Consider the following 72,089-nt stretch of genomic DNA (forward strand, 5'->3'; position numbering starts at 1 on the left):
TATGTCATTTTCAGCTTTCTGCTTACAACTTCGACCTTCTCTCATTTCTTCAAGCCTTTCCGGCACCGATCACATTCCGGTAAGGACTTTAATCCCTCCCTTAGTTAATTTCTTTTGTTTTTGTTTTTGTTTGAAAATGAGCGGCGCCGAAGGTCAAAAAGCGGCGAGCCCCCCTTCTGTCCATGTCTCGTGGTCATCGGATGAAGTTGAAGTGGTCGGACCAGGTGGGCGATTTGAGCCTCCTACGACTTATGCTTTAGTTCGTGGCCGAACAACTCAATCAAGGCAGACCTCTTCCTCGGGTAGAGAGAATCTCCCAGTGGATGAGTTGCCATCGGTCCTCCAGGAATTCGATCTGCAATCCATTAGTCAAGAGTATAACCTTCGAACCGACTCCTTCGAGCTTATCAGATGCCATGGCGATCTTAGAGCCGATCACTTTTTCGAGGAAAATGATGCGATCATGTTGTACGAAGAGCAATTAAAAGTCGAGCTTCGGTTTCCCCTTGATGACTTCTTCAAGGGCGTCTTGAAATTTCACCATGTCTTGGTGACCCAAGTACATCCAAACTCGTGGCGGATCTTGGTGGCCTTCAGGGGCCTCTGCCGAGCTAAGGGTCTCGATCCTACAGTGAAGGTGTTTGCTGAGCTGCATAGGCTTACTCATCGAAAGGATGACGAGTACTGGTTCTTTCAAGCAAAACCGCACTGTGGGCTCTTTACCAATCTACCCTCCTCACTGAAGAATTGGAAAAATCGCTTCTTCATATTGAGGAGCAAGATTTCGAACGATTTCGAAGGTTTCCCCTGAAGCTGGCAATATTTGGTCCCGCCACTTTCGTAGCACGTCGCCCTGAGTAGGGATGAGGGCGCCATGGTAATGGAGCTAAAGGATCAGGCGGCCACTCAGAAGTTTTCCTGCTTAGATGCGGTGATGGCCGAACTGCACCATTGGATGATGCGGCTGGTTACCGGCGAAGAATACGGGCTTCAGCTCTCTGACCTCAGCCCTGGTACTTTCTATATCTCTGATCTCTGGGCCTTAGTGAACTCACTGACTTTTCTTTGTGCAGGTATGGCGGGCAGAGAGGCTTCCAAAGAGAGCCGAAAGTGTAAGAGGGAGGTCTGCACGAAGGTGCGGGAAATGAAGCACGCCGAGGCCTCACAGACGCCAAGGCATGATTCAGGAGAGGTGCCGGGAGGCTCATCCTGACCCTCGGGACAGCCGATCCTCCACCTACTCTTTCGAGTGCGGAAGGTGGTCCTTCCCAACCTACTATGAGGACCCTTTCCCACTGCGCACAGGTCCTCATTCACTCCTTGGAGAAGAATCGATCTGTATGGGAGAATCCGGGCTTGGCCAAAGTTCTGAGCGCTACCATATGGCTTCAGGAGGATCAGAATAGGTTGACCCCGGGTAGCATAGACAATCTCCTGGCCCAGACGATGAGTTTGAGCTTAGAAAGCTTGGTTAACCAACATATAATCAGGGAAAAGGCTCATCATCTGAGGCAGGAGATCCTGAAGGCGGTCCAAGATGCAGCTTCCGCCCGAGCTCAACTTTCATCCGCCCAGGACTATATAGCTGAAATTGAGGGTCAGATGAAATCCTATGAGGATAAATTGGCCGAGTAGGCTCATGAACTCGAAGAAGCTCGGGCGCTCCGAACTGCTGACGTCGCTCGCCTCACTGATGAACTTAGATCGAAAGAAGAAGAGGCAGTGACGAGGGAGGCCGGTGCTTATGTGAACGCCCACGACGACCTTTTGGTCGAGCTCAGAAGGCGTTATCCTAAGGAGGACTTCTCCTGGATGGTGGACCTGGCTCCTCAAGACGAAGAGGAGAGCGAGGAGGAAGCTGAGGGAGATAGAGAGGGTGAGCGAAATGTAGAACAGGCTGGGGGTGATCCTCTAGCCGAATGACTTGTATTTTTTTACTTTGAAATGAAATAAAATTCTCTCTTTTGTTCAATGACTTGATGAGATCGGAAAGTATCTAAGTTGTACAAGTGCCTGATTGTTTGAACATGTTAGAACATCAAACTTGAAAGCGATTATTAATCTATGTATGAGAGGTCGGAAAAACATTGTAAGCATGAGATCGGCCTAAGTCGAGAACAAACAACGGATAGAACTTTAGGTCATTAAAATTGGAAACTTGATTTAAGCACTTAAGATCGGAAACACCATTAAGTCGAACTGCAACCTTAACTTCATTAAACGATTATCCACAATATTTATAAAGGAGAGATCGAAAATAAGACCGGATGACACGGAGACCTGATGCTGGTTTGATTTCCTTTGTTGAGAGATCGGAAATGAGGTTGAATGGCATGGTGGAGCTGATGTTGGTGTGATATCCTTCGTTGAGAGATTGGAAGTGAGATTTGATTAGATGCGGGATTGGTTTATTTCCTAATAAAGTCCTTGAAACCGAAAAAGGTCAGTTGGGGTCGATTTTCAAAGTTCATTGACTTCGAGGATTGGCCAAAATATGGTGTCGACAAGACAAACAGAAAGTTTTAACTTATGCACAGCAACATCACCTTCAGTCCCTTGAACTTCACCCACTGCCTCTTTCGCATCAATTAAGTGCAAGGAAGATAATATCGCATCAATAGAACTAGAAGCCATGGACATGAACAATAGAAATTAGGAAAGCAAAGAGACAGAAGCAAAGTCAAGAAGAAGACGAAAGGACCTTAGTCAACAGAGAAGCCAAACTAAGGAGAAAGGAACCCCAAGAGAGAGAGAACTCCTACTGATGAGGAGAGATTGTCATTACTTATACTTAAATTTAAAAATATAAATATATTATTATATTTCATATAATTAAATAAAATTAAAAATTATAAGTATAATTAACTGAAAATTAAAAATTAAAAATAGGATTTTTATATTTGGCCAAAAGATTAAAAAAAACTTTTGGAAGCTTTTTTTTTAATTTTAATCAAACTTTTAATTTTATCAATTTAATCCTAAATTTTTATATTAATTTTAATAATTAGGGTAATTGTATGGTTCAATTGTAAAAAGTAGTTGAAATATTTTCCAACATTATCAAAATTTGTAAATCCTTTTAATTTTTTATATATTTACTAATTATTCTCAAATTGATTACAAATATTATTTTACTAAGTCAAATAGTTAAAATATTATTTTAATTAATCTATATATACAGTCCTGAAAGTTATAATCAGTTTTCTTCCAATTATAATATTTAGGATAATTTAAAAATTATTGAAAAAAATTTAGTCCTTAACATTTAATTCCGTTAATAGATTTGACCAATCGTTCAAATTAACCATCAACTATATTAACTCCATTAACTTTTTTTTTAATTTGAAATAATTTAATTATTGATATTTTCTTTTGTTAATAAAATAATTTTTATATCTAAATTTTAAATTTAGATAATTATTTTTATATTTAATAATTATATATTTTATAAAATATTAAATTTTTTTAATAATTATAATTGTTTAAATTAAAAAACTAAAAATTAGTTAAAATTAATTTTTAATTGGAAGTAGTTTAAATATGAGCATAGCTTTAATAGACACTCACATTTAGTCCCATAAAATATTTTATTAATTAGAAATATAATTAAAAAATATAAATAATATATTATATTTTTATATAAAAGAAATTAATCACCTATATATATATATAAAGAATTTAGAAGTGGGCTTTGCACTCCACTTTTCTGCGAGCCCTATGAAGCACGGGGCTATGTGAAAATGACTCACAGGTTGACTTAGTGGCCAGTCGTTATTCATTGCCAAATGAGGCATGGCATCAATGAAAAATAAAGATTGGCTCTCTGGATCGGCCGTGGCTACGCTCTCAAAAATTTTTCCATCAACCATTAAAAGCTGCAGAGATCAAAAGAAATCCTAATATGAATTCATTGAACTACTCCATGCATACAACTACTCCTGCAATTATCATTTTACGTCTAACACATATCATATGATATCCAGTCTCATTATGAAATCCTCTCCTGTTAATTTCAGTGATTAAAAGGACCATTAGGAATAAGCTGTTGACAGATTCCAAGATATGTAAGATAAAGAACGCGACCCTTAGCTCCAGTTTCATGAGTGCTGCTGGTGTTTAAAAAAAAAAAAAAATAGTAATCGATCGTATTAGTTGGTAGCTCTAATTGATTTAACAATCGATTTAGTCAGTTATAATAAGTCTAATTATTAATATTAGCAACCGATTTAACAGCTAAAAATCGATTGCAAGTAGCAATCAATAATTAAATCAGTTGCTAAATTAATAAAATTAAAAACAATAAAATTTTTTTGTTAAAAATGTAAATGTTGCTTTCGCTATTATCGGTTGCAAAAAATTTTGTTTCTTTACGTTTGTAATTTTATAATCTTTTTGTAAATTGATGACTATATACAACTGATTTTTCATTGCTAATTTTTAAAAAATTATATAAAAAAAATTCCTAAATAACAAATAAAAATTCTCATAAATAAATTATTCTAAAAATTATTAAAATAATAATTTATTAATAAAAAAATAGTACTAATATTTAATATAAAAATATTATCAAAAAATTATTACTAATAATAATAACAAATTAAATATAAAAATATATTTATAAGACAAATTAGTAAAAAAATTGCCATATACATATTTTATAACAAAAAATTAATAAAAAGTTAATTTTTAATAAAAATTACTACTACAAAAAATTTACTAACAAAAAATATTTATACAAAAAATACATTATAATAAAAAACAAATTAAATAAAAAGATGAGAAAGAAAAACACGAAAAAAGAGGAAAAAAAGATGATAAAAAAAAGATGGAAAAAAGAGATGATAAAGAAGAAAAATGAAAAAGAAAAAAATGATGAATAAAATTTATTAGAATGAGAAATATAATAAAAAAGAAAATAGATTAGAAAGAACAAATGATGAATAAAATATATTACGAATGAAAAGATGAAGAATAAAATATATTACGAATGAAAAGATGAAGAATAAAATAGATAGATGATAAAGAAAATGCAGAGAAAAAAAGAAAGAGAGGAAAAGAAAATGAAAGAGGAGCATGGAATAAAAATGAGGAGTAGAGAAAAAAATAAGTAGTGATTTATATAAAGGAATTAACAATATACTATTTATAATAAGGAAACTATTGTTAATTAGTCAATATTTTTTTAACAATATACTATTTATAATAAAAATATAAAAGAGAAATAAATATACTATCAAAATTTTAAAAAAATATTTTAAAAAATATATTGCTTAATTGACAAATTAAAATGTAAAATTCTATAGTATATTTATATTAGATAGGATCATATTTATATTTATATTAGATGAGATCATGAAAATGTGGTTTTAAATAACACTGATGTTACATTGATAATTATATTATATTTACAAAGTTGGGGAATAATAGTGTTACAAATACTAAAGTTGAAGGATGACAATATTACAAATAGTAAAGTTGGAGAATGGACCTATTACACGTGGCATGAGAGAAAAAAAAAGAGAAACATTGTCTGAGTATCACCATAGATTTATGAATTCTTTTTTTTTTTTTTGTGCAAAATTGGTTAAGGTGACAAAATGGTTTTGTTATTTAAAAATTTTATGATTAAAACATTTAAATCTAATTTTAAATTAATTTTTAAAACTCTTTAATTACCATATTTAAGGATGCATTTTTCTAACTAATAGTTTTAATAACAATATTAAATAAACACTTAGTGTAAAATTGATTTTTTTTCCTAATATATAATACATTAATTTAATTTTAACTTATTTCTTTGTCTTTAATATGGATTGATAGACCAAAATACACCTAGAATAAGATCGAAAATCTGAGTTTGGATGGAAAATTAACTTCTAGCTAGATATAAGATTGGAAAAGGCACAATCCAATTCAAATTTGGAAACTTAGTTCATTTCAAATTCTAGTTAAATTTTGTTGTTTATCCTTATTTTCTTTTGATGTAATTTTTTTTTATTTTATTCACTGTGATTTCAGCCAATATTTAATTTTTAATTAATTTAGTTAATTTTAACTAATTAAATGAAATCAACTAAGCAAAATCCTAGCAAAGCTCAAAAGGCTTTCTTAAGCAATTAATAGAGTAAGATGGACCTATTGATGAATCAAGCTCAATTTAAAGCCCAAAATGAAACTCCAAGCCTTTTGTATGAAGTGAATGGGCCTTAGAGTCTTGCAATGGTTCTAGGATATTTTATGAGTTTGTAATATGACCATTTTAAATTTAATTTAATTTCTCCTCCTTTTTTTAGTTATAGGACTTCAATTACTTTTTATAGACTTTAAATTGCTTTGAAAATATTAAATTGAACTCTTAGTATGTAAATGGATTTAATTAAGATGTATATAAGGCAACATGGAAATAAAAGGCCTAATTATACAATGTAGAAATTATAGCATGCATGAAACATCCTTAGAATGCGCATAGGTCAATTGAAATGCCTCAGTGTTCTCTTATTTGTATTTTGTGTGTTTCATTGTGTTCTACAACATGTAAATTAACTATGTATATAAAGAATTAGATCACATAATAGGGTAAGACGATAAGTATGCCACCCACGTCCCTTTTATTTAACTGGTTTCAATTATTATCGGGTGGTGACTCTTTTCTTCTACTTCAATAGCGTTAATATTTATGTGTCGTAGTAGTATTATGAGAAAGTGATACTTAAATCAAGCTATCATAGTAATCATGTCACTAGTGATCCTCCTATTTGATTACTATATTTTCATTGTCGATTTAACCAGAGCATCGAATGGGTTACAACCATACTTCTCTTTCTTAACATACTTAACATGAGTAGTGTAACACCCCTAATTTTTAGATTTATTATTTTGTGAGTAAATATTAATATTTTATTTTATTTAAATTTTAGGAAATTATTTGAAATTTTTCTGATTTTAGGAATCTGGTTCGATTTTTTGAAAATATAAAACTTTGATGATTTTTAAAAATTAATTTAAAGACCACGTGGTAAAACTAAAAATATATTTGGACTCTACGAATTTTTCTGAGTTTTCTAGAATTTTTTCGAAATTTTTGGGCCTCGTTTTCCGTTCAAGGCAGAGTAAAAATACAAAAATTTTGTATCTTGAATCGGACCGGTTGAATCGAACCGGACTAGATCAGACCGGTCGAGTCGGACCTTCTTTCTTCTCATTTTTCTTCTCCCCTGCGCGTTCCAGTCGCCCTTTCTCTCTCCTCCCTCCTCCCCAGGCCACGCCACCGCCTCCCCACCTTACCGGCGCGTCGCCCCAACCCTTCCCCTGTCGCCGGCCTACACTCCAGGCGGCCAGAAACGGTGCGCGAAGCTCCCTCTGCGCGCGTGGGTAGTTTTGGCTTTCCAGCCAAAATCCGGCCGATCCGACTACCGTTTGGGCCGGATCTTGTGTCTAAACTTATCTACACTTCGAGAACTTTTCATAGACACTAAGAACACAAAAATCTATAGAGTGGTTTGCCCAATTTTTATCCTGGAAGTTTTAGCCCATTTCGACTTTTGGGCTAGATTTCTCGCAAACCGTGAACTCCACGAGAAAACCGAGAGTACCAGAGCACTCCACTCGTCGAGAGCTTGGTGGTAATATAAATTTCAAAATTTTTCGACATAGTTTTTGGGTGGGTCCCACTAAACTTCGTAGTATTTTTTCGAGTATTAAATGAGCTTAGAAAATTCCGTAAAAATTTTGTACTAACCCACGTGTTGTGGGCTTCGTGTAGGTACCTTCAATTATGAAAATTCGACAGTTGCCCCGGTTTATGAATTTCCGGCCAGACAGACAGGCTACCGAAAAAGTCTCGGAATTGAGTCGAGATTTTGGCTACCCCACCATTGTCAGACGTTCCGAACGTGTTCCCGAGATCGGAATCGGCATAGGTAAACTCGAAATTCAAGGATGGAAAATACCAACCGGGACCTCATATTGCAGAAGAATTACTGAAATTTCCTGATACGGACAACTACACGAAGCCCATGTCTTCTCCAAGTTTGATCTTAAGGCTGGTTTTTGGCAATTGGGTATTAACCCCAGTACCAATGGACAGTCCTTCCATTCGGCCTTAAGACGGCCCCATCAGTCTTCCAAAAGGCCATGACAAGGATATTCGAGCCCATACTACATAGTGCTCTTATTTATATAGACGATATCCTTCTTTTCTCCAAAGATGTTGCAGCCCATAGGACACTCCTCTCCACATTTCAACAATTGGTGGATTCCTATGGAATTATGCTATCAGAAAAGAAGAGCTCACTGGCCCAAACTGAATCGATTTCCTTGGAATGAAATTCAAGGATGGAAAATACCAACCAGGACCGGATTAGAAATTCGTAAAATATTCATGGTAGCTCAGAAAATTATGATTCCTTTTGCATTAGCTTAGTAATATTGCTAAAGACCGCGGAGCAAAGTTTTAGAATTTTTAGAGCTCATTTGGGTAGTTTTTGCAAAAGGATCAATTATAAGGACTAAACTGTAATTTTATATATTGTGATTGATGACTATTTAGATGGGCCCAGGAGGGGTTGTGTGATATGATTGAGTTATGGGTGTATGGTTTGTGGATATAGAAGTGCGTTTTAAGCCATTTTGCAGGTTGGGTAGGTCATAGGTATAGGGGAGACTCTGTCGGATTCTCGGCATGACTTAGGATATCTTTGATCTTTTTCTTAGTTTGTATTGAGTCAAATTTATTAAATGATTGTAATAAAATTATCAGGTGAGTCGGGACAGCCTTTCTCCTCCGCCCAGCAGCCACAGTGACTGCTGTTGAGTCTATGAGTAAAATATTAATTTTAATTGTAATTTTGATATTATTATATGTTCAAGCATGCCCATGCATCTTTATAAATATGTATCTATATAGTTAAACTCTAGGCACGTTTTATGTTGCATTCACAACTGTTAAAATGCCATAGATGTTGCTTATGGTAATTTAGAGCAGTGTGTGTGCGTGGCGCGCGTGTGGTATGGTATTGGATATGGACAGGACGAGTAGACACGGCTTGAGTTCTTCACTGGGACCCCGTATTAGTTTATTAAGCGAAAGTCCGGCTTGAGATCTTTGCTGGCAGAGGTTGGATTAAGAGGGCTGTATAGGGGATCAGCTCCCATATATGTATTGTTTGACAGTGTTGGGTGTGTGAGTGCTCCAAATTGCCTTTTTGATGTGATTTGTATGAAAATTTATGACGATGTTGTATTTCACTCTACAGGGTGCATTAGCTTTAGATAGCTATAGAGATTATAGTTAAAATTGATATTTTACTCTCTGAGTCGAACGCTCACTCCTGTTCATTATTTTTCTAGGCTACAGGAGGATTATTGTTGTGGTTAACCTGCTTTTCTTCTTCGCAGGTCGTCTATTCATGTCTGTAATATTTGTATAATTCTGTTAACTCTTATAATTTTCGCATATGTTAGAATATTTATTTGATATGGGTCTGTAATATAATTTGTCATGTTGGACCTGTAAACTTATTATATGCATGTATGTTGTACTGGATGGGGGAGCTGAGCTCCCATTTGACCTTATGTTATTATGAGTATGTGGAGGGTGAGTTGAGCTCTCCAATTGATTATATATTGTGTTTACAGGTCGGGTGAGTCAAAAACTCCCCGTTAAAAGGTCCATTTTATGGCCAGACTCTGTCCGGTTGAATTCTTGAAATTGGGCCCAAATGGGCCTTAGAGTTGGGTTGAGGAATAGTTAGGCTTTAGGCTTTAGGCTGGCCCAGGTCCTAGTGTCGGTCTGGCCCATAGGTTGGGTCGTGACAAATGTGGTATCAGAGCTTAGGCTCCAGATTCATTGGGAAAAATTATCTAAAGTATTGGGAAGAGTCTTATAGGAGTCACATACGGAATATAGGGTCCACATTCGTCTTACATTGTTATCTTTGCTTCTAGTTTCTGCTTTATATAATTGTGTGTAAATATGAGTCTATAGAGCTATGTAATATGCAGTTTTGAATTTTGTGGGCTAATGCTGCTGAATTTTAGGAAAATGCGTAGAAGCAGAAGAGCTACCACTGCACCAGAACCAGATGTGCCTGACGAGGTGTCGGCACAGGATGAGGCGCCTGCCCTAAGGAGGTGGGGTAGGAGGCCTAGAGTTGCTCAAGTAGAAGAGCAACTGCCACCAGTTCAGGATCAGTCTTTTATAGCACAGGGTCCCATGGACCCAATTGCAGCTACTCTAGCTGGTTTACAAAGAACCATCGATATGATGGCACAGTATATGGTCCCCCCTCCCCAACAGCAGTAGTCCACCGCACCAAGAGGGGAACTTTATAAACAAATAATTAATTTTAAGAAGTTGGTGCTTGGTACTTATGATGTGTCAGACGATACTTATCGATTTTTTGATTCTTGCAAATAGGCAGGGATGGAGTTGCAGTTGGCTGATAGGAGGCTCATAGAGTGTGTGCCGCATGTCATGGGGCCTATGCCAATGGATGAATGACTACATATTACCTCAGATGGAAGGTTTGTCATGGACCCAGTTTGTGGAACTGTTTATCAACAGATTTGTACCAGAAAGTTTCAGGGATCAAAAGCAATAGGCCTTTGAGGCCTTAAGGCAGAATGACAGGTCTGCAGATGAATATACTACAGAATTTCTGAAACTGAGCAGGTATGCCCCTACAGCAGTGGCTACAGAAAGTATGAAGGTAAAAAGGTTCCTAAAGGGGCTGGACAGGAGGTATGCAAACTTGGCCATGATGTCAGATCAGCCTTTTGATACGGTGGTTAATCGAGCCCAACAGATTGAGATTAGTTATACAGGAGATGACAGCAGAAAGGCAAAGAAAAATAAAGCAGAGGGTTCTTCAGGTGTTCCCCACATGGGTACTACGGATAGCGGAGGCCAAGGTCATTATAGAGGAAGAAGTAGGAATAAGAAGAATTGTTTTAAATGCAAATCTCGAGGATTCAGACTAGGGTACGGATCTAGCAGTGGTCACAGTTCGAGGTACAGCAGTTCTGGGTCTAGTTCAGGATCTTCCTTTGCACTTTGTGCATAGTGTGGAAGAGGACATTCAGGACCTTGTATGATGGGTTCAGGAGTATACTTCAGGTGTGGCCAACTAGGTCACTTTGCTAGGGAATGCCCCGTGCTCAGCGAGCCACAGATGGGGTCACAGGGTTCTGTTGTTAATGTTCCTCGTCAGTTGTATCCTGGTGCTTCCAGCATTACAGGCAGTCACTTCAGTGGCCAACAGGGCCGAGGACAAGGAGGACGTGGATTTGGAGGTAGATCAGGAGGTAGAAGTTAGTATCAGGGTTCTGCAACTTAGGATAGGAGTCAAGCTCGGGTTTTCACGCTGATCCACCAGGATGCTCAGGCTTCCAATACAGGTGTGGCAGGTATTCTTCTAGTCTGTTCCTATGAGACTCGTGTTTTAATAGATCCGGGTGCTACACACTCATTTGTCTCCCCAGTTTTTGCCATGAGATTAGGTAGGAACCTTACAATATTAGAATACCCTTTGTCTGTAGGCACCTCGCTTAGTGACAATATAGATGTAGATATGGTTTTTCCAGGTAGTCCATTAGTAGTGGATGGAAGAATCCTCCCAGCAGACTTGGTTCCTCTACCAGTAATGGATTTCGATGTAATTTTGGGAATGGATTGGTTGGCAACTCATTATGCCACATTAGACTGCAGGAACAAAAATGTGTATTTCCACATACCTGGTGTGGAAGAGTTTAGCTTTGATGGTGACAGGAGCTTAGCTCCATATAATTTGGTGTCAGTAATTAGTGCTAGAAAAATGTTGGGGCGTGGATGTCAAGGGTATTTGGCATTGGTGAGAGATACATCTGTAGAAGGTATCAACATGGAAAATGTTCCTGTTGTCAGAGAATTCATGGATGTCTTCTCTGAGGAGCTTCCAAGGTTGCTACTAGGAAGAGAAATAGAGTTCTGCATTGATGTTGTTCCGAGTACAAACCCCATATCAATGCCGCCTTACAGGATGGTTAAAGGAGCAACTACAAGCTTTTGGATAAGGGTTTCATACGTCCGAGCACTTCACCTTGGGGTGCTCCTGTTTTATTTGTGAGAAAGAAAGATGGGTCCTTAAGGTTGTGTATTGACTATAGACAGCTGAACAAGGTGACTGTGAAGAAAAAGTATCCACTTCCTCGGATCGATGATCTGTTTGATCAGCTCTAAGGAGCTAGATTCTTTTCCAAGATAGACCTGTAATCAGGCTACCATCAATTGAGAATCAAGAATGAGGATGTGTCCAAAACAGCATTCAAGACAAGATATGGTCATTATGAGTTCTTAGTGATGTCTTTTGAACTCATTAATGCACCAGCAGCCTTCATGGACTTGATGAACAGGGTGTTCAGGCCATTCCTGGACCGTTTTGTCATTGTATTCATAGATGATATTTTGGTACACTCTCGGACCGAGGAAGAACACGTGTGGCATTTGAGGATGGTGTTGCAGACTTTGAGGGAGCACCAGCTATATGCCAAATTTTCAAAATGTGAATTTCGGCTAGAAAGCATCTCATTCTTGGGACACGTGGTTTCTAGTGAAGGCATTCAAGTGGATCCCAAGAAAATTGAGGCTGTAACTGATTAGCTTAGGCCTACAACAGTCACTGAGGTGCGAAGTTTTCTGGGCCTAGCTGGCTACTATAGGAGTTTTGTGCAGGATTTTTCTAGGATAGCAGCTCCCCTAACTAAGTTAACTCGGAAGAATGTTCCATTCATTTGGACAGATGACTGTGAGGAGAGTTTCCAGAAGCTTAAGGAGTGTCTAACCACCACCCCTGTGTTGACACTACCGACGAGTGGTGAAGGATATACCGTGTACTGTGACACCTCCAGAGTTGGCTTAGGGTGTGTTTTGATACAGAATGGAAAAGTAGTGGCTTATGCTTCAAGGCAGCTGAAGAGGCACGAGCAGAACTACCCCACCCATGATTTGGAAATAGCGGCTGTAGTCTTTGCACTAAAGATCTGGAGACAGTACCTGTATGGTGAAGTGTGAGAGATATACACCGACCACAAAAGTTTGAAGTACATCTTCCAACAGAGGGATTTAAACTTGAGGCAGAGGAGATAGATGGAGCTTCTGAAGGACTATGATTGTACCATCCAGTACCACCCTGGGAAGGCCAATGTAGTAGCAGATGCTTTGAGCATAAAATCTTCTAGTAGCTTAGCGCACATATCAGCGGAGAAGAGACCATTGATTCAGAAAGTATATGAGTTGATGGATCAAGGTCTGATCTTAGATATTTCAGATGAGGGGGTATTGTTGGCTTATTTTTTAGTGAGGCCAGACTTGTGAGACAGAGTTAGAGTTTCCCAGCACAGAGACCAACAACTGATGAATATCATAGAAAGAGTACAGCAGGGTGAAGATAGTGACCTTGGATTTGCCAATAATGGTGCCCTTATGCAAGGTTCCAGGATATGTGTGCCTGACGTGGACAATCTTAGAAATAAAATCATGCGAGAGGCACACTATACACTGTACAATGTCTATCCAGGCTCCACCAAAATGTACCATAATGTGAAAGATAGCTACTGGTGGAATGGCATGAAGAGAGACATAGCAGACTTTGTGTCCAAGTGCTTAACTTGTCAGAAGGTGAAGTTTGAACACCAGAGGCCGTCAGGGAAACTGCAAGAGCTCCCTATCCCAGAATGGAAGTGGGAAATGATTATTATGGATTTTGTGACTGGGATGCCTTGTACCACGCGGGGATATGATTCGATATGGGTAATTGTAGACCGCATAACTAAATCAGCTCATTTCTTGCTTGTGAAGAACACATATTTTGTTGCACAGTACACCCGGCTCTACATTCGAGAAATAGTCAGATTGCATGGGGTTTCTGCTTCCATAATATCTGACAGAGGGCCTCAGTTCACTTCTCGATTTTGGAGGAAGTTGCAGAGGAGGCACTTGGCACACAGTTGAAATTTAGTACCGCTTTCCACCCTCAGACGGACGGGCAGTCAGAAAGGACAATCCAAACACTAGAAGACATGCTTCGCATGTGTGTTTTGGATTTTGGAGGTCAATGGGATGATCAGCTACCCTTGGTGAAGTTTGCCTACAACAACAGTTATCATTCCAGCATAGGGATGGCACCCTATGAGGCATTATATGGCAGAAAGTGTAGATCTCCTTTGTGTTGGATGAAAATGGGAGAAGCGAAGGTGCATGACATAGACCTAGTGCAGTACACTTCAGAGATAGTTCCTTTAATCAGGGAACGATTGAAAACAGCTTTCAGTAGTCAAAAGAGTTATGCGGATCCTAAACGGAGGGATGTAGAGTTTGCAGTAGGCGATTACGTATTCTTGAAGATTTCTCCAATGAAAGGAGTCATGAGATTTGGGAAGAAGGGCAAGTTGGCACCTCGGTATACAGGACCTTTTGAGGTTACTGACAGAGTTGGAGCAGTTGCCTACCGGTTGGAGTTACCACCCAACCTTTCTTATGTTCATCCTGTATTTTACATATCCATGCTCATGAAATACATACCGAATCTTTCTCATGTGCTACAACCGGATATAGTAGAGCTGAAGGAAGACTTGACGTTTGAAGAGCAACCTGTAGCCATAGTAGACTACCAAGTGAGGCAGCTAAGATCAAAACAGATCCCTATGGTTAAGGTTTTGTGGAGGAGTCAGTCAGTGGGAGAGTGCACTTGGGAATCAGAGCGGGACATGCATAGCAAGTACCCTTATCTATTCAATGTGTAATTATGTACTTTATTCTGCCTTGTGTAAAATTCGAGAACGAATTTTCTGTAAGAGGGGAAGAATGTAACACCCTTAATTTTTAAAGTTATTATTTTATGAGTAAATATTAATATTTTATTTTATTTAAATTTTAGGAAATTATTTGAAATTTTTCTGATTTTAGAAATCGGGTTCGATTTTCTAAAAATATAAAACTTTGATGATTTTTAAAAATTAATTTAAAAACCACGTGATAAAACTAAAAATATATTTGGATTCTACGAATTTTTCTAAGTTTTCTAGAATTTTTTCGAAATTTTTGGGCCTCGTTTTCGGACATAAAGCATAGTAAAAATACAAAATTTTGTATCTTGAATCGGACCTGCCGAATCGAACCGGACCGGATCAGACCGGTCGAATCGGACCTTCCTTCTTCTCCTTTTTCTTCTCCCCATTGCATTCCCGTCGCCCTTTCTCTCTCTCCCGTTTTCTCTTTCCTCCCTCCTCCCCAGGCAGCACCGTCGCCTCTTCAGCCTCCCCACCTCGCCGGCACATCGCCCCAGCCCTTCTCCGCCGCCGGTCGACACTCCAGGCGGTCAAAAACGACGCGCGAAGCTCCCCCTGCGTGCTCGCGCCATTTTGGCTTCCCAGCCAAAATTCGGCCACCGTTTGGGCCGGGTCTTGTGTCTAAACTCATATACACCTCGAAAGTTTTCCATAGACACTAAGAACACCAAAATCCATCGAGCGGTTTGCCCAATTTTTGTCCGGGAAGTTTTAGCCCATTTCGACTTTTGGACTAAATTTCTCACAAACCGTGAACCCCACGAGAAAACCGAGAGTACTAGAGCGCTCCACTCGTTGAGAGCTTCGCGGCAATATAAATTTGAAAATTTTCTGACATCGTTTTTCGGTGGGTCCCATGAAACTTCGTAGTATTTTTCCGAGCACTAAATAAATTTAGAAAATTTCGTAAAAATTTTGTACTAACCCCCGTTTTGTGGGCTTTGTGTAGGTACCTTCAATTTGCAGAAATTCGACAGTTGCCCCGGTCTGTGAATTTCCAGCTAGACAGACAGCCTACTGAAAAAGTCTTGGAATTAGGTCGAGATTTTGGCTACCCCACCGTTGTCAAAAGTTCCAAACGCATTCTCGAGATCGGAATCGGCATAGGTAAACTCGAACCTTACATTCTTGAGATCGGAATCGGCATAGGTAAACCCGAACCTTACTTTTTCTTAATTATTTATTGCTTGAATTGGATTAGAAATCCGTAAAATATTCATGGTAGCTCAGAAAATTATGATTCCTTTTGCATTAGCTTAGTAATATTGCTAAGGACCGCAGGGCAAAGTTTTAGCATTTTTAGAGCTCATTTGGGTAGTTTTTGCAAAAGGGTCAATATAAGGACTAAACTATAATTTTACATATAGTGATTGATGACTGTTTGGATGGGCCCAGGAGGAGCTGTGTGATATGATTGAATTGTGGGTGTATGGTTTGTGGATATAGAAGTGCGTTTTAAGCCATTTTGCAGGTTGGGTAGGTCCTAGGTATAAGGGAAACTCTGCCGAATTCTTGGCACGACTTAGGACATCTTTGATTTTTTCTTAGTTTGTATTGAGTCAAATTTATTAAATGATTGTAATAAAATTGTCAAGTGAGCCGGGATAGCCTTTCTCCTCCGCCCAGCAGCCACAGTGATTGCGGTTGAGTCTGTGAGTAAAATATGAATTTTAATTGTAATTTCAATATTATTATATGTTCAAGCATGCCCATGCATCACTTATAAATATGTATCTATGTAGTTAAACTCTAGGCACGTTTTTTGTTGCATTCACAACTGTTAAAGTGCCATGGATGTTACTTGTGGAAATTTGGAGCAGTGTGTGTGCGTGGTGTGCGTGTAGTATGGTATTGGATATGGACAGAACGGGTAAACACGGCTTGAGTTCTTCGCTGGGACCCGGTCCCTCGGGTTAGACACGGCTTGAGTTCTTCACTAGGACATCGTATTGGTTTTTTAAGCGAAAGTCTGGCTTGAGATCTTCGCTGACAGATGTTGGATTAAGAGGGCTGTATAGGGGATCAGCTCCCATATATGTATTGTTTGACAGTGTTGGGTGTGTGAGTGCTCCAAATTGTCTTTTTTATGTGATTTGTATGAAAATTTATGACGATGTTGCATTTCACTCTACAGGGTGTATTAGCTTTAGATAGATATAGAGATTATGGTTAAAATTGATATTTTACTCTCTGAGTCGAACGCTCACTCATATTCATTATTTTTCCAGGCTACAGGAGGATTATTATTGTGGTTAACCTGCTTTTCTTCTTCGCAGGTCGTCTATTAATGTCTGTAATATTTGTATAATTCTGTTAACTCCTATAATTTCCTCATGTGTTAGAAATATTTATTTGATATGGGTCTGTAATATAATTTGCCATGTTGGACCTGTAAACTTATTATATGCATGTATGTTGGACTGGATGAGGGAGCTGAGCTCCCATTTGACCTTATGTTATTATGAGTATGTGGAGGGTGAGCTGAGCTCCTCAATTGATTATATATTGTGTTTATAGGTCGGGTGAGTAAAAAGCTTCCCGTTAAAAGATCCATTTTATGGCCGGACTTTGTCCGGTTGAATTCTTGAAATTGGGCCCAAATGGGCCTTAGAGTTGGGTTGAGGAATAGTTAGGCTTACTACGGGCCTCGAGGGTTTTAGGCTGGCCCAAGTTCTAGTGTTGGTCCGCCCCATAGGTTGGGTCGTGACAAGTAGATACTAGAAACATCAAATTGTTTTACTTGGACATTACATTAGACACTTTGCAAGAGCACCAAATAGACTATAACTGGCCATATCATATCATATCATAAGAGAATTAGTGGGTTATCCATGAACTACCACATAAACACAATGCAATTCCTAATGCAATATATGAATGCAATTGAAACGTACTAATATATATTTATAATGCAACAATATAATTAAAAGTAAACTTTCATGATGCATGAGTATGAATGCAAAAAAATTAGTTTTAATTAAAAATAGTTTTAGATGTAGTTTCTACTCACAAACTAATTGACTCATTATTGCTATAGCTTGATTGGAATTGCTAATATGCTGGTTCAACCGACTTATACAGATACATTGACTTATTAGACACCAAATGTAATTATAGAATTAACTTAATTATCCTATGATAGATTATTCGCTATATCTCAACCTATCCCCTTTAAAGCAAACTCAATAACATAGCCTCAGGCTTCAACAATATCACATGTATGAAACTTAAAATACATTAATAATTATCGTATAATTATTTATAGGAAAAGGCGATCAAAAGGGCTCGAATCAGATATTGATGTAGGTTGTTCAATGATCACCTTTTTTTCAAATGGTCTTCAATAAGAATGGTTGGTTCCATTTCAAAGGGTCTCGATGAGTAGAGTTCATTGGTAGTCTTTGACCATTCGATCAACAGTAAAATTGGCCAAAAAGCTTCGAAAATGCCCATTTTCTCTCTTTTCATTTATCTCTTCCCGATTATGGTTTGGAGCGAGGTTAGTTGCATTTGGAAGCTTAGAGGGAGGGAAGTTGAACGTCGATGAGTGTAGGTTGAACAACCACTGAAATCTACCAAAACCGGCGAGAGAAGCTTTAGCCTTCTCCTCTCTCTCTCTCTCTCTCTCTCTCTCTCTCTCTCTCTCTCTCTCTCTCTCTCTTTCTTTTCTATTTCTCACCTCCCAATCACCATGGACAACCAGCATTCACACTCTAGAGATCGCTGATTGTGCTAGAGACATTAGTGGTCTCACCAGCGTGGTCCCTTGGTTGATCGTTGGAGCAAGAAAGGATGATGGAGCTAGGGAGCGAGAGATGAGAGGAGGGTGGTGGCTAGGGGTGAGCATTCGGTTCAAATTAAACCGAACCAAATTAAATTACCAAAATTGAATTACTATATTTTAAAATCGAATCGAACCGAAATAAATGAAAAATTAAATCGAACCGAACTACTCTATTTCGGTTCAGTTTAGTTCAAATCGATTGGTTCCGAATGTTGCTTGATTTTTTAATTTAGACTTGATTTTCAAGTTATTTGATTTGATTTTAACCTAAAAATCATTAATCAATGAAATTAAGCAATTTATATATATATATATATATATATATATATATATATAATTACATATAATTCATAAATTCTCCATAAAAATAAATTAATTCAAAAATAAAAAATATTATTTAGTTCGGTTCGGTTCAAACCGATTTTTTCTCTAAAATTGAACCGAACCGAAATAATCGAAATTTTAAAAATACAAAACTGAATCGAACCAAATTACATAAAAAACAGAACCAAATTACAGAATTGAGACAATTCAGTTCAATTTTTCGATTTAAACCGAATAATGCTCACCCCTAACAGTGGCTTGTTTATATTTTTCAATTTTTGATGGCTGGTTCATGTTTTTCAACTTTTGATTTTATATTATTTTTATTTTTTTTAAATGTAATCTGTACACAATATATATTTAATAATTTTTTTCTTTAAATATTAATATGATAATATTATAACAAGAAAATATAATAATTAAGTAATAAAATTATACCTTATCCTTACAGAGAAATAAATTATTAAAACAGTAGCAGTTACAGATCCACTTTATTAAATAAGGAATTAATTGATCTTTCTTTTTATTATAATTTTTCATATAAAAATATGTATGCTTTTAAATTAATTTTTTTTATAAACATTAAAATAAATAACTTATAATTATATAACTTGCTTGAGTATGATAAATATTTCTTCTTTTTTTTTCATATAAAAATATTAGTTAGATTGATTAGATTTTATCTTATTAAATTTATAAATGTCGAATTTTTAATATTTAAAAATTAATTTAAAATTTTTATTTTTAATATGTATATTTCTTTTAATATATAGACATCAGAATTTTTTTTTTAAGATGCGCCATTGAATAGCATTAAAGTTTAATAAATTAATATTTTAAAAATATGGGATATTACACAATTTTTTAGAAAAAATAATTGTCCAACATAAATCTTTGAGAAAATAAACTTATAGTGCTTTTATCATCTTTTTCATTATAATGATTTTAGCTTAAAAAGAAAATTTTCACAACAAAGTTGATTATGAAACTTTTTACAATAAAAAGAGCAACGCTTATTAATTAAATTCGCTAACTCTTTTCACTATACCAAACAATTAAACTATGAAAATGTTTTTTTAATTGAAAAATATTTTATTGTTTTTAATAAATGAACATATTTTTCTAAATTTTTGTGAAAATTGAAAATTTTCAATGAAGGCAACAAAAATAAAATATTCTCACCTACTCTTTTTATTATAAAAAAAATTAAAATATAAAAATGTATTTTGATTTTTAAAACCATTTTTTTCTCACAAATGAACACTTTTTTCAAACTTTTCAAATGGTAAATACCTCTATTTTTCTTTTAAATATAACTAATATATTTATTATTTAGAAAAATTTATTTTAATAAAATTAACTACTTGATTGTCATATTTTGAAAAATGTATTATCTAGTCTCTGTATATTTTTTTTGTTAAATTATTTAATCTCTCGGTCAAATTTTCTGTTATTTATACTATTCAAATTATTATTTAATCCCATTATTTTAAGAAAATTAATTAGTTGATATTTGTATTTTAAAAAGATACTACTATTTAATTTCTATATTTTAGTTAAATTAATTAGTTGATCCTTATATTTTGAAAATTATAGTATTTTGAAAAATATATTATTAGATAAAAATATAAATTTTTATATGTGGAGACTAAATCTAAATTTACATTTTTTTTAATGGGATATCATTTTTGTGTTTTCTTTATTGATAAATAATTTTCCTTGATTACTTATAAATATAAGGAAATTTGTTAACTTTTTTGTGTAGACAGCTCGTACCATTTTTATAACAAATGAAAACAAAGAGAAAATTAAGGGGAAAAAATTATGGATATAAAGGAGAATAAATATGGGGAGAGAGAAATAATTAAGGATAAGAGAGAAATAAGAGAAGGGGATTAGAGTAGCTTGGGTATAAAAAATAATTTTAAGACTAAATAGTTAACAGAGTTAAATTACGAGAACTGACTAATGTGTTTTTTTAAAATATATGGACTAAATAATTAGTTTCATTAAAATAGAAACACTAAATAGTAGTATAATTATTAATGGATAGACTAAACAGTTTAATAAAAGTAAAATATAAAAATTAAATAATATATTTTTCAAAATATAAAGATTAAGTAGTTAATTTTTTAAAAAATATATAAATTAAATAATAATTTATTCTTATTATTTTAACTTCATAACACACCCATTTTAGAAACAATTCCAGTACTACCAAATTAAAGGTCATTGATAAATAACATTTTTTTAAAAAGATCATATTTATAGTTTTTAATCCTTTCAAATGTAATTTCAACAAGAATCTCATTTAATTAAGAATAGCACTAAAGTAGAAATCTAAACAATATAAAAAATAATTCTTTATTTAATTAAATAATATTTCTCACTCAAGTTAAAAAAATATTATTCACTAAATTTCATTAAGTTTTTAGTCATAACCTATTGATAAAATTAAATAAAAATAAGTTGCTAATATTAAAAAAAAAAATAATTCTCCAAGATAAATTTTTGAGAAAATATACTTATAGTGCTTTTATTTTATCTTTTACTTTATAATGATTTTAACTTAAAGAATTTTCACAACAAAGAACATTTTAGAACTTCCTACAAGAAAAATTAAGAGCATCACTTATTACATAAACTCACTAACTCTTTTCACTATAAAAAACAATTAAAATATGAAAATGTTTTTTATTTTTTAAAAATGAAAAAATATATTTTTTTTTTATAAATAAATGAACATATTTTTCAAAATTTTTATGAAAATTTAAAAATAATGAAATCGTATTTTCAATAATTAATAGTTATATTGTTTTATTTTCTTATTTTAATTTATAACGATTTTAACTTAAAGAAAAATAAATTTTTAAAACAAAGTTGATTATACAATTTTCTATAATAAGAAACGTTGATAAACTCACCAACTCTTTTTGCTGTATAAAGCAATTAAAATGTGAAAATGTTTTTTAATTCTTAAAATTGGAAAATATTTTTTTCATGAATGAACTCATTTTACATGCAATGTTGAGCTCTGTTTTGGTGTAATTAAAATTCAATCGAATCATAATTGAAAAAGAATCGATAATATAAAAATCAAAATAAAATAAATTTATGAGAATTTAATTGTAATTAAATTCAAACTTAAAAAAAAAAGTTAAAATCAAATTTATACATATATTCTTTAACTATAAACTAATAAAAGTAAATAATTAATTAAATAATGAATTAAATTAAATATTATGAATTAATTAATTTAATTTTTAAATATCACACCAAATAATTATCCATGATAATATATGTATATAAAAATCGTTATATAAGAGAAAAATTTGGTACACTCATTATATATATAATAAACTTGATTATTAATTTTAATATTTTAATTTGTATTAAAAAAATAAAATTTATATTAAATTATCTAAATTCGTTTAATTTTAAATATTTTAATAATAATTTATATATATTATATTTATTATTAATAATTTTATAAAATACTTAAATTTTATTTATTTAAAATATAATACATATAAATTTATAAATATTATTGTAAAAATATATATTTTATTTTTAATTAATTATTTATATAAATAAATTTAAATAATAAATATTAAAAAATCATTGTATGAACAAGAATTATTAAAAATTATTATTACATTTTAAATAAAAAATTAATTTTTCTTTCATTTTAAGAAAATAAAACCGTTATGTTCAGAGAGAGAGTGCAACATATTTTCATATTTTTTAATTTGGTGGCGTATTAAAATACATGATGTATTGTCATCTGCGCATTACGATTTAGAAATGAGAAATTATATAATTAATTTTTTTTATTAAAATAAATTTTATTTTAAAAACAATAATTATTAAATAAATTAATAATAATTTATTTAATAATAAAAAAATAAAATAACTAAAGTGAAGTAGCCTATAAAAAAACACAGCGAACAAACATAAGAGCAGGTTGTTTTTCTTAAAGGCCACACGGAAGACGCCCTGCCCCTTTCACTGAAAGGAAGAACAGCCAAACCACCAGGTAAAGAGAAAAAATCACCAAACTTTTTCACTATCTTGAATCCTCCTCTCCCCTTTCTTTTGTTGGGCCTTTTTTCGTTTGCTTTCTTTTTTCTGGGTGTCGTTGCATCTTCGATGCTCATCACAAAAACGCCCGCTTTTCGTGAATAATTCTTTTATTTTTGGGAATAATTCTTTGTACTTAGACAATTTCTTTGGCCAACATGGTTAAGCTAACCTTAGTTGTTTTCATTTTATGTATATAGGAATAGGTGTTTGTGCATATTTGTTACTTGTTGAATGGCTTAAGTTGATGGGTCTCTGGTTTTGTGATTTATGCTTTGGTAGAGTAATGGATTTGAAACCTGGAGCTGGAGGGCAGAGAGTTAATCGTTTTGTGGATCCGGTAAGTGCATGGGATATTTTATTAATTCGAATTGTTTTGCCTCATTAATTTAATCATATGTTTTTGGAAAAATATGTTTTGCTTTTGTGTAATTGCTTGAGTAGATACTACAATCCTAATAAAAGGATGTATCATTGATTTGTGGTAAAAACAATGGAGGAGTAATAAAAGGATATACAGTTGCTTAAGATTGGAGTAATGATTTCTTTCATTCTCTCATATGAGATGAGAAATTATGACACATTGGAGTAAAGGCTGCTGAGGTTGTCGTTTGAGAAGTAAGAGTTACATTGCTAGATCGCATTTATGAAATATCAAGTAACTAGTACCTGATTTGATGGGGCAACAAGCAGGCTGTTCGAAAAATTGGTTTTGTGTTGTGTTGAATGTCTGATATGCCATTCTGGGGCACTGAACTCGCCTTCCCTTCCTTCTCTGTTGTTGTTGTTGTTGTCGTCGTTGTTGTTATTTTAAAAATTTATCATGCAATTGATTATGTTTTATGCTTTTATTGAGCTAAATTGGATGTATTAATTTTCATTTTTAAAGTTTGCGCAGATTAGTTATCATTTTCTTCAATTTCTGTGGCGTACTCTACATCTTCTTGTCAGCTTATGGTACCTTCAAGTTAGTATGGTCCAAATGATCGAAGGCTTTCTAATCTCTAGTGGACTTGTGAAACGCTATGGAGCCCTCGATATTGACAAGGTCCGGTACCTTGCCATTGTGGTAGATAGTGAAGAAGCTTACCAAATTTCTAAAGTTATTCAGCTTTTGAAATGGGTGGAAGATATGGGTGTGAAACATTTATGCCTCTATGATTCAAAAGGTAAGTATGAGGGTACTCAGTGCAACTGAGCAGTTGAGGACATTCTTTCACTATTTATTGATTTTACCGTTGCTCGTAAACATATGGAGATTACATTAAACTCTTTCAATTTAAAATAGTGTGTTTTTGAACTTCTTTTTTCTTATAGGAGTTCTCAAGACAAACAAGAAAACCATCATGGAGAGTTTGAACAATGCTATGCCATTTGAGGTATTATTTTCTATTTATATGATATTTTTTCTTTTATTTATCAGTTTCCTGACATTCATGGATAGAATTTATGTTTACGTGGTGAGGCTGCTTGGCTCACATGTGATTTTGATTAGGCTGCCCTTTTATGAACTTTGCGTAACTGCTCTTACCATCTGGTTTTATAGGAAGCAGTTGAAAAAGATGTTTTACTGGACCAGAAACAGATGACTGTGGAATTTGCTTCCAGCTCCGATGGAAAGGAAGCAATAACCAGGGCAGCTAACGTACTCTTTATGAAGTATTTGAAGTATGCTAAAACTGGTGTAGGAAAGGAAGAACCATGCTTTACAGAAGATCAAATGGATGAGGCACTAAAAGCTATAGGTTTGTCTTACTTCTTGGATATATGCTGAATGGTTTAGGAGATTGATCTCTTTTCAAATTTTGATTTTATACTTAATTGGGAATTGATGTTCTTATGCAATCATCAGGTTACAAAGGGCCGGAACCTGACTTGCTATTAATTTATGGACCTGTTAGATGCCATCTAGGTTTCTCACCGTGGAGACTTCGATATACTGAGATGGTGTAAGTGTTCTGATTCAATAGGTTGATCAAGTTAGTGGCATTAATTTTGTCAGTTATTCCATTTGGCTGTTAAAGCTGGGGTATCATAGCTATTTCAAATTATACTGCCAGTTCAAGGTGAAGGAAATGTTTCCACATGAAGCCAAATACTTCATGGTTCATACTTCATACTTCTTTGGTGGATGGTACATCTGACATTGCAGTTGCACCCATCAATCATTCTTGTTCTCCTTCTCTTCAACAGTCTACAGCATTCAACTTAATTGATAGTATGAAGTCTTAATTTATAATATGAAATCAGCTATTAATTTTAGATTTTATTTTGTTTCTCTTTTTGATAGGAGAACTCAACAATGATTAAAATGTTAATATCTGCCATTTTTCTGTTTGTGGTTGTTGTAAGTTGGAGGGGCATGTAAAAATATTAACTAAGTTCTGAATGATGTTCTTTGGAAAGTTTAATGTGTTATTAACATATCATCAACCGATTGTTGATTAGTTGTGAAATTGACAGGGTTTGAAACTCGACAATTTGTTGTTCTTGTTATTTAATTGTATTCAAATTTGAAAATTGATTTTATAATCATTTTTCATGTTTTGGCTCTTTTACTTTGGGTGTGCATGTGTGTGTCGATTGGTTTGGGGAGGGAGAGAGAGAGAGAGAGAGAGAATATGGAGTGTGAACAGCAAAGATTTAGATAGCTTATTTTTTTGCAAGATTAAGTTTTTTTTTTTTTTTTACTGCATTCAATTTCCTGCTTTTAGATATTGATTTCGGAATAAACTTTTTAATTGAACGTCTTCATTCTCAATATTTTAGCATTATGGGATCTTCCTCATCTACCTTGCTTGGATGTTCTGCAACTTCACTATTATGTCATTTCAAAGCTTTGCATTTTTTGGTCTAAATTGTGTTCTATTTTGTGTTACAGGCATATGGGACCCTTGAGGTACATGAACCTCGGTTCACTAAAAAAGGCCATTCACAGGTTCACAACAGTGCAGCAAAATTATGGTTAGTTTTTCTTTTGATTTTGGTAGCTTTTTATTTTGAAAATTTTGTAAGCAAACTTGTGATTCATCTCGATGGAAAAATAAATAAATTAATGATCTAGCAAAGTATAGAAGTTGAATTTGTATTCTAACAAAATTTATTCTTATATCAAAATGTATTGCTAATATTGCAGCAAATGTGAACTTATATTACCTTTCTAATCAGTGAGCCCCCTTTTTTTTTTCTTTTGAAGTGTTGCTCTTTATGGCTGTCTAATTTAGTCCTTTTACAGGTACATGAGCTGCCTACCATCAGAGATTGTTGGATTGGATAACTGGCCCAGAGGGGTAGGTCTTGGGTTTGGGTAGATTTCTGCCTCTGCAAATTTTCATTATACTCTTTCATATGTAAGCTTGCTTATTCAACTGATAATCATTTAAGTTAAGCAGATAATTTATGCTGTAATATTCGGCTAAATTATGTAAAATAAAGCTGTTTTGACATCATCTCTCTCTCTCTTGTCGTTTTGTTCTCTTAATTTATTTGTTGCCCCATCTAAATCTTTACATACAGAGAAAACTGAAATCAGTTGAAATGTTGGTGAGACTACTTCTGTGTGTTTCACATATAGCTGGTTAGTTGCTAATATTACTACCATGAGATGAACAAATGGGTGAATCCTTGCCCTTTAACTGAGTAGGGTGGAGGAAGAGATTTGCTATCACTGTTCACCTTTAGAGTCAAACTAGTTGTAGGATCGAGCACTTGCTACCATATCAAAAGTTTAAGCTGTTAGCAGATATCAACTCTAACTTCTTATAGCGTAGCAGTCCAAGAGCAATGGACCGAAAGGATCTGAGTAGGATGCTGGCTCACTGAGCAAACCCCACTTAGTACCAACAATCTCTCTCTCCCCCGCTCACTTGCTAGGGATTCAAATCTATGACCTTGACTCTGATATTAATTGTTGTCTCTTAAGCAATCCAATAAAGAGGACAAATTAGGTTCTTATAAAAAAATTTTTGGGCTAGAAAAAAAATTTGAACAATTTAAGGCACAAAGAAAGAAAAAATGATGAACACAGGAATTTGATTTTATAGAAGTTTGGCTATTTCAAGTCTACATCCTCTCATCAAGGAGTCGACTCTACTATCTTCTTTGAGTGAAAATCAAACTCTTACAATTCTTAAAAGCAATCTCTAGCTCTCTTAAAGTCATTTTTCACGCAATGTAGTTTAACACTCTACAACAACTCAAGCTCGTCCTCAATAATGAGATGCACAATAAATCACTCAACAACCTCACTTTCAATATCAAAACAAAATAATTACAACTTAACATAAGCTCTCAAATAATTAATTGTAATGGCTCAAGTTCTAGAGAAAGAAATAAACGAAATAGATTTGAACTCAATAAAAACTTAATCAGATGGTAGTTGTAATTTTTTCTCAGTTATAAATATTTTCTATTTATTATTTTACTAAGACAATGACCATTGGGGTTCATTTAATGCAAAAATAGCACTTTAACAACTTAAAAACTTGTTATTTTAACTTTGAGAAGTTTAGATTTGGCTGTCGAAATTCATTTTGTTTAAATATCACTTTGAAAAGTTGACTTTGACTGTCGAAGTCCCTTTTGTCCTATTTTTCTAAAGGCTTAAAAAAAACATACATAGAAATTAGATTTTCGATCCGTTTAAAGCGTTGAAAAGCTTATTCAATGTAATTTTCATTTAAAGCATTTCCCAAAAATAATTTTGCATCATTAAAAAATAAAAATTTAATTTAACTCTCTCTTGTCAAGAATTAGGTAAAAAGTTAAATCAAACAAGAATTTCTATGTAGCACTTAGACTTAAGCTAACACAAATAATCTTTAGAGATTCACAAGGTATAAAAGTAAATAAAAGTTACATTGTGTAATCCCATAAAGCTTTGCTTCCTTTTTTTGCTTTCATCCAACCTTGATTTGAAGTAATTTCACTCAAATTTGGGATCTACAAATTTAAAATAAACACTTTCAATATAATTAGTAGCACATTAATTAATTATTATTATTAATATATGAATTAAGACTCTAGATCCAATAATCTCCCTTTTTTAATGATGATAAATAATTAGTGGATGAAAAAAATTAAGTGAAGTGCATGAGTTAAGAAAAATTCTCCTCCTAGTATACTTCCCCTTTCGAAATCAATTAATGCTACAATCTAAAAAACTAAAAGCAGTACATGAAGGAAGGTTTTGACTCAATGAATGTAATGACATGATGTCATGAGTTCTAAATGAGTGATGGTGCAAGAACCAATATCAAACCAAAGAATAACTCAACCATCAATATTATGAAAATGTCCATAGACTATGATATAATCCAAAAGACCAAAAGGTCATCACTATACCCATAAAATAATTCAAAATATGATATCAACATTCACTAGCTATCTGTATCCCTTTTTGGCATCATTAAAAATATAAAAATTAAAAAAGAAGATAACATAGTATCATAATCATATAGACAAAATGATAGGTATATAAACAAAAAGTATAGAAAGATGTCATGGATTGGAAGGTGGTAGAGCAGATGAAGGAAACATAGTAGATATATGGAGGGAATCTGGCCCTGATACCAATTATAAAATAGAGCGCTTACCACTGTGTCAAAAGTTTAAGCTGTTAGTAGAAATACAATTCCAACTCCTTATAGGGTAGCAGTCCATGCGCCATACGTTAAAGGGATTTAGGTAGGACATTGACCCACTGAGTTATCTCACTCAACGCCAACACTAGTCATTCTTTGCACACTATGAAATGAATATTATGCAAACCGCATCAGTTAGTTAAATTTGTTGATTTTTTTTTAAATAAAAAACACAAAATATTTAGCCAAAAGCTGCCAGCATTCTTGAGTTGTGGTTTCAATTTTGCTGAGTGATATTCATAAGGGTAGATCCAGTCATGGTCTGGGCTAAAACGTTAAAACAAGTTTGAATTAGATAGCTAAAACCATGTTTTTTTTTAAAAAAAAAAAAATTCAACTGCTGGATTTAATTAAAATCAAATCGAACTGGAACTAAATTGAAATCAATAGAATCCTGCAATCCAATCTTGATTTCTCTAAACCTTGAATCGAAATTATAGATCTCGGCCTAAAATTGATCCATTGGTCAGGTCTACTTAAGGAAAGAGTAACGTTGTTTTTATACTGATAACTTTACTACTAATAAGAACGAGTAATGTTGTTTTTATGCTGATAACTTTACTATTGATAAGAATTTTCAGGTTTAATGATTTGACAAGGCATTGCTGGTAGGGGCTGATCACAAACTTTGAAGGGATTAATCTTTTTATTTAATTATAAAATAAATATTAAAAAATATTCTAATAAATAAAAAAAATAAAAATCTTTGAATGAAGAGAAGCAGATGAGGTTATATAGGCCTTGTATAAAATAGGCGGTTAGACTTTTTAAAATTTTTTCTCAAAATTAAGCTGAACTAAATAGATTGATTTTTATAAAAATAAAATTGAATCAAATTAAATTTTAGAAAAATGAATTAAATTTTTATTTTGATTCAATTTGATCATTCATATTAAGTTAAATTATGCTTATTCCTAGTCTAAATATAGAAAAAAGATTCACCATTGAATTAAATCTTTCCTGAATATTAATGTCACGACCCAACCTATGGGCCGGACCGGCACTAGGACCTGGGCCAGCCTAAAGCCCCCAAGGCCCGTAGTAAGCCTAACTGTTCATTAACCCAACTCTAAGCCCATTTGGGCCCAAATTCAAGAAAACAAACGGACAGAGTCCGGCCATAAAATGGACTTCCCAACGGGGAGTTTTCGACTCACCCGACCTGTAAACATAATAAATACTCAATTGGGGAGCTCAGCTCACCCTCCACATACTCATATCCTCATAAAAATAAATGGGAGCTCAGCTCCCTCATCCAATCCATCAAACATGCATATCATTATACGTTTACAGGTCCAAAATAATAATTTAGGTTACAGACCCAAATCAAATAAACATTTCTAACACATGCGGAAATTCTAAGATTTAACCAGTTTATACAAACATTAGTAATCGACCTGCGAGGGAGAAAGCAGGTTAACCTCAAAAAAATATCCTCCTGTGGCCTGTAAAAATTTTTGAACAGGAGTGAGCGTTCGACTCAGAGAGTAAAATATCAATTTTAACCATAATCTCTATAACTATCTAAAACTAATGCAACCTGTGGAATGAAGTGCAACATCAACAATAAATTCACATCATAGCATCAAAAAGGTAATTTGGAGCACTCACACACCCTGTAGTATCAATCATAACATATGGGAGCTGATCCCCTATACAGCTCTCTTAAATCCAACCTGGTGCCAGCGAATTACTCAAGCTCGGACTTCCACTTAATAACCAAATCGAGGGTCCCAGCGAATTACTCAAGCCGTGACTACCCCTCGAAGGATCGGGTCCCAGCGAATTACTCAAGCCGTGACTACCCCGTCCTATCCATAGTCCACACCACATCACACGCACGCCAACGCACGCACACTGCTTCAAATTACCACAACAACATCCATGGCACATCAACAGTTATGAATGCAACATAAATCGTGCCTAGAGTTTAACTACATAAATATATGCATATAAGTGATGCATGGGCATGCTTGAACATATAATAATATCGAAATTACAATTAAAATTAATATTCTACTCACAGACTTGATGACAATCACTGTGGCGGCTAGGCGGAGGAAGAAGGCTGTCCCGGCTCACCTGACAATTTTATTACAATCATTTAATAAATTTGACTCAATACAAACAAAGAAAAAGACCAATACGTCCTAAGTCGTGCCGAAAATCCGGCAGAATCTCCCCTATACCTAGGACCTACCCAACCTGCAAAAGGGCTCAAAACACACTTCTATATCCACAATTCATATATCCACAACTCAATCACATCACACAGCCCCTTCTGGGCCCATCAAATCAATCATTCATCACAATATGTAAAATTTTAATTTAGTCCTTATAATTGATCATTTTTGCAAAAACTGCTCAAATAAGCTCTAAAAATTATAAAACTACTTGCCATGGTCCTTAGAAATATTACTAAGCTATTGCAAAAAGAATCGTAATTTTCTAAGCTACCACGAATATTTTATGGATTTTTTTTAATCCTATTTAAGCACTAGAAAATTACGAAAAAGCAAGGTTCGGGTTTACCTTTGCCGAATCCGACTATGGGAATGCGCTCGGGATGCCTGACAATGGTGGGGTAGCAAAAACCTCGATCCAATTCGGAGACTTTTCCGGTAGCTGGTCTGTCTGGCCGGAAATTCACAGATCCGGACAACTGTCGAATTTCCGCGAATTGAGGATACCTACACGAAGCCCAATAATAATATATAAAAAATCAGGGGTGTTACATTCTTCCCCCCTTACAAAAAATTCGTCCTCGAATTTTACACAAGGCAGAATAAAGTACATGATTACACATTGAACAGATAAGGGTACTTGCTACGCATGTCCCATTCTGACTCCCAGGTGCACTCTTCCACTGACTGGCTCCTCCATAAAACCTTAACCATAGGGATCTGTTTTGATCTTAGCTGTCTCACTTGGTAGTCCACTATGGCTATAGGTTGCTCCTCAAATGTCAAGTTCTCCTTTAGTTCTATTACATCCGACTGTAGTACATGAGAAGGATCGGGAATATATTTCCTGAGCATAGAGATGTTAAACACGGGATGAACGTGAGAAAGGTTGGGTGGTAGCTCCAACCGGTAGGCAACTGCTCCAACTCTATCAGTAACCTCAAAAGGTCCAATATAGCGAGGTGCCAACTTGCCCTTCTTTCCAAATCTCATGACTCCCTTCATTGGAGAAACCTTCAGAAATACATAGTCGCCCACTGCAAACTCCACATCCCTCCGTCTGGGGTCTGCATAACTCTTCTGCCTCCTGAAAGCTGTTTTCAGTCGTTCCCTGATTAAAGGAACTACCTCTGAAGTGTACTGCACTAGGTCTACATCATGCACCTTCGCTTCCCCCATTTCCGTCCAACACAGAGGAGACCTACACTTCCTTCCATATAGTGCCTCATAGGGTGCCATCCCTATGCTGGAATGGTAACTGTTGTTGTAGGCAAACTCCACCAAAGCTAGCTGCTCATCCCATTGACCTCCAAAATCCAAAACACTCATGCGAAGCATGTCTTCCAGTGTTTGGATTGTCCTTTCAATTTGTCAAATGCATGCGAGGGTGGAAAGCCGTACTGAAGTTCAACTGTGTGCCAAGTGCCTCCTGCAACTTTCTCCAAAACCGAGAAGTGAACTGGGGCCCTCTGTCAGATATTATGGAAGCCGGAACTCCATGCAATCTGACTATTTCTCGAATGTAGAGCCGGGCGTACTGTGCCACAAAATATGTAGTCTTCACAGGCAAGAAATGAGCTGATTTGGTTAGGCGGTCTATAATTACCCATATCGAATCATATCCTCGCGTGGTACGAGGCAACCCAGTCACAAAATCCATAGAAATCATTTCCCACTTCCATTCTGGGATAGGGAGCTCTTGCAACTTCCCTGACGGTCTCTGGTGTTCAAACTTCACCTTCTGACAAGTCAAGCACTTGGACACAAGGTCTGCTATGCCTCTCTTCATGCCATTCCACCAATAGCTATCTCTCACATCATGGTACATCTTGGTGGAACCTGTGTGGACACTGTACAGTGTATAGTGTGCCTCTCGCATGATTTCATTCCTGAGATTGTCCACATTGGGCACACATATCCTAGAACCTTGCACTAGGGCGCCATTATTGGCAAATCCAAACTCACCACCTTCACCCTGCTGTACTCTTTCTATGATCTTCATTAATTGTTGGTCTCTGTGTTGGGAAACTCTAACTCCATCTCGCAAGTCTGGCCTCACTGAAAAATGAGCCAACAAGACCCCCTCATCTGAAAGATCTAGGATTAAACCTTGATCCATCAACTCATGTACTTTCTTAATCAACGGTCTCTTCTCTGCTAAAATGTGCGCCAAATTGCCAGAAGATTTTCTGCTTAAAGCATCTGCTACTACATTGGCCATCCCAGGGTGGTACTGGATGGTGCAATCATAGTCTTCCAGAAGCTCCATCCATCTCCTCTGTCTCAAGTTTAAATCCCTCTGTTGGAAGATGTACTTCAAACTCTTATAGTCGGTGTATATCTCGCACACTTCACCATACAGGTAGTGTCTCCAGATTTTTAGTGCAAAGACTACAGCCGCCATTTCCAAATCATGGGTGGGATAGTTCTGCTCATGCCTCTTCAGCTGCCTTGAAGCATAAGCCACTACTTTTCCATTCCACATCAAAACACACCCTAGGCCAACTCTGAAGGCGTCACAGTACACGGTGTATCCTTCACCGCTCATAGGTAGTGTTAACACAGGGGCAGTGGTTAGACACTCCTTATCCTCATCATTATAACTGACTCTATCGAGCTCTCTTCCTGTCCTTTGGATCTTATCCACTTCCCTTTTCCTATTTTTGGTATTGTTGGTATCTTTTCAACCTGCTGTACTTATTCCTTAATTTTAGTCCTATCTCATCCTTACACCTTTTCCTTCAAAGATGTCTATCCCATCATCAACTTTAACTTTCTTTTTATTTCTTAGTCTTATCTTGATTACTAGTTTCATTACTTCGAGAATTCTAACCCTATGATTTACTCCTACCAGCACATTCTTCACCTTATGTAACACTTATAATTACCCATAGAGAATTTTTTTTTGTACCCCCTTTTTTCCAACTTAACTATCAGAACATTATCATTCCCTACCAGCCTTAGTAGGAAATTGCTTATCCTGGATGAATATGAGCCCCATAAACTATAAGTTCCATCTGAACTAACACGGCTGTAGGAAATATGTGTCATGCCTTAATTCCAAACAAGATACTTCACGTGTTCATTCTCCTTAATATAATCATATATACTGCCATAGCTTTCTAAACTTTAACCTCAAATTACCCATCAAGAACAATTTCATCTATTGAAACTCATCCATAAATAGTACTTCATCTAGCTCATAGTTTAAAACAGTCGCAAGCCTTAGTAGCTAACTCAATTTAACTCATGTCATTACTCTGATCGTCCTTTCATACTTAACACTAGGTATGCACTTACTGTCATTCTCATATCAGGAAATTGTATATGAATTGGTGCCAATCAAACTCTCAAATAACAAGGACACCTTGCCTCGCCTACTGCTCCTTATATATAACGCCTGAATCAAAAACACGAGCTAAACTTGAAAAGAAAGAAAAATATCCTCTATATTCAACTACGCCCGATTGTCCATATAATAATGTTTAACCTATGTTTCTTAGTTTTTCTCTTCAAATTTCATCATCTCCTAGCACAATTGTGCTCTACCTATAAGGTATCATCTGCATGAACCCTTTACTATACCATCGTCCTTCCTGACATAATATTTTATAATTTATTAACTTTACTTATACTCGACCTATGATTCATATCTATCATCGTTTATATTGTGCCCTTAACCCTTGTTGAATCCTGAAAGATTTCTCTCGCTAATAGATTCTTTAAACACTAATTCCACCCTTATCTATGGTAATTAATTTGATCCTTAAACTTTCTAGTGATTTATTACCATCCATACTTGTCACTTTTTATTCTACCCCTACTGTTGCTCTGTCGTTATTGCGTCACTGCAAAGTGATTCTGTTGATCACACTAAAAATGTTTGCCTGACATTCATAACGAACCTCTAACTACCTTCTCACTATCTCAAAAGTCTAACCTAAAACCTATGTGTCATTATCTATCATTCTTTTCCTCTCATCATACCTATTTGATCCCTTTGACTGACTTTTATTCAACTTACTGCTTACTAACTTCTCTTTCTCTACCTATTTAGGTAGTCCGCAATACCATCGCACACCTTCTAACATTTACTCATTATTATTGTATTCCATACCTCCATCACTTTTCTCACTAATGTGGTCCCATTTTGGGTTTTCCATCCTTGTCATTCTCCTTGCCAAGAATAACACTTAGCCTATCCTATATCTTAACTTTGTTCCTTTTATTATGCGCTCTTTAGGTTGTCCTTTCATTTATTTCCTTTGTCTTACCCAAAATAGAACTTGACTATTCTATCCCTGGTTCCATTCTTTTTCCTAACATAATAGCTGTACTTGCTAACTATATCTTTCAGAGTCTCTATCGCGTTATCATATGTCTGTGCTACTCAGATTTGGTCCTTTGACCACTCTAGCTAGTACTTCCACTAGCATTTAGATTATATTGCATCTGCAATCAATTGTCCAAACTTTCATTCTGCACTTTCTTTATCCATTGGTCCTCTGTGATTTATCTTCGCTAATTTATTACTCTTAACACTATTATAATTAGATTATACTATTGTTTGAACAATATGAAGTCAGAAAGGAACTCAGGAAATTGCAGTCATACCTTTATCGTATGATTTCTATTCTTATCCTTTAGCTTACATAATACCCTTACTACCTCGAGAACTAATTTTGCAGTAATTTTATTATTATTATTATTATTTTCCATGTTTACTCAACTAGCCAAAACTTAAGATTCCGGGCACCCAAACCTGTCATCCAATTCAAAGGATTTACATCCATCATGATCTGATTATATATGATTCCTATAATGGAACTTGTATCCTCTCCAGGATACTCGAGCCAACTACTCTCTACCACACTCTACAGTCCCATCTGGGACACTATTTGGTTGGTCATCATCATTAGTAATAACTTTCGATCCCTTTTGAAAAGATAAGACTACACCCTAACTTGCTGCAACAAAGGTACTACATTTACCACCTTGCCCAAACCATGTCAAATTAATGACTCTCCTATCATATCATATCTCTGTGAATCATCAATTCATAGTTTTGACCGTCCCTAGGTAGTAGGGTTGCACTTTACACCTTGCTAATACACACAAGGTATCCTATTCTCACTAAGTTCTAAGCAAAACGTCTGTCATTCTGCAAAAATCATCCAAAATTCCATACCGAAGACTAGATGGTCTCACTCTATAGGTGTCACTTTTACTTTGCAACTAGTCCGAAACCTCTGGTCTGATGGCAACTCTTAATGCAACTCTAGCTCATGCTAGGGTAACCGAGTCATTGACTCTAGTTACCACCTAACTGTAACCTTTCGATATTCTAGCTCTAGACTCTTAACCAGGAGTTCCCAACTCCTCTGCAGATATAGAACTCTGTTCTGGTATTGCTGTACCAAAACAGACGCCATCAGTAAACACCCTCATTATGGAGCACCACGGGGATGCACGCAGCTCTACACAATAATCTCATGTGCATCAGTAATGCGACTACAGAGCAGACATCGAGAACATTGTATAGTTACTACGATACGTCCGGACCTACTAGGCCTCCTAATTTCTTATCTCTCTCGAATCTTCTATTATCATAACTCATTCTGACTGGGTCATCCACTGATGACTGCTAGCAGTGGTATCCTCATCCTTATCTAGGGCAACTGTACTTTCAAGACTCACCTTTATGTACTCGTGCCTTGCACGAAATGGGCACACCATTTAAACCCATACAGAGCAGACATAGCATTTCTTGGAGTACGTATCCTCATGATGGACCTCACATGTCTACTAACTCTATTTCACATTTCTATGTACTCCACGAAAATCAAGACACTAATTGAGAAACTTTTATATTTCCCGAGGTATAATGCAGAATCTAGAAACAAAAATTACGTAAAAGACAAATGTAATCCTATACTCCGCATGTAACATCCTAACAAGACTCCTTTTACACTCCCAAGTATATTCTTTCCCATGAATCTAGAGCCTAAGCTCTGATACCACATTTGTCACGACCCAACCTATGGGCCGGACCGGCACTAGGACCTGGGCCAGCCTAAAGCCCCCAAGGCCCGTAGTAAGCCTAACTGTTCATTAACCCAACTCTAAGCCCATTTGGGCCCAAATTCAAGAAAACAAGCGGACAGAGTCCGGCCATAAAATGGACTTCCCAACGGGGAGTTTTCGACTCACCCGACCTGTAAACATAATAAATACTCAATTGGGGAGCTCAGCTCACCCTCCACATACTCATATCCTCATAAAAATAAATGGGAGCTCAGCTCCCTCATCCAATCCATCAAACATGCATATCATTATATGTTTACAGGTCCAAAATAATAATTTAGGTTACAGACCCAAATCAAATAAACATTTCTAACACATGCGGAAATTCTAAGATTTAACCAGTTTATACAAACATTAGTAATCGACCTGCGAGGGAGAAAGCAGGTTAACCTCAAAAAATATCCTCCTGTGGCCTGTAAAAATTTTTGAACAGGAGTGAGCGTTCGACTCAGAGAGTAAAATATCAATTTTAACCATAATCTCTATAACTATCTAAAACTAATGCAACCTGTGGAATGAAGTGCAACATCAGCAATAAATTCACATCATAGCATCAAAAAGGTAATTTGGAGCACTCACACACCCTGTAGTATCAATCATAACATATGGGAGCTGATCCCCTATACAGCTCTCTTAAATCCAACCTGGTGCCAGCGAATTACTCAAGCTCGGACTTCCACTTAATAACCAAATCGAGGGTCCCAGCGAATTACTCAAGCCGTGACTACCCCTCGAAGGATCGGGTCCCAGCGAATTACTCAAGCCGTGACTACCCCGTCCTATCCATAGTCCACACCACATCACACGCACGCCAACGCACGCACACTGCTCCAAATTACCACAACAACATCCATGGCACATCAACAGTTATGAATGCAACATAAATCGTGCCTAGAGTTTAACTACATAAATATATGCATATAAGTGATGCATGGCATGCTTGAACATATAATAATATCGAAATTACAATTAAAATTAATATTCTACTCACAGACTTGACGACAATCACTGTGGCGGCTAGGCGGAGGAAGAAGGCTGTCCCGGCTCACCTGACAATTTTATTACAATCATTTAATAAATTTGACTCAATACAAACAAAGAAAAAGACCAATACGTCCTAAGTCGTGCCGAAAATCCGGCAGAATCTCCCCTATACCTAGGACCTACCCAACCTGCAAAAGGGCTCAAAACACACTTCTATATCCACAATTCATATATCCACAACTCAATCACATCACACAGCCCCTTCTGGGCCCATCAAATCAATCATTCATCACAATATGTAAAATTTCAATTTAGTCCTTATAATTGATCATTTTTGTAAAAACTGCTCAAATAAGCTCTAAAAATTATAAAACTCTGCCCCGCGGTCCTTAGAAATATTACTAAGCTATTGCAAAAAGAATCGTAATTTTCTAAGCTACCACGAATATTTTATGGATTTTTTTTAATCCTATTTAAGCACTAGAAAATTACGAAAAAGCAAGGTTCGGGTTTACCTTTGCCGAATCCGACTTCGGGAACGCGCTCGGGATGCCTGACAATGGTGGGGTAGCAAAAACCTCGATCCAATTCGGAGACTTTTCCGGTAGCTGGTCTGTCTGGCCGGAAATTCACAGATCCGGACAACTGTCGAATTTCCGCGAATTGAGGATACCTACACGAAGCCCAATAATAATATATAAAAAATCAGGGGTGTTACATATATTCAATGCATAAAATTGATAGTAATTCTAGTAATATTAGTCTAAGATGTTAAAAAAAAAAGGGTTTTGGTTCATATTGGTTTCATTCGAAATGGGTTTTGGTTCAATATGAGTTTCGATCCAGTTTCAATTTAGCTCGGGTATTATCAAATTATTATAAAATTTTTCATATTGTTTATCCAGTTTCTATAATTTTCTACTATAAAATAATTAAAGGGATCCAAGTATAAATTTAATATAATTTTAAAAAGAAAATAAAAGATTTTTTTGAATCAAACCTGCTCTGATTTGAAATTGTCGGTTCGAATCAACAGTTCAGACCAATTTTGGTTTAAATTATAGGAAAGGAGGCTAGTTACCCTAATTTTGAGTTAAGTTCATGAATCGAAACTGTTAACCAAACTTATCCCAATCTGATCCATGGTTTGAGGACAATTCTTTCCAACCCACCCGACCTCAACCTTGATGTAGAGCAAGATGGCCCAAGTCCCCAAGACTTGCCCTGCAATAATATATTATTATTATTTTTATTAAAAATTAATTTATTTTTAAATATTTAAATATTATAATTTTAATAAACAATATACATACGTTATTGATGTTATGTTTCAAACTTTTATTTCTAAATTAAAATCTATTTTTTATGTATTTAAGTACATAAGTAATATAATTTTGATAAAAAAATATAAATTTATTATCAAGATCATATTTCAAATTTATATTTATATTTTATAATTTATTTTTAAATAAATAAATTTATTATATAATAATAAATTAAAATAAGAAAATAAAAAGAAAAAAAATGTCCATAAGGAAGTTCTTGCATTTTTTGTTGCATTTCTTACATTATACTGATTTTTTTTCTTACATCATACTAATTTTTTTATGTTTATTTTTTGAATTTTATTTGAAAAATGGTATAATTTTTTTTGATTTTATTTTTTTAATTTAATTTTTTCTTAATTTTACATGAAAAATCATATTTATTAAAAAATAAATATAATTAATTTTAATATTCAAATATATCTCTACAAAATAAAGATATTTTTATAATTTTATATTTTATTTTACTTTTTTATATCTTCCTTTTGAATAATATTAAATTATTATTTACTGCAACTTCCTTGCAGAAAAAATAAAGTTAAAAAATTTTTTCTTTATTTTACCTTATTATATCTTCTTTTCCTTAAAAAAAAAAAATCTTATTCTACCGATTACACTTGTCCCAGAGAAAATGTAATGGGTGAGCGTCAATGCCGGAAGCCCAGAAGTCATCCAAGGCCTAAACAAGAGACCAACTTCAACTTGCCAGGAAAGATGATTGGTCCACTTGTCGTATTTAGCCCAAAACGACAATGCTTTTGCTTTGGATGATTGGTCCATTCGTCGCATTTATCATGAAACTCCTACTCACCATTCTGAATAAGAGAAGGCTCTTGTTTTGGATGATAATTAATCCACTCGAATTTATAATAAGTTATATTTAGATAATTTTTTTCAATCAAATTGCTAGAAAAAGAAAGGAATTAATTAAAATTATTGTCTTACACAATGTTTGAGAAATTTTTTAGGAAAAAAAAATGAAAAATAAAAAAATATTTTAAATTTATTATTTTTCTTCTTTCTTGTTTGGATGGAAGCAAAATTAGAGAGGAAAAAATCAAAATAATTTATTAATTTCTCTTTGTTTGAAAAGGATAGAAAATAAAAAGAGCAGAAAAAATTATGAAATTTTATCATTTAATTTTAAAAGGAATTTAAATGAAAAGAACAACTTGTAATTTGCTTATGAAAAAGTAGTTTTTCCCCATTAATTTTCTTATTTTCTACTTAATTTGAATAGAAAATAATAAAAAAATAATCATTGTTTCCATCCTCTCATTATTTTCTATTTTCTTTTTAAATAAGAAAAAATAATAAATTTTTTTTTTATTTTTCTTTAATTATTTTCTCTCTCTTTATTTTCCACACATCCAAAATCCAAATAAATAGACATGTATGTGAAGTAGCAAGAAGCATGGTTCTCAAGTTCCTAGAAGTTGGGATATGCACATAATGCCATGATTAATTATCTCTAGCTATCTTATAATTTTCACACATCCCGTTTGGTATAAAGTAAATGGGTTAATAAATTCCCATTCCACTAAGTGGTATTTGAATTTGAAGTCTCTTAATAGAAATTTTATATTTTTTATTCATTTTAATTTTGATTTTAAATTTAGAGACTACTCGAATATTATTGAGTTTTTATTTATTTTATGAAAAATATTTTTCATATTTTTTAGTGTTTGAGACACTAAAAAAAATAGGTGAACAAAAAATATTTTACTAGTTAAAAAAACTAAATTAATTTCATGAAAAATGACTTGCTATTTTTAAGAGATGAAACTATTTTTTTATTTTATAGACTAATAATTTTATTAAAATATGAAAATACTTATACACATATGATATAAATATATATATATATTAGTTCAACATTGTAACCAAATGAAAAAATATTTTCATTGAAATTATTTTTTAAGAAAACATTTTATGTGAAAAATATTTTTCATATATAAGTTATTTTCTATGAAATATTACTAAATATTCTAATCACTAGAATGTCTCCTTAATCCCTTGTTTCGATCACAGTTTGCCGTGGTTTCCAAATGTATGGTATGGTTTATCTCCTTGTTCAGAAGATTGTTATTGAAAAATAGTGATTTTAGATTGTAAAATGATGATTTTCCATAGCTTTTTTGAAGACATTTAAATTATTTCATTTTTAACTTTTTAGCACAGCTGGAAATGGTGCCAAGAATTTGTTAATTTGTTATGCTTAGCTATCATTCTAGAATGTTGTTAGGAGAATACAATGTAGTTGGTAGTGTAAATGCGTGCTCTAAGTGTGCTCTAGAATACTCTTCACTTTGCATATATAGACCTCATTGGTTAGTTGTAAAATTCAATAATAAATACATTCCTCTCTATTCATCTTTACTCTGTTTGTCTCTATTTTCCTTCATGGTATCAGAGCCACGATCAAAGTAGCCTGAAATTTGAGAAGTTGCAAGATAAAAGGTTCGATTGAGAAATTATGGAAAAAGAGACTCTATCTAGTATTCATGTTGATGAAATTACTATCGGAGAGTCTTACAATCTCTAGAATTCTGATCATGTAGGTTTACTTTTGGTAAGCGCTCCTCTAATTGGTTTGAATTACTTATCATGGAATGTAACACATACCATTTCCCGACGTCTGAATTTCTGTAGCAGATGGAATATTCTGGCAAATTCAAAGATTTCGCGAATGAAGGGAAGGGTGGTAGGAGGTGTACAAGTTTATGTATATGTGTGTTTGAGTCGTTTAAAGTGTATTTGAAAATGAAAATGTTTTAAAGGTTTTCTTTCCTAAAAGTTTTTAAGAATGTGTATTTTGGGCAGAAGTAACTTTGGCAACCGGAGGATGGACTTTCGACAGTCGAAGTCCCTTTTCTTATTTAAATATTCTTTTTTGGGCAGAGTGGACTCTGGCAGCTGAAATCCAATAGCCAAAAGCTAGACTTTTAGCAGCCAAAAGCTAGACTTTTAGCGGCCAAAAGCTCCTCGACAGCGAGGGTATAAAAAGGATTACAGTTCGTGTTTCTGCCAAAACACTTGGATTTTTCTCTTCTTCTCTCTCTCTCAACTGTCGGAGCATGCAAGGAGGGTTTTGAGGAGATTTATTTGACTTTTTCAAAGTTTGAAGGTGGATTCTTCCATTTATAAGTTTGTCAGAGTAGATTTAAACTTTAGATCTTTGTTTCTCTCACCTTCAAGCTCCAAGAAAAGAGGTAACATTTTTTTTTTTTTTTATCTAATAGATAAATCTAAGTAGGTTATTGAGGAATTAGGTTTCTATAACTTCAATTTTATGTAAAGTTATTTTTAAGATGAGATTTGGGAAGTTTATTGATGTTAGGGTTAGGGTTTTATGATTTATATTGAACTGGCATGTTTTTAGTATTAGTTTAGTCATGTTTAAGTGTTATGGGCCTTAAATGATAGGTTCCCCTTGATGATTTAAGGGAGTCCTTGTATTGTTATGTTGGGTTTGGAGAAAACTTAGGATTTGAGTTTTTAGTTAATATATGTGGGAATTAAGCATGATTTCAAGTTGTTTTAGGCTCTAGAGATATGTTTATATGTTTGAGTTTGTGTTTTAGAAATTTGGAATGAGTTTTGAGGTTTTTGGAAGAAGTATTTTGCAGGTTTTTAATTTGGGAATTTTGGAAATTCTTAGGTTCGGTTACCTAAAGCCATAGTTTCGACAGTCGAAACATGTAATTTCTTAGAAAATTTAGAAAATTTTTAGGTTTGATAGCTGAAGTCCAAGACTTCAACAGCCGCAGTTAGCACTAGACTAAAAGGCTATCAGAAGCCTGAGACTTCTGCAGCCAAAGTAGGTTCTGTCCGACTTTTTTTTTCTTCTTTTCTAAGGTTCTAAAATATGGTTTCATGGTTTCTAAGGGCCTAGAATAAGATGTTTAACATGTGTATAGAGTTTTAGAATCTTGTATAAATTTTTAGGGTTTGATTTTATAGGATTGGGCTTGAGGGACTCGAAAGGTTAAGGATCCTAGGATAGCTACCGTTTGAGATAGGAGGTTGATAGGTTACAAGAGGTGAGTGACTCTAATCTTAATAAAATGAAAACTATTTAAATTTAATTTATAATCATCCTTTTGCATCATATCATATTTATTTAGAATGTATGCATCTAAAGCACATATATGTTGCATAATTGCATAATTATTGTTGGTGCATTTGATGGATGATGGATGGCCCACTGACTCCCCTCACATTGTGACTACGTTATGTTAGATATGTTATGGATCCATAAAATCCAAGGGGAGATCTTTATGATGCCCCTGATGCATGACACAGGTCATGTTTTAAGCAGAGTCCTGAAGAGCCTCTGTATAAGCTGAGCACATTAGATATATATGTTAAGCGAAAGTCTTAAGGAGCCTCTGTACGAGCTGGGCACATTGGATTTGGGGAGTCACTGGTGACAAGTCTATCCTAGTAAAATGTTTATGATATGAAAATTCATTTGGATGATGCAGGACATATGAATGAAATGAATGATATAATTAATATTGGTTAGTTTACTCACTGAGCTTGTGTAAGCTTACCCTTTTCCCCTAACCCTCAAGTGCAGGTCTGCAAGATTAAAATAGTTCTTTGGAGAGAGAGTAACAGGGGTAGCTTTAGTGCTCTTCTTTATGTATGATGTATGGGTAGATGGACATGTAAAATATGAATGAATAGTACTATATTGGCAATTATAGGAAATTGGAGTTATGTAACATTTTAAGTATGAATGATGATGTTTATGATTATGTTAACCTCTTTTGGGAGTATATCTGTAGAACCATTACGCTTTAGAGCTTATCTATGTTAAGGTTCAAATTCTAAACCACTTTTGGGTTAAAGATGTTTATTTATGAATGAAAAGACTAAGGTGTAATGGTTTGTTATATGTTTAAGTGTTAATAAAACATATATTAAATATATGTTTACAGTTTTTAGACTAGCTACGGGTTTCGACAGTTTTAAACTGACCCGATCCCTAGCGCTAGTAACAGCCCTGGCTTGAATCGTTACAAAGTCGATCAATTAAGATTACTCTTAAGGCTAAGGATAAACTTGGTTTCATAGATGGGAAATGTGTTATGCCTGATGTTGATCTTCAAATTATGAAAAATGGCAATGCACTAACAATATGGTGTTGTCTTGGATTTTAAATTCTATCTCTAAAGACTTTGTGGAGGCCTTTCTATATGTAACATCTGCATCTGAGTTATGGAGTGAGCTTGAGCAACAATTTGGTCAAAGCAACAGCCTGTTGCTTTACCAGATCCAACAGGAGATTAGTACATATTCTCAAGGAAATACATTAGTTATGCTGTATTTTATGAAATTGAAAATGCGGTGGAACGAGTTATCTTGCCTAAGAAATTTTCTTACATGTAGCCATGGAGCAGCTATGATTGTGGCCAATATTGAAAATGAGGATCGATTGATCTAGTTTCTCATGGGATTGAACAAAAGTTATGACCATGTACAGAATGAGATCTTATTACATGAATCTCTACCTAACGTGAGCAAGGCATCCTCCCTGATTCTTTAGGTTGAGAAATAGTGAGAGATAATATCTATTTCTGATACAATGGATCAAGCTAGAGCAATGATGGTCAAGGACATGAATTATAAAATGGAAGGGCGCAAAGGAATTTTTGGTAACAAAAGGTGAGAATCAGAGAAGAAGGAGGATCATTTTTTCAATTATTGCAAATATTAAGGGCGCACATGTGACTCATGCTTTAAGCTCCATGGTTATTCATATTGGTACAAAGAATTAAAATAGAAACATGTTTTTTAATAGAACCAAGCTCATTCAGCTCAAATCACAAAGACTCCACTGGATGAAGAAATACCTGATTCCTCATTCTTACCAAATGATAGAAGCATCAATTTATCAACTGTTATTCAACAGGAATTTGCTAAATATATGAAAGTAAAGATGATAATGGAACCAAATTCTACTAATTACTTGAACTTCATAGGTAATGAACTTCATTTGTGTCTTCTTCGCAAAAATGATAAGACTATTTGCCCTTAGATAATTGATACGGGAGCCACTTGCCATATTTGTTTAGATATCACATTATTTTCCCAAACACAACCACCACACAATTACTCACCTATATATTTACCTAATTGAACAACAAAATTAGTTACATCCATAGGTTCTATTTCCTTGCATCCAAAAATAGTGCTTAATAATGTTCTATATGTTCTTTCTTTCAAATACAATCTTCTTTCAATAAGTAAACTCTTATATAATACTAACATCATGATTTCTTTTTCTCCTTCACACTGTACCCTGTAGGACCATTGGATTAAGGAGATAATTGCTATTGGGAATGAAGTAGCTGGTTTATATAAGTTAGATTTTTCATCCTTTAGGATCCATATCATGTTCATACATTTTTAGGAGCAAGATACATTCTCACAATTGTAGATGACTTTAGCAAAACCACATGGGCATATCTAATGAGAGATAAAACCTAAATACTTCTCATTTAACCATGTTTTTGAATTTAATGGAAACACAATTCTAGAAATGTGTTCAAACCATTTGCATAAACAATGGAATTAAATTCACCAACTCATCTTGCCAATCCTTGTTTCATAGCCGTGGTATTCAACACCAAAGGTCCTGCCTTTATACACCCCAACAAAATGGGGTGGTCGAGTGAAAACACAAACACATGTTACAGATAGCTCGAGCCTTTCTTTTTAAATCTCATTTACCCAAACAATTTTGGGGTGAAGCCATCCTAATTGTTGTATATCTTACAAATAGGTTACCTTCTTATGTTTTAAAGTGGAAAACACATTTTGAAGTTTTACATAACAAATTGCCCACTTATGATCATCTTAAGATTTTTAGTTGCTTATGTTTTGCCACTAATAACAAACCACACAAGATCAAACTTGAACCAAGAGCTATTAAATGTCTATTCCTTGGATATGCAACTGGGCACAAGGCATACAAAGTCTATGATATCAATTCTCACACAATGTTTGCTTCTAGAGATGTGATTTTCTATGAGTCAATCTTCCCACATAAACCCTCGATTACAATAATTAATCCAGTTATCTCATCAAATACACCAATTCCTATGGTTCCTATTACTACTCCAATAGAACTTCCATATTCTATTGTTACTACTCCAACAAAAAGTACTATTCCTTCGTCACATTCACCCTGTCAAGAGTCACCACAGTCATCGTTTTCTACATTACATGTGTCAAATCCCACACTATTTGTTGTCCCATTATGGCGTAGTACTCCTAATACATCAAAACCATCTTGGTTACAATATTTTGTTGTTACTATTACTACATCTACTTCTTTACTAACAACATTATCTTCTCATCATGATGGTTCTGCATGTATGGTCTTCCCTTATGATCATTTTATTTTAGCTCCTAAACTTCATTCTTTTTATCTTGCTTTTATGACTAACGTATCAACTGTTAAAGAGCCTTATTCTTATCATTAAGCTAAGAATGATATTAGATGGATTCAAGCCATGGAGCAAGAGTTGGTAGCACTTGAGAGCAATAATACTTCGCAGCTAGTTGATCTTCCTACTGGTAAGAAATCCATCACTTCTAAATGGGTTTATCGAGTCAAATATAAGCAAGATGGTGTAGTGGATAGGTTTAAAGCACGGCTAGTGGCAAAAGGCTTCAATCAGGTGGAAGGAAATTATTATGTGGATATTTTCTCACTAATTGCTAAAATAGTTATAGTGCAAGTTTTCTTAGCCATTGCCTCAGCTAAGAATTGGCCCTTTCACCAAGTTGATGTAAATAATGCCCATCTCCACGGTTTCATTAATGAAGATCTCTATATGCTTCCTCTAAAGGCCTATAAAAAGGCAAAAACAAGGTAGGTGTGCAAGCTAATCAAGTCACTTTGTGGCTTGAAACAAGCGGGCCATCAATGGAATAAACAATTCACCATAAAACTCAAAGAGTTTGCTTTTCAACAATCTTCGACTGATCATTGGTTATTTACAAAGTCTTCAAGGGGTGAATTTCAAGCTCTCTTGGTATATGTGACGTTCTTCTCACTGGCACAAATGAAGATTCCATTATCTCCATAAAACAGTTTCTTGATGAAGTTTTTACCATCAAAGACCTAGGATCTGTAAAATATTTCCTAGGTATTGAACTTGCACGTTCTCCTAAAAGGTTGTTTATCAGTCAAAGAAAGTATATAATGGACGTGTTAACTGATGTTGGCCTCTTGAATGCTAAACCTACTCCTTTTCCCATGGCAAAGGCACTTCGTCTTATGCCTGATATGGGGATCCTATGCCAGATCCTAAGGAGTATCAGCGGATTGTAAGGGAATTATTATCCCTAAGTTTAACTCTACTTGATATCTCCTTTCCTGTTTAGCAGCTTAGTTAGTATCTTCAGACGCCAAGACTCCCTCATTGGCATGTTGTTATTAAGGTCTTGAAATACTTACGAGGTTGTCCTTCCAAAGGTGTATTTTTCCCATCTCAATCTTCATTTAAGCTCACTACCTATTGTAACACTGACTAGGGTACTTGCCCAACCAGTCGCAAATCCATCACTGGCTTTTACATATTTCTCGAGTCATCCCTCATCTTGTGGAAATCAAAGAAGCAGACAACGGTCAGTCAGTCATTAGCCGAGGCTGAATATCGCAGCATGGCTAGTATTGCCTAGAGTTAAAATGGATTTCTTTTCTCCTCTAAGATTTCCATATTTCTCTTCAAACTCCAATACTATTGCCTTGCGATAATCAAGCAACCATCCATATCAGCAACAACCCAACCTTCCATGAGAAAACTAAGAACTTCATTACTCTCCCGCTTAAGAGAGAGAGAGAGAGAGAGAGAAGGGCGGGGGGGGGGGGAGGAGAGGAGACAGGAGGAGAAGGAGATTAAGACATTTAAATTATTTCATTTTTAGCTTTTTAGCTCAGTTAGAAATGGCACCAAGAATTTGTTAGTTTGTTACGCCCAACTATCATTCTAGAATGTTGTTATGAGAATATAGTGTAGTTGGCAATGCAAATGCGTGTTCTAGGTGTGCTCTAGAATACTCTTCGCTTTGTGCATAGAGACCTCATTGGTTGGTTGTAAAATTCAATAAGAAATACATTGCTCTCCACTCATCTTTACTCTGTTTGTCTATGTTTTTCTTCATTTTCAAACCACCAATTTGATGGGTTGGGATGATTTAAAATTTTGTATTCTTACTTTTTCTTTACACAATTCATAAAATTCTAATTATATAGTATTTTTTTATTTTCAGAAATCCTTCCTTATATCTTCATCATCAATAAAGGTATTTTAATAATCTTTATATTTATTTTAACATATCATACATCTAACAAAAAAAAAAGTTGTTAAATCATTCTATACCATACCATCTTTTCAAACATGTTAATAATAAAAACGATATCTTAGAATATAATACATTAATAAATCATGCTATACGCAATCCAAACAAGGTGAAAAGGTTTTTTCAGACCGTAAGATGAAGTTATCATTTTTTCCTTCTTAATCTAAATTTAAATTAGGATATTAATGTGGATTTAGTGTCTAACAGAATTGAATAGTAAAAAATTTCTACATAACCGATACCAATTAGTTTGGAATTAAAGTTTAATTATCGTTGTAATCTAAGTCCAAATTAATTAAAAATTCTGTTTATTTATAATTACAGATCAACCATCACAAATTACAGATTCATAGAAAAATATATAGAGTACATAGACCCTTCAGCCAAGTTCAGAAGGAGATGCTCCCTAAACGGAGCTTGCAGGGCAATAATGACAAGCACACTAGTATTTTACATACGATATTAAGCAGGACAAAAACACTACATTAACACTTTAAAAAATGTACAATTACATCCTAAATTTTAGTTAAGCGGACAAAGGCACCCAAAGTATGTTGTTTGCTGGGAAGAAATGGCAAACTGGCGAAGTTCCAGGTTCCATTTTCAGCAGACGAAACGATACATGGTCCCTGTCCCATTGAGATGTGTCCGTATGGCAAATTCCTGGAGCTTGCACTCTTTCTCCATCCTCACCACCCAGTAACATCTCAAACAGCCTGTCCCCACCTTCTGCTTTATGGCAATAGTAGACCACGTAAGGGTAAGGCATTACATGACATCCTACAATTTTTTCTGCAAGAATCTCTTTTGGGTCTTCCAAAACAGTGTAATTTTGTAATTGTGTAACTGGGTATGTGAGATAATTAGTAGTTAAAACTTTGAATTGGGTATCCAATCCAAAGGTGGCACGTACAAAATCAAGCATTGATTCTAAAGAAGTAGCACATATCTTGGTCTCTTCTTCTGTGGGTTCAACATCACATTGCCTTAGAGTATATTCCATGGCTTTGGCTTGAGGAGAGTCTTTGGAGAGAGAGAAAAGTTCAAGAAGGTAAGGGAGTTGTGATAAAGAGAAAGGTATGGAATTGGTTTCTTCTCTAGATAACAAATGGGGAGAATCAGAAGGGTCTTTGTTAGGGAAGTAGATTGGAATCTTTTTTCCAGCTTTTAGATCATCTAAGGTGAAGAAAACATGGACTGAAGGGTCCATGTGATGCATTTGATGATCAACAAGGCCATTCTTGATGAGTAGTTGGCTATCATCACCAGCAGAGTCTTTCAATTGTGAGTCACTTATCATCCTGGAACTACTGCTTCTGACAAACTGTAGAATAGAACATTGGAAAAATTAATTGCACAAAGAAATTGATACAAGAAAAACAGCAGAAAGAAGCATATATACATATGCGAAGCAGGATAATTTTCCTTCCTGGAAAATTAAATAATTAATCTAAGGCAAGCACTGAACTCATTTTTTCATGGAGAAGAGACAGAAATTAATTACCAATAAAACAAGTAGAACAGAAAGGATAATTCTCCAGGAAGGAAAATGAATACCCATCTCTGCTTGGGACTTTCTTTGCTTTTTTCCTGTACTTCTGAAAATAGGAACAATCAATTAACTATAAAATGAACTAATTAACAAGTTCTTTTTGTTTTTGTTTTATTTTATAGAATTAAATGTGTAAATATAGCTAGCTGAGCTGAGATATATATCATCAAACTGAATAGTGGTCAACTTGTCTGGCTGGAATACTTCAAATGCACTACTATGTATATATCTTTCATGACAAGGCATCATTTGGCCTTGTTTGGTTTTAGCCATGTAAATTGTGCCTAGAAAATCCTAAGCAATAAATTATATTAATTAAGATAATGGTAAGTCAAAACTTATATTAAGTATTTTTCAGAACTTATTTCTGGTCTGTGATTAACTTAAGTCAAGTTGCATTCTTGGCCACATGGGCATATACAAGTACATGATTAATGTCTAGATTGGCTCTTGATTAATTAATTTTCTATTGTTTAAATCACAAGAGTCACATGTGATGAGTGAACATATAATTTTTTTTTTAATATGCATAATATATATGTATGAAGGTGAGTTTAGATATAATGGTATAATCTTGAAATTATGGATTCAAGCCACAAAATTAACCTTTCTATAAGGTAAGGATAAAATTGGGAGCAAATAAGTTAAAGAATTTTAAATTTTCAAGAAGTGTAAAAATTAACTTGTTTAATTAAGAGTAAGTGTTCACTTTTTATAAAGTAAAAAAAACATTTTTTTTTCACTTTCTAGAAAATAAAGTATTTACCATAAGCTAGGTAATATACTTCACGGGAAGTAAAATTCCTAGAAAATGGTTCATTTGAACCAAACAAGGCATTAATATGACATGCAAAAATTAGTGTATAATACTTCAATTCACAATTAAACAAAATATAACTTATGCGTGTATTTTATTTATTTATTTATTTATTGTTTATGATAATGGTGCACAACACTATCGCACAATGTGGTGGTGGTGCATGTTTTTTTTGACTTCCTTATAGAAATGATTACAGCAACTCTAAAAAGCTGTTGCCGGTTGGACTGGAGTCTTTGCTAAACATTAGTGGCACAGATCAACTTTAGGTTCAATAGCGAGCCATGAACTACCCAACCATAGTAGGCTTGTACTAGTCCTTCCACTACAACATATATAATGCTAGATTTGCTGACTTTGACGGCAAGTGCTTGCTTTCCGCAAAGTATTGTGCTTGTACTTTTTCCTTCATCACTTCTTTTTCCTTCCACTTGTTGCTGGAAAAATTAGACTTCGACTATTGCCTTGCTTATTTTCTTATATAAAATTATCTCCATGCAACCTAACAGGGAATCCACAAGCAGAAGCAGTGATGTGGGTCTCGCAATTTTCATTTCTATAATGTTTTATTTTATGAATCCAACAACAATAAAATTAAATTTTAATTCCCTTATGTTCTTTAAAAAAAAAGGTTTATGTTTAGTAGAGTATGATATAGTATATTCTAAAATACTTGAATGATCGGTTCAATTCAATTAATTTAGTGTAAGAATGATTAAGATTTGAACCATCTTATAGTTCGGATATACGAATGATTTGGACATCGTGATGCCTGCTTGATCGAATAAGAGTTTTGGTCCAACACTATATCAACTAAGGATAAGCATTCTATTTTATTCAAAATTCTGAATCCCACTTAGATTTTCTCTAAAATACAAATCTTTAATAATCATACCCCTTGTAGTAATATGAGTCTATTTGATATCTATATAGAGCTATTCTGTCGAATCAATTTTATACTTTGCTTCTAAGTGAACTTACTAACTTAAGCATCAAAGTGGTTAATTAAAGAATAAATTATAATTACTATTTGCAAATAAATAGAAAATAAGCAATAAGATTGAACCTCAATCACACATAACAACCCAAATGCAATTCTCATCTCCACATTAGAACGTGTCAATCACATTCATCATCATAACGTGGACTGACCTTTATTTATTTATTTACGTGAGTTTTTTTTTTTCTTATTTTTCGGCCCTGTTTTTGGTTGACAAATTGAACGGATCTTGTTATTTTCTTGCTTAGGATTCTAACAAACTTATCACCTTACACCATGGCCACGCCATTGACACAACTTTCAAGGGACCCAAATGAATTGATGGATCGACCATACCAACCCATTCATCTTTTAACTTCTTCCCAAATCTGAAAGATTTGGAGATGTTTCAATACAATGCTTCCTTTTGTTAATTATATACTTACTTTTTTGTCGTCTTGAAAGAAAAATTTTACATATTATAAAAATAAAGATGTTTAAGTAGGAAATCAAAACTTTAAAATTTTATTATTTGGAAAAAAATTAAAAATTAAAAAAAATGGAAATTAAGAAAGAATGATTTCAAAGAGCTCGAACTCATTAACTATTAAATTAAATGTTTATATTAGAGTTACAGTTTAAGAATCTGAGTGATTGTAATTTATTTTTTTTCATTATAGTAAAATTTTTTCTCTTATTTTATTTGTGAATATAAAACTTTAAGTTGAATCACATAAATTATATGTTATTCTTTTTTTAATTTTTACTTTTTATATTATGTAAATTATATGATTATGTGTGTTTTAAATTTACGTGTCTATTATAACATATATAAATTTATTTACTTTATATAAATATTTTAATTAATTTTATAAATATTTCGTATAAATATTTAATTTAATTATTATTAAATTCATTTTTATATAAATTCGAGTTTACATTAAAAGCACTCCATTCAAGAAAGATGACAATCTAATTTGTCTCTTCATTAATTCTTTAAAATAATATGGGGAAAAGTTGGATTTAAATTGGCATGCGTAATCCTTAATTAAGATAATAATTAATATTAATGAAACGACTAAAATAATAACATCAAAACTTAATTTGTTCTTGTTCTTGTTCTTGTCTCAACAACCCAAAAAGAAAAAATAAATAATTACTATTTAGTTTAACAAGAGAACGCAGAAATGCATGGTATTGGTAGCTTCTCTTAAAAATAATAATAATAAAGTGCTAATTTGTAATAAATTAGCACATATTTTATTGGTAAAATTTTTATTTTTTTAATAATATATTTTTTTTGTAAAGAGACGAGGGAACGAGATCTTAGAATTAACACATTTATCAGATAAGTAATATGATTTTAGATAGTAAACAAAGTTAAGTTAGCTTAGACTAATACTAAATTTTTAATTTGGATATAAATAATTTATTTTTAATAATACTTAGAAAATATATTACGTAAAAATTGTCTCATAATACTATTTTTCTAATGAAAACGAAGTGATGAACAAATGAAAGTTGACTTTGGTAGACAAAGCCAACTCCAATACACTTGAAAAAGGAAAGGTTTTAGGCTTTTAGTCATAAAAATCTTGAAAAAGAAAGATACCATGCATGAACCAAATGGAAACTACAAAAACAACAACTAGACAATTTCTTTTGTTAAGCACTATTAAACCCCTTATCTAGTGATGCACATTTCATGTTGACTTTAGTATAGAAAGCGCCAACTTAGCCAGCTATGGAGCTTTCTCTGCTTTTGGGTTTCCAGCATCTAATCCAACCTCTCCAATTGTCAATATGCATTTTTTTCCCCTCAAAGTCAATCCCCAATCCCACTATCCTTTTTACTATTCTTTAGTGATTTCTCATGTCACTCACCTGACAATACACCTTAGATCTTGCATGGCTAAGTAACTAATTATATATACAGTAGACCCGTCTTCGAAAACTAATAATATTTAATTATCAACCCATTGATTAGCTTTGAATTTGAAAATTATTCATATTTTATCTCCATGACATATAATTACAATCATTTAATGTTAGAGGTACTTGTGAGATTTAAAATGTCTGCAAGAACATTGACTCATACCATCCTTCTCATCAAGATTTGATATTAATTTGATTGAAGGGTCTGATCTGTATTTTAATTTAAGGGTCAACTCCTCACTTGAAACAATACAAGAAAACTGAAGAACTCTGCATTTTATTAGTTCTAATTACAATAATGATCAAAACGATTACATATTTTGACAATCTAATTCAAAATTTTAAATTTTGATATAATATATAAGTCAAATTTTCAAAATTTATGAAAAATTTATCCAATTTTTAATTCAATTTAAGAAAATATTTCTAATCTGATGTAATAAATCAAGTGATATATTATATTATAAAATGTTAGACTGCACATGTCTTGTCATTTAATTTAATAAAAAATAACCATAATTTGTAATTTTACCCATGAGTAACAAAGGATAAAAGTGTATTACACTCCTTCCCTCTCTCTATCCCCTCGCTCCTGCAATCCTCTGCCATCTACAAGCTTTGGTAGTCTCATTATAACTCAGGCATCAACCTCCAAAAACTCCATAAACATACCACCCAAACTCTTCCTCGGCAAGAGGATGTTGCCACAGATTGAAGTCGATACACTGCCAATAACGTAACGGGCATAAACATCACCCATCTCACCCCAATAACTGAAGGAGCGGAAGCATAAAAAACATAAGTTTAGATCATTAAATTCTAAATTTTTTATCTAGGGTTACATGCATCATGCAAGATTCATTTTTATTTATTTAATTTCAATGATAAACAGCATATTAAAACTCTTTTAATATATTTTTGGATCTACATTTGTCATTTAAGATTTTAGAATTAATTAAATTAATTCATAAGAACCCTAGATTAGATCAAGAACAAGTGCACTAACTTTTTTGATGCACTACAATGTGTTTGGCACCTTTGGGATGCACTCAGGACACCTTGTCCCTTTAGCTTGTCCACACCAAAATCACCAATGGCAGCCCCTTGAACAGCTTCTAAAAATTTTTCCAATCAATTAGAAAATTAAGTTTTGCCTTTTGAGAGATTACAGATGTAAACATGACACTATAAACGATTTCTAGTATTTTAATTCAAGAAATTATTGTCTAATCTTTTTGAATTAATGAGAGATGAAGAAGAAGAGAATGAGAGGCAGCTAAGGGTGGCGGCACCAAAGAGAGAACAACAGCTTATTATTTTTTCTTTTCATAACAACACATTATATTGCTAGGTCACCACTTAAAACTCTTGCCATATGTCACCTTTTGATTAGCTCTAGGTTTAATTGACCCAATCAAATTGTGCCAAGTGTCAAACCTATATTTAATCTTGACTTTGTTCATCTTACATGATTAAAAGATATATGGCAAGTTTATGTGTAGTGCCATATGTCACCATCTCATGTGTCACATGTCACCCAGTGAAATGACCAAAATACCCCTGTGTCTTAATTTTGAGTTCTCAACCCAAAATAATTATTTCTCTTTTTCTAATCAATTTATATCAAATATAAATTAATTAATTAATCTTTATTAATTAATCTCTCATTAATTAAATTCATATTTAAACATTTTAAATATAAATTTAACTTATACTATACATCCAATAACCTAGATTTGGTTTCAAGTCATGCTAGTGACTTTGCAATCTAATTGCAAACCAAATCTATTTAATTAATCAATTAAACTCTTTAATTAATTAATTAAATTATATTTAATTTGGTGATTACTTGTGTATGTGTGTGACTTACTAGGCTCATCACTAATTGGCAATGAGATATAATATCAACTCTTAATATCATCAGAATTCTTTCTCACCATAAATGATTTCTCTAAATCATTTTATGCACCTCATAGACCATGGTAAACACCTAGCATAGCATGCAATGGCCACCCAATTTGTAATAAGGTTTACCTTAAATGAACCTATAATCATATGTTACCATGCATTAGAATCTCTCTGTTACAAAATCCCAATTCGAGCTGGAGTCATGGTTTATGTCAAACCCCATTTGTTATGAATATTATGTTCTCTTTTAATTTCAGTTCTTGATTAAAAATATTTTCTCATTAGAAATTCTTTTCTGATTAAATCTATCTGTCCTGGCCAAGAACTTGAAATATCAAGAACAATTAAATGAACATAGAATTTTATCCTTATTTGCTTAGAGGAACAGATTCCTTCTTGATCAACACCTACCTCCATATATAATTAGTAGGAGCCAACACATGCCCATATACCCATACACAGTACAAGTATGAAAGCAGTATCAAACTCAAAGTACTATCTCAGGTCTAAAGATTATATGCACTGATATGATTTATGATAATACATTGACAAGAGTAAACTCCATATGCTTGTCATAAATATCACTGGTTCGACCTACTTATCATGTATAAGTGCCTATCATATTTGTTATATGGCATGAGACTCACTATTTCATCTTATTTACATCTCATATAAATAACTTGGTAACAAACATGATTACAATCTTTCTGGATAAGCCATGTCCTTATTGTGAAGTATCCTTGATTGTGAACCTATTTATGATACTTTGTGCTAGAAATACTGTCACTCATATTCTTAACAACTTAAGAATAGAATTTCTAACAAAATATCAATGGACCTTTTCTATTATACATAAATATATTATGTAAACGAAAAAGTGAAAATGTCTTTTATTAATAAAATATGTACAAGATACATATTAAATGATATACTCTAGGGCATACTACTAACAATCTCCCACTAACACTAGAGCCATTCATTACAATACCTTAGACCCATCTTCTCAATATGTCGGTCTAACTGTGCTTGTGACAAACGCTTAATGAATGGATCAGTTGGATTTTCAGCTGATGCTATTTTCTACATGGCTACATGGCCTTGCCCAACTATCTTTCTGATAATGTGGTAGAACCTTTCTATGTGTTTGGATTTTTGGTGAGACCGGAGTTCCTTATATCCAAACAGCCTCTTTTTGCAGCATCTGATGCAGCAATATACTCAGCCTCTGTAGTGGAATCAACAGTCGTACTCTGTTTGGAACTCTTCCAACTGTCACTTCCATTACAAATGAACACATATCCAGAGGTAGACTTTTTATCATCGATATCTGATTGGAAATAAGAATCAATATAACCATCCAATTGCAAGTCACCATTTCCATATATCAAGAATAAATCCTTAATTCTTCTCAAGTACTTAAGGATATTCTTGATAGTTATCCAGTGTTCCAAGCCTGGATTGGATTGATACCTGCTAGTCAAACTAACAGCATATGTGATATTTGGCCTAGTACACAACATTGCATACATCAAACTTCCAATAGTCGAAGCCTATGGAATCCTGGCTATTTTATCTCTTTCTTTAGATGTTTTTGGAGACATCTCTTTAGAAAGGTGGATACTATGTCTCACTGGTAACAATCCTCTCTTGGAATCAAGCATGTTAAACCTCTTTAACACCTTTTTTAAGTATAGACTTTGGGATAAACCAATTATTCTTTTCGCTCTATCTCTAGAGATGAAAATCCCAAGAATATAGGTTGCCTCCTCTAAGTCTTTCATAGAGAATGTATTTGACAACCATACCTTTATAGTTGTCAACATATCTGTGTCATTACCTATCAATAGAATATTATCCACATATAAGACAAGAAAAGTGATAGCACTATCACTAACCTTCTTATACACACATGGCTCATCCTCATTTTTGACAAAACCAAATGACTTAATGGCTTTATTAAAACGGATATTCCAACTCCTCGAAGCTTGTTTTAACCCATAAATAGATCGCTTTAGCTTACGCACTTTGGAACCATATTAGAATTCAAAACCCCTAGGTTGTTCCATGAAAATGTTTTCTTCAATATATCTATTGAGAAAAGCTATTTTGATATCCATCTGCTAAATCTCATAATCATAGAATGCAGCTATTGCTAATAGAATCCTAATTGATTTAAGCATGGCAACAAGCGAGAAAGTCTCCTCATAGTCAATTCCTTGCCTTTGGCGAAACTCTTTCGCTACTAGCCTTGCTTTATAGGTCTCTACCTTTCCATCAGAATCAATTTTCTTCTTAAAAACCCATTTGTTCCCTATAGGTACAATACCTTCAGGTGGGTCAACAAGATCCCAAACTTGATTCTTATACATGGAATTAATCTTGGATTTCATAGCATCAATCTATTTTAAAGAGTCTATATCTGATATAGTTTCTTCATAAGTAAGTGAATCATCTCCAATATCAACTTCTTCATGAGTAGACAACTCCTGTTCTTCTTCATGAAGAAAACCACATCTCACTGGTGGGTGAGATACCCTGGTTGTTCTACGAGGAACAATTGTAGATGTTTCATTAATAGGTGTAGGTTGACTAGATGGATTTATATCCATCTGATCTGTTGGTTGGTCAGAATTCTCCAATTCTAACTCTATTTGCCTTCCTTTGCCTCCTTCTTGAACAAACTATTGTTCAAGAAATGTGGCATCTCTACTTACCACAACCTTTTGTGATGTAGGCAAATAAAAATAATATCCAAAACTATCTTTTGGATATCCAACAAATCGACCATTTTCTAATTTGGTTTCCAATTTATCAGTGTTTAGTTTTTTTATATAAGCTGAACAACCCCAAATCTTAACATGCTTAAGACTTGATTTTCTTCCATGCCATATCTCATAAGGTGTGGAAGATACTGATTTTGATGAAATCCTATTCAGAATATGCAAAGCTGATTCTAATGTAAATCCCCAAAAAGATATTGGCATATTAGTATAGCTCATCATACTACATACCATATCCAATAGGGTACGATTTCTCCTTTCAGATACACCATTCAGCTGTGGTGTTCCTGGAGGAGCCAGCTGGGAATCAATGCCATGCTCTCTCAAGCATTCATCAAATTCAGTACTCAAGTATTCACCTCCACGATCTGATCGAAGAGTTTTAATACCTTTTCCTATTTGATTTTCTGCTTCAAATTTAAATTCTTTGAACTTTTCAAAGGATTCATGTTTGTATTTCATCAAATACAAATACCCAAACCTTGATTTATCATCAGTAAATGTAAGAAAATAATAAAAACCGCCTCTAGTCATTTCTTTATATGGACCACATACATTACTATGTATTAGCTCCAAAATATTTTCAGCTTTTAGCCCTTGTCCAATAAAGGGTGATATAGTCATTTTACCTTGAAGGCAAGATTCATAAGTTGGAGTAGGCTCAGAGCCCAATGAAGATAAATTCCCTATTTTCTCCAGTTTTGTAATCCTATCTTCTGCAACATGACCTAACCTTAAGTGCTAAATATATTTTGAACTAGAGTTGATTTTCACCATGGCATTGCATTCTTTTAGATTGCAATACTCTGGGCAGTTCCCTTTCTAGTGCCCATCCTGTTGGCAGTGGAAACACTTTCCTTTGCCTTCATCAGCTTTAGTCTTCTCTTTCTATTTAGCTATTTTCTTAGAAGGACTAGGAATCTGAGGTTTCTTTTTCTTATTGCCCTTCTTCTTGTTGGACTTTCCAGCAGAAGAAGATGCAATCAAAGCTACCTCTTTTCCTTTATTGCCCGGTATATTCTTTTGGGCAATAACCAACATGTTGAGTAAATTAGCTAAGGTGCATTCCTGTTTAGTCATATGGAAATTTATCACAAAATTCTCAAATGACTCAGGAAGGGACTGAAGGATCAAATCCGTCTACAGTTGGAAATCCATGTTAAAGTCAAGATGTTCCAGCTGCTCAATCAACCGAATCATTTTGTGGATATGATCCCCAACATTCTGTCCCTCAGACATCCTCATGCGGAATAGCTGTCTAGATATCTCATACCTAGCATTCCTGTTGTGCTCACCATATAACTCTTGTAGATGAAGGAGGATCTCACTCGCACTCTGCATGTTCTCATGCTGCTTTTGTAACTCATTACTCATAGAAGCAAGCATGTAACACTTAGCTCTCATATCATGATCCTTCCACTTGTCAAAAGTTTTATGTTCCTCTTGAGTGGTTTCTAGAGGTAAGGGACCAAGAACATTTGAGTCTAGAACATATCCTATATGTTCAAGGTTCAGGACAAGTTTCAAATTTCTTAGCCAATCAGATAGATTAGGTCCTGTCAACCTATTGCGATTAAGTATGCTTATAAGGATATTGGATGATGGTGGTTGTGGTGTGCTCATTATTATCAAAAAATTAATTATAAAAAATAACCAGATTAATTAGTAAATGTATTATGCATTTAATCAAAATGATTATGGTCTTTTAATTAAATTGGTCCTCCCGCTAACTTAGCGAATTCTACACTTCCAAAGTAGAAAATGAAAATCCTAGTTGGATGAATTTCTAGTGAGTGATTAAATTCTTATAATTTTATTGATCATCCTCAAGTACATCCATTATTGGAATTACAATAAACTATAAGTGAGTAACTCCTTGCTCATCACATCTCATGTGAGATTCAATCCTTTACCTAGCCCCTAATGCTCAAAATCTCAGGTACATTCATTATTGACTTATCTTGCATTAGTTAAGTTGATCCCATTGAGCCAGTAATCATGCAAATAATTTTAATGTCCTCGGGTACATCCAATATTGGCCACCAAACCATTTACATATTTACAACATCACATGCTTAACAATTATTCTTAAGAAAATCTCTTAAATTAATTGCATCTTATGCAAGTATTTAAAATTTTTTAAAATAATTGCCTCAATAGAGGGCCCATGTTATAATTACTTTAATTATACCATTTTCAACTTAATCATTTGTTTGGAAGATTTTGTGTTCGTCCTAATTACTATTAAGATCTCACTTTGCACATTATCCAATTAGCATGCATATATCATATACTTGCATACATTCCCATACATCTCATGCATTCATGGATAATAATAAATATGGTATGATCATGGACTTTCTAAGGGATTCAATTCTGAGCCCCCAAGAATTGAATCAGGGCATTCCTAGGTGCATTTCATTCATTCATATTACAAGAGTTGCTAAAGGAGAACATAATCAACACTTGATCTTGAATTCCTCCCACTGGTCCCACCAATGCTCTTGACCTCCTTGATCTTCTTGCAATCCAATTACATAGTAATCCTTGGCATACCAAGGTGAATTTACAAGAACTAAATAAATGAAATTACAACCCAAAAATATTACAACCTTTATAATATATGCCCAAAATAAATTAATTAATTTACAACCCAAAGAAATATAAAAGAAATAAATCCAATCACATTGGTCTTTTATTGTCCATGATCATCCATCATGCATATCACTATTTAACAATTAAATAAAATATACATGCTTAAATTAAATTGAATATCTCATATTCAACTTAAAAATCTAGATTTGAATATGATTCAAACAAATTTAAAAATTCATATTTGAATCACATTCAAACAAATTTAAAAATTCAAATTTGAATCACATTCAAACAAATTTAAAACTTAAATTAAATTGAATATCTCATATTCAACTTAAAAATTCAAATTTGAATATGATTCAAACAAATTTAAAAATTCAAATTTGAATCACATTCAAACAAATTTAAAAATTCAAATTTGAATCAAAATTTAATTGTGTAATTAAAACTCCTAATTAAACACTTTAATTAATCATGGGCCTCATTATAGGCCTTGGAACCAAGCCCACAAACAAACCTAAATAGCCATGCGCATGGTTGAATGAATCAAACCATGCACACCATGGTGTTATTCATTAAGCCGCCACCTTTGTTGGTCCAACCAGCAATGAAACAATCATCTCATGATCAAATCACACAATTAAATCATATAATCAATAATTTAAATGGCAAATATAGTGGCTCTGATACCAATTGAATGAGCGGAAGCATGAAAAACACAAGTTTGGATCATTGAATTCAAAAATTTTCATCTAGAGTCACATGCATCATGCAAGATTTATTTTTATCTATTTGATTTCAATAATAAACAACATATTAAAACTCTTTTAATATATTTTTGGATCTACATGTGCTATTTAAGATTTTAGAATTAATCAAATTAATTCATAAGAACTCTAGATTAGATAAAAAATAAGTGCACTAACCTTTTTGATGCACTGCAGTGTGTTTGGCACCTTTGGGATGTGCCTAGGACACCAGATGTTGTCCCTTTAGCTTGTCCACACCAAGATCACCAATGGCAGCCCCTTGAATAGCTTCTAAAGCTTTTCCAATCAATTAAAAAATCAAGTTTTACCTTTTGAGAGATTACAGATGTAAACAGGACACTAGAAATGATTTCTAGTATTTTAATTCAACAGATTGTTGTCTGATCTCTTTGAATTGATGAGAGATGAAGAAGAAGAGAAGGAGAGGCAGCCAAGGGTGGCGACACCAAAGAGAGAACAACAACTTATTATTTTTTCTTTTCATAACAACACATTATATAGCTAGATCACTACTTAAAACCCTTGCCACATGTCACCTTTTGATTAGCTCTAGGTTTAATTGACCCAATCACATTGTGCCAAGTGTCAAACCTATATTTAATCTTGACTTTGATAATCTTACATTATTAAAAGACATATGGCAAGCTTATGTGTAGTGCTACATGTCACCATCTCATGGTGTCACGTGTCACCCAGTGAAATGATCAAAATACACCTGTGTCTTAATTTTGAGTTCTCAACCTAAAATAATTATTTCTCTTCTTCTAATCAATTTATATCAAATATAAATAAATAAATTAATTAATATTTATTAATTAATTTCTCATTAATTAAATTCATATTTAAACACTTTAAATATAAATTTAACTTATACTATACATCCAAAAACCTAGATTTGGTTCCAAGCCATGCTAGGGACTTTGCAATCTAATTACAAACTAAACATATTTAATTAATCAATTAAACTCTTTAATTAATTAATCAAATCATATTTAATTTGGTGATTACTTGTGCATGTGTGTGACTTACTAGGCTCATCACTAATTGGCAATGAGACATGATATCAACTCTTAATATCATCAGAACTCTTTCTTACCATAAATGATTTCTCTAAATCATTTTATACATCTCATAGATCATGGTTAACACCTAGCATAGCATGTCATGGCTAACCAATTAGTAATAAGGTTTACCTTAAATGAATCTATAATCATATATTACCATGCACTAGAATCTCTCTATTACAAAATTCCAATTCGAGCTGGAGTCATGGTTTATGTCAAACCCCATTTGCTATGAATATTATGTTCTCTTTTAATTACAGTTCTTAATTAAAAAGATTTTCTCATCAGAAACTCTTTTCTGATTAAATATATCTGTCCTGGCCAGAAACTTGAAATATCAAGAACAATTAAATGAACATAGGATTTTCTCTATTTACCTAGAGGAACAGATTCCATCTTGATCAACACCTACCTCCATATATAACCAGTAGGAGCCAACACATGCCCATATACCCATACATAGTACAAGTATGAAAGTAGTATCAAATTCAAACCACCTATATACAAGATAACTGTGTTATCTCAAATATAAAGATTATATGCACTGATATGATTTATGACAATGCATTGACAAGAGTAAACTCAATGTGCTTGTCATAAATGTCACTTGTTCGACCTACTTATCATGTATAAGTGCCTATCATGTTTGTTATATGGCATGAGACTCACCATTCCATCTTATTTACATCTCATATAAATAACTTGGTAACAAACATGATTACAATCTTTCTAGATAAGTCATGTCCTTATTGTGAAGTATCCTCGATTGTGAACATATTTATGATACTTTGTGTTAGAAATACTATCACTCATATTCTTAACAACTTAAGAATATAATTTCTAGAAAAATATCAATGGACCTTTTCTATTACACATAAATATACTATGTAAACAGAAAAGTAAAAATGTCTTTTATTAATAAAATATGTACAAGATACATACTAAATGATATACTCTAGGGCATACTACTAACAATAACCCTCTAAAGTATCGACCTTCAGAAACTCCATAAACATGCAGCTCAAACTCTGTCTCGATAAGAGGATGTTGTCATAGAGCTCACCGACCATTTAGGCCATTAGGACAACCTTCTCAGCCATGGTGTAAAAGTAGATCTTGGAGGTGCACACGACCAATGCAAAAGAATACCTCAAACTGAGTAGACTAAACACTTAGACCTAAGTCAAGCACCAAATAGCTCCCTATGTCCTTCAAGCATCTAACCTGATAGCAAGAACACCTAAAAAGCCCAAACAACCAAAGCCACAATGTAAGATTTCTTGGAAACAACCCTCTCCATTTTTTACCCGCTAGTAAAAATAGAAATCAAAACCCATATTTATGCTCCAACCTAGTTAAGAGAGGGTTACAACCTCATCTAGGTAAGGGAACAATCACCATCCCCTACCTTGAAGGGTAGGGGAAGTCTTTAGGACAAACTAATAACTCGGCGCTTTCGAGAGTACTCGAGAGAAACCAGAGAAAGAAAAATCAGGGGCGTATGTTAAATTGTATGCTATTTATATTAAAACAAATTAGGGTTTAATTAAATAAATTTTGTTCATGATTAGATATTTAATAATTGAGTTTATTAGTTATTATAATCAATAAGTAAGTTTGACGTTGTTTTTATATTTTATTATACATTATCAATGAAACCTTTTTCCTATTGTATAGATAGACATTTGTTCTAATATTATGAATCTATTTTCTTTAGTTTTTTTTTTATATTTTTTATATTATTGACTTTAATATTGATAGTTTTATGAAATAAAATATTTAACTTAAACATGTTAGGTATTTGACATGTTAAATTAATCTATAAGTTTTTATACGCATTTGACATGTTAAATTAATCAATATGTTTTTATACGTTTTTAAATAATTTATTTCAATATATAATTTTCTTTTAAAAAAAAAATGTCTTGTCTTATATCCATCAAATACAATGGGTTCTTTTCTCATACAATAGGCTAAAGATAGCATATATTTGTGGATTCTTCAACCTCTTGAGAATTTGATCAATAAAATATTAACCATTTGAGGTAGGTTAGCTGGAGAAGACCTACTTGAGCTATTGCCTAGCAAAAAGTAGTCAAATTAGGATTATTTAATTTTAAAATGATTTAGGTTCCATTATATGTTTTTAATATTTTATAATGGATGGCAAAGACAAAGTAACAAAACAAATTACATTACTTAATGCAGTGGTAGAACGAATGGAGGCTTGGATGGAGTACTTAGCAGTAAAATGAAATCAATTCAAGACTACATAGAAAAATAATATTTTAAATGAGAATATAACTCATAAAATTAATACAACATGAATGAAATAATGAGTGCGATAGATGTATTATATGATCTGAATATCTCTAATAAAATTAAAGGTAAGTTTATAGGAGTATGGTTAAACCAGCTATGTTATAGGAGAGTAGATATTAGATATCTATAGTACATACTAGAAAAAATGAGTATAATAGAAATGCAGATGTTAAGATGAATATATAGTAATACAATAATGAATAAGATTAAGAATGATCACATTCATCAAAAAAATGCATATAGCAATATTGAAAATAAAATGAGAGAGGACTATTTAAGATGGTTTGTTATGTACAAATACAATGCAGATGATCAAATGTTACAGAAGTGTTTTAAGTTAGTAAGGGAAGTGGAATGTCTAAAATGACGTGAAAAAATAGTATTAAATAATTTTTAATTATAAGTCTATTAATATGTTATATAATATATTGTTTACTTTAAAGTTAAAAATTATATAATTAAAAGTTATATTATATAATATATTTAAAATTATTTTATATATATATATATATATAAAAAATTTAAGTTATGCAAAAATAAAGTGTGGGTTATGTATAACTCAATCTCCTTATTTATATGTTAACAATTATAAATTATTAAATTTGAATTGATAAAATTTAGTTTAATTGTAATTAATTTTTTTTTTTACTTTAATGGTAAATGTTAAATTATTTAAGAGTAAATATTAATATTTAAATTCACTAAATACAATCCATTGCTTAATATTATATTATAAATAGAATGTTAGTAATTGAAATCAAATTTTATTACAATTAGTTTCCATCACTACAATTTAGACTTCAACAATATTTTTTTAACTTACATATCAAGATGACATATAAAATAATAAATAATACATACAATATATAAGTTAGTATAAAAATAATGTTAAAAACTTTAGGCCATAGGTTTTATGCACATTATTAAATGTTTATTGATAATTTCATTACTAATATATTTTAAATTTTTTAATAACATATAAAACATGCCGTTAAAACCTAAATTTAATTTAATACATTATCAATAATAATAATTACATAAACTTTTTTTTCTAGAAATTTAACCCTCGTATTGTATTAAAAATCGAATTGAACTATAATGAATTGAATTAAACCAAAACTAAAACATCTCACGATCAAATTAAATTGAATCAAATCAAAACTAAAAATTCAACTATGTTGGGTTCAATTCCAATTGTTTTCCAAAACCGAATCGTGTACACCCTAAAGAAAACAGAGGCAACGAGAAGAATAGAAGGCAAAAAGCTACATGCATGCATCAAAATTAATAGAGAATTGCCCTATTATTCAACTGCTCAGATCATTCCACCGACCATGAGATCACTGCAAAACTGTCCAAGGCAGCCCTTGATTAGGTTGACTACAAACTCGCTTCCAATTATTATAAAACAGCGCCTCCTCAAAATAAAATAAAATAAAACAGTGAAATGAAACCATTTTATTTTGTTTTATTCTTTCTGGTCTATCGTGGGGTGACAAAAAAAAATATTATAATCACTGCCCTGCCCTTGTTTTTGGCCTATAAATTAAGTGGCATTGAGTCAAGAGGTTGAAGACAGCTAGCCTACAATACAATACAAAGTGCAAGTAGCAAAATAATCCAAGTGTTGAAAAGAAAGACATGAAGAAGCTCGCACTTGCTTTCTTTCTTCTCTTCCCTCTTCTCTCTGTAAGTCTCCAAGAATCGCTTAACTAATTCATTTTTCTTTTCTTCAATGGATTAACAAAGAAAAAATTCTTTAAATTTTCTTTTTTTTTCCTAGTCTTTGATTTATGCACTAATGTAATTTCATCCCATATGGTATAGTTTGCCAATCTAAGCTATGCAAGAAAACTACCAGAGGATTATTGGAAGAGCATAATGAAAGATCAGAAAATACCAGAAGCGATCAGAGGCCTGTTTGTTGAAGATCCAGCTGCTGCTTCTTCTTTATCAGGTGCTAAAAAGAAGAACCATTTTGTTAAAGATTTTGATACCAGGACTATTGCTGTAATATATCGCAGCAAGGGAGACAATAAGAAAATGAACAGGATCCATGGAGAGGACTCCAGAGATGATGAGATTAAAGGAGAGAAATCATTTGTTGATCAGCATAAAAATCCTGAGATGGAAGTTCCTGTACAAAGTAGGGATCACGAAGAGAAGGTGTAAGCATGTTAATTTTTCATCAGAAGGGCTTATGCCTATAGAATATGTAGATTGATGATTAAGTGTGCTTGTTTTAGTGTTCCTAAATCCCAGATTTTTCCTAGTCTTTTTTCTTCCCTTTCTTTTCTTGGTTCTCTTTAATTATTGGTTAGCTGCTTTGGGTGTTTATTAGTCATCCTTGGCTTTGTTCTTGGAAATTTAGAACGCATCGTTTGGAATTTTTTTTATTTTTATTTTTTTAAAATAAACTACGATTCAAATTCGAGATTTCACATAAGAGTTACCCATGAGAGAATGGCTGGAGGATTGGCTCAAAAAGAGCTGCTAATTGCTAAGATTAGGAGTGATCATTATAGCAATGACATGATTGACCGAACAAGATCACCCCAACTCAAATAAGCTAATTTTATACAATACTTTCGTTCCCTAATTTTAATTTTATTTCATAAAAATTCTTCTAACTTTTTTATAATAAGTTTTTAAGTTAAAAAATTAATAATAAAATTATCTTTTTATCTCCTTTCTTTTTACGCTCAAAAAATAATAAATATTTTATTCATCATTTGAACCTATTATAAAAATACATTATGACACCATAAAGTATTAAAACTATATGTATACACGTCATTCTATAGTTTAAAGAGATTTTTTAACTTGAAAATTTACTATCGCAGATTAAAAAATTTTTTAATAAAATAAAAATTAAAATTAAGGATAAAAATAAAACATAAAACAAAGTTCAAAAGCTATAAAAATTACCCTCCTTTCAAATATTGCTCCAATAGATTTCATCACTTCCAACTTTTGAAAAGTGAATTGAATTTTATCAAAAGTAAGTCACTTTGTAGTATGCTTTTCTATTGCTTTCAAAATTATTTGCTTTTTAACTTATTGATTTAAATAATATAAACATTTATTTAGATATAAATTCCATAAAATGAACAATTGCTAGAAGCTTACAAAAACATTTATTTAGAAAAACAGAGTAATAGCAGCTTTCATCAGAACAAAGCAGAACATCAAAAGAGTAGAGGAGGCAAACAGAGCAGCAGAGCTAATTTTAAAGAGACTACATGCTTAGACAATCATGACAAGATAAACTAAAGAGATTTTTTAACATTTATGATTCTTAATTTTAACAATTTTATTGTAATTAATTAGCTAATTTTTTTCTGGCATACTTGTTTGTTATATAATATATTTTAATTTTTAATTATATATAAATTTTTTAATTAAAGATTGTATAATTAAGTAATATAAAAAATAACATAATATTCTTATCAAGAACTATATATAATATATTTTTTATGTTAATATTATTGTTTTAATTTAAGTATTATTATTTTTTATTATTATTTTGATGTATTTACTATTTTGAAATAAATACAAGAATGCTATAATTTTATGTGTAAAAATCAATATTCAAATTGAAATTAAAATCAAAATAGAAATAAAACTGTACAAAAATTATTTAGAATTGAATCAAAATCGGTAACAAATTTTGGTTTTAGATTTGGTTCAAAAATTAAAAAAAAAAAAAATCAAAGCTTTGATTGTGATTCTGATTCTTAGGTAGAATCATACCAAAATCGAAACCCAACATCCATATTTATTAGAGATGATAACAAATAGAATACCTGCGAAAATTATTTTATCTGAATTTAAATTCAATTAATATTCTCAGTACTCGATTAATATTTTCAATATCTGAATCCATCTCAAATTTGATTAAAATTTATCTTCAACTATCCGAATTCATTTCAAATCTGATTATTATTACTCGAAAAATACTCAAACCGGTTAATTTATATACTTTAATTAATAATTTACATAAAATTTATTTTACTAATATTATATATTTTAGAAGTTCTATAATTCTATAAAATATTTAAAAGTTATTTATTTACATATAAAAATTTATAAATATTATTATAAAAAATATATTTTATATTGAATTAATTATTTATATAAATGAATTTGAGTAATGGATATCCAACATTAAAATTTGAACCTAAATTTGTTACGGCTATTATTTCTCAAATTCAAACCCGTCTCAGACATGATTGTATACTACCTAAATTCGTTTTATTAAGATTCGATTAGATTGAGTATCCTCAAATATTTAATCCGTTGCCATCCCTTTTATTTATAACTATAATAAAAAAAATTAACAAATACTTTATATTATTGATTAATGATTATAAAATTTATCAATGATACTTAATTTAGTAATATTGGGGTTCAAAGTGGTAGGTACAAAAAATTGTAAAATTTATGGTTATAAATAAAATACGTTAATTATGGACATAGCATTTTCAGCAATTGTGGTTAAAAGTAGGGTATTCAGTTTTAGTTCAATTTTTTATTATTTTGATGTCAGTTCGGCTTTTAATTTTTTAATTTTGTTTCAATTTGGTGCGATTCTAGTTTAGGTTTCAATTTTGAAAGATAATTTTAAGTAATTGTTTTCATGAAAAATCATATTTAAATTAACATTTAAGCTTTATAACAGGTTATTAATACATAATATATCATATAATACATTTTGTAGCTATTTCTAACTATAAGACATATATAATTTATAATTAAAAGATATCATATAATATAGTAGTATAAGTATATTATATAATAAACTTTTTAGCCATTTATTAATTATGTAATATTTAACTATAAGATAAAAATATAATTAAAAATTAAATATACATATGGTATGACAGTACACTTATAATTAAAAATTATAAGGTTAATAGAAGATAATATTAAGTTATATATGTAATCTTAATAGCATGTAAATATCTAATTATATTAAAAATATATAACAAATCTAGAAAATAATAAAAAATATATATAAAAAATTAATTTTTGATTCGATTTTAATTCAATACAATTTTCATTGATTCAATCTATTCTTTGATTTATTTTGGAATCCTTGGTGACCATGCACAGCCTGCCATAGTTAATATATAAACCCTATTCCTAGGCCGAATTAACCAATTTGGATTATTTAAACCAAGCGCCTTGAATTTGGGCTTAACACCCTGAGCCATGATGCTATAGCCCATTTGAAGCGACGTCGTTCAGGAAGTTTATTTCAACCAGTCTTAAATTCATCGTCATCGTCAGCGTCGGAAGCGCGTAAGAGACAAAGCTTCCTTCCTTTTCATTTATTTCATCATATCGCCTTAAAATTAAAAAAAAAAAAAAAAAAAAAAAAAAGGAGAAAAACCTCATCTTGCAGCGAACTAGAATCCCCCGATCTGCTTATTTTTAGTCGATTTTTAGGTTTTTGATTTCGAGAGAGGAGATGTTGGAGAAGATTGGATTGCCAGCAAAGCCATCTCTGAGAGGGAGTAATTGGGTTGTTGACGCATCACATTGCCAAGGCTGTTCCTCTCAATTCACCTTCATTAATCGAAAGGTTCTTCTTCTTTCTCTCTTTCTCAATTTTTTTTAATCCCTAAATCTTGGGTTTTGGGTTGAATTTGTGTGTTCATCTTATTGATCATGATTTCCGCCATTTTGTGCCATATTTTGTTTATTTATTTTCACTTATTTCTTCGATTTGCACTACAGAAGGATCATGGGAGTGTGCTGGTTATAAATTCGGTGTTTTCGAATAATAATTTCAATAATTCTGTATTGGGAAATCTTGGAGATTTTGAGTTATGTTCAGTGATTATTGCAGTTTGCTTGTTATAAATCAAATGAAATTGTAATCACTTCTAGTGGCCCTATGCTTTTTCTTTAGTTGATATAATTCAATGGCTTAGTCCAATGAGCAATTTAATTATTTTTCATTTGCCTCATTCAAGTTTGGTTTGTTTTTGCTTGATTAAGTTTTAATGCACAGAAAGGGGGGAAATAGATAACACTTTAGAGTAATTAGCTGTGGAGGTCTTGGTACTGGATTTTTCAGTGGTAAACAAGTTTGGTTTATAGGACTTATTTTAGCTGGCATTTGTGAGTTACTGAAATATTTTATTGAATTTTCAGCATCATTGCCGAAGATGTGGTGGTTTGTTTTGCAACAGTTGCACTCAGCAACGGATGGTTTTACGTGGGCAAGGTGATTCACCTGTGCGTATTTGTGAACCTTGTAAAAAGCTAGAAGAGGCTGCACGTTTTGAGATGCGTTATGGCCACAAGAGCAGAATTGGCAGAGGTATAATTTTTAGTTTTTAGCTAAGATTTTTTTTTTTTCCTTATTATTTGGCAGAATTGTTTACCATTTCATTACCTAAGTGCAAGATGCTTACTGTCATTTCTAATTTGTTAAAACATCTGGGTATTTGTTAGGCTGCTAAGTGTGTTCTGAATTTCTTTTACTCCTGCTTATCTATCCCAACCTCCCCTTCCCAAATAATCTTTATGATATCAGCTATCTTTTTCTTTCTTCTAGAAGAACAAATGTGGCTTATGAATTTGTTGAATATGATTAGGGGATGAGCATAGTATAGGAACTCTTGTGATTATTGCCTCATGACATGGAGCTTTATATGTGAAGTATATACATATGAAATGTCTGTCCTTGTCCATGCAAGCATGTGCTGATGCTTCAATATGGTACTTCTGTCTAAATGTTGCTAGC

The 72,089-nt window shown here is 33.0% G+C and overlaps 4 protein-coding genes across 7 annotated transcripts in view; 3 read left to right on the forward strand and 1 right to left on the reverse strand.

Moving 5' to 3' along the window:
• The first annotated feature begins 22,813 nt into the window (after window positions 1-22,813).
• Window positions 22,814-26,460, forward strand: LOC110649060 (uncharacterized). Of its 4 annotated transcripts, none has more exons than XM_021803468.2 (8): window positions 22,814-22,967; window positions 23,294-23,351; window positions 23,901-24,180; window positions 24,329-24,390; window positions 24,558-24,756; window positions 24,864-24,960; window positions 25,893-25,975; window positions 26,247-26,460. In XM_021803468.2, the coding sequence occupies exons 2-8, from the start codon at window positions 23,298-23,300 to the stop codon at window positions 26,252-26,254; spliced, it is 783 nt and encodes a 260-aa protein (XP_021659160.2). In that variant the 5' UTR covers window positions 22,814-22,967; window positions 23,294-23,297; the 3' UTR covers window positions 26,255-26,460. The 4 variants fall into 4 exon arrangements, with proteins under 4 accessions (XP_021659160.2, XP_021659161.2, XP_057992525.1 ...); XM_021803469.2 differs by having other exon boundaries at window positions 23,910-24,180; XM_058136542.1 differs by having other exon boundaries at window positions 22,862-22,967; window positions 23,212-23,351; window positions 23,910-24,180.
• Window positions 26,461-48,901: 22,441 nt separating this feature from the next.
• LOC110649054 (BURP domain protein USPL1) lies at window positions 48,902-50,349 on the reverse strand. The gene is made up of 2 exons (XM_021803455.2): window positions 50,115-50,349; window positions 48,902-49,934 (listed from the first exon to the last, which is right to left on the reverse strand). The coding sequence occupies exons 1-2, from the start codon at window positions 50,169-50,171 to the stop codon at window positions 49,137-49,139; spliced, it is 855 nt and encodes a 284-aa protein (XP_021659147.1). The 5' UTR covers window positions 50,172-50,349; the 3' UTR covers window positions 48,902-49,136.
• A 16,511-nt stretch (window positions 50,350-66,860) lies between these two features.
• Window positions 66,861-67,618, forward strand: LOC110649057 (organ-specific protein S2). The gene is made up of 2 exons (XM_021803459.2): window positions 66,861-67,021; window positions 67,160-67,618. The coding sequence occupies exons 1-2, from the start codon at window positions 66,974-66,976 to the stop codon at window positions 67,502-67,504; spliced, it is 393 nt and encodes a 130-aa protein (XP_021659151.2). The 5' UTR covers window positions 66,861-66,973; the 3' UTR covers window positions 67,505-67,618.
• Window positions 67,619-70,636: 3,018 nt separating this feature from the next.
• The window catches only part of LOC110649055 (uncharacterized), a 5,107-nt gene continuing 3,654 nt past the window's right edge, over window positions 70,637-72,089 (forward strand). Inside the window, exons 1-2 of the mRNA XM_021803456.2 lie at window positions 70,637-70,919; window positions 71,495-71,663. Of these exons, the coding sequence (XP_021659148.2) occupies window positions 70,806-70,919; window positions 71,495-71,663 (283 nt within the window). The 5' untranslated portion in view covers window positions 70,637-70,805. The remainder of the gene's footprint in view (window positions 70,920-71,494; window positions 71,664-72,089) is intronic.

The sequence above is a fragment of the Hevea brasiliensis genome, chromosome 15, assembly GCF_030052815.1.
Source record: "Hevea brasiliensis isolate MT/VB/25A 57/8 chromosome 15, ASM3005281v1, whole genome shotgun sequence".
Classification (NCBI taxonomy): Eukaryota; Viridiplantae; Streptophyta; class Magnoliopsida; order Malpighiales; family Euphorbiaceae; genus Hevea; species Hevea brasiliensis.

Excerpts from the sequence above, each read along its gene's own strand:
- LOC110649060 (XM_058136542.1), top strand. The coding sequence starts at position 23,259 with ATGGGTCTCTGGTTTTGTGATTTATGCTTTGGTAGAGTAATGGATTTG. Across the intron at positions 24,181-24,328 it reads ATGCCTCTATGATTCAAAAG|GAGTTCTCAAGACAAACAAG; the intron begins GTAAGTATGAGG and ends TTTTTCTTATAG. Across the intron at positions 24,961-25,892 it reads CTTCGATATACTGAGATGGT|GCATATGGGACCCTTGAGGT; the intron begins GTAAGTGTTCTG and ends TTTGTGTTACAG.
- LOC110649054 (XM_021803455.2), bottom strand. The coding sequence starts at position 50,171 with ATGGGTATTCATTTTCCTTCCTGGAGAATTATCCTTTCTGTTCTACTT. Across the intron at positions 49,935-50,114 it reads CTGTTCTACTTGTTTTATTG|TTTGTCAGAAGCAGTAGTTC; the intron begins GTAATTAATTTC and ends TCTATTCTACAG.
- LOC110649057 (XM_021803459.2), top strand. The coding sequence starts at position 66,974 with ATGAAGAAGCTCGCACTTGCTTTCTTTCTTCTCTTCCCTCTTCTCTCT. Across the intron at positions 67,022-67,159 it reads TTCTCTTCCCTCTTCTCTCT|TTTGCCAATCTAAGCTATGC; the intron begins GTAAGTCTCCAA and ends CATATGGTATAG.